Genomic DNA, 72089 nt, shown 5'->3' with positions numbered 1-72089 from the left:
TTGTTGCTCTTATTGGAAATACAAGCCTGAAAGAAATGGTCCTCAGGTGTTTAAGAAGGAGCCTGAGAGAGATAGCCCTCAGAATGACAAGAGCCTTAAAGAGGTGGCCCTCAGGTGAATGAGGAGGCTGAGGGAGATGGCCCTCAGGTGAATGAGAAGAGGTGGCCCTCAGGAGTATGAAGAGGCTGAGGGAGATGGCCCTCAGGTGAATGAGAAGAGCCTTAAAGAGATGGCCCTCAGGTGAATGAGGAGGCTGAGGGAGATGGCCCTCAGGTGAATGAGAAGAGCCTTAAAGAGGTGGCCCTCAGGAGTATGAAGAGGCTGAGGGAGATGGCCCTCAGGTGAATGAGAAGAGGCTGAGGGAGATGGCCATCAGGTGTTTGGGAAGAGGCTGAGGGAGATGGTCCTCAGGTGTTTGGGAAGAGGCTGAGGGAGATGGCCCTCAGGTGTTTGGGAAGAGGCTGAGGGAGATGGTCCTCAGGTGTTTGGGAAGAGGCTGAGGGAGATGGTCCTCAGGTGTTTGGGAAGAGGCTGAGGGAGATGGTCCTCAGGTGTTTGGGAAGAGGCTGAGGGAGATGGCATTCAGCTTTTTCAGCAGAGCCTGAGAGAGACAGCCCTCAGGTGTTTGAGAAGAAGCAAAGCGTCCGCGGGGGACGTACAACTTCTCCTTCTATCCAGCTCTTCTTATTCATCTTCATAGGACATCTCTATCTCTCAAGACACTTTCTTATTTTTGATCCTGGTTTATTTATTTGCAGTTGACTTGAATAAAATGTGTATTCTCTGACTGAAATTATTCACAAGAAAAAAACAATAAGGATATGTTTCCAATGTTTTTCACATTTTTACATCAGAAAGTATGTTCTTTTGAATGGTCTGGTTAGTAAACAGAGCTGTCAGCTCTTAACGATGTCATCTAGCAGCACCTTCTAGCGAGTTGTTACACAGTGTATTGCATAAGCGGTTGTTGCCATCCAGCGTGTATGGCTGTATTTTACTTGTTAAATATTTTATGCTTTTACATTACATTGGTAAAGAAAGGGAAGATATTTGCTTTGAAATTTATTCATGTTATGTTTTGGATCTTCATCGTTGAATCTTTTTTCCACAAACGATACTTCCTGAAAAAAAGTCTACACAGTTTAAGGCAAACCAGGAGAATAATAAAACATGTCGGCCCTCTCCTCCACCCTCCAAGTTGTCCCCCGTCCCTCCCTCTCCATCTTCCCCCTCGTGATGAATGTGGCCAACCGGTTCCTCTCTCTTAGGAGGTCTCCTTAAAGTTTCCTTCTGCTGGAGGATATGAGAGGAGGAGCAGTGAGGGAGGAGGGACCCCCGATGCTAACTCCACGCTGCTCTAATGATTAAAGCTCTCTGCTGGAGCAGCCGAGCTAATGACTACCCGAGGAGCTATATGTTACAGAGCTAATGGAAATAGCAGCCGCCAGAGCGAAGCGCACTCTGTCCAACTATTAGGAGAAGACCACATAGAACCAGGCTATATACAGAGACTGTAATATGGAGGAGTGAGGGGGGTTTAGAACCAGGCTATATACACAGACTGTAATATGGAGGAGTGAGGGGGGTTTAGAACCAGGCTATATACACAGACTGTAATATGGAGGAGTGAGGGGGGTTTAGAACCAGGCTATATACACAGACTGTAATATGGAGGAGTGAGGGGGGTTTAGAACCAGGCTATATACACAGACTGTAATATGGAGGAGTGAGGGGGGTTTAGAACCAGGCTATATTCACCTTATTCTTCAACCGTTCTATTTCCCATGATTCATAGCGGGTTCAACTGACTAAACGGTTTTCTATTTCCGGTTAAGTGTTTGTTTACATTGCATGATCCTACAAGCATCGCTTAAAGCTAGTTATTTTAAGGCTTAAGGAAGTTATTTTACATAACTGATCATTCAAGATGGGAAGTAGTCGGTGGCTACACACTGCCGATGAAATCTTAAAAGATCATATCAGAGTCCCAAATCCGTCAAAACTGACAGGTTGGGTGGATGAGATGAAACTATGGCCAGGAGTTAGCCATATTGATATAATCAATTATTTTGTCTTTTCTGAGGGTGGAGATCGTGAGGAGATGCGTAATTATAAAAGTACAGAGGCCTTCAATTACTTCCATAGCAATAAAGTCGGGCGCATTTTTTTATGTAAGCACGAAGACCATGTGTTTTTGAAGGCAGAGGTCGACAGGAGCCAAAGTGCTAACCATAAGGTTATAGCTTGGGTTATGCTGCAGCCGTCGGGGTTGATAGAGACTGTCGGGTGCTCATGTATGGCTGGATTAGGGAGATCGTGCAGTCATGCCGCAGCAATCCTTTGGAAGGTATGAAGAAGAAAAAAAATCCTTTGTTTATCTGTGAATTAATAAAAGTAACGTGATCATATCACTTTTTATGAGTTTTTTTCGATGAGGTGAGGATGACAACATTTGAAACAAATGGCAAATGGGTATAATGTTCTGTTAATGTGCTCATTACAGGTTGAAAATGCAGTAACTACCGGGAAGACAGGGCTTGCATGTACAGATGAGCAGCGCAGGTGGAACGCAGGGACAGTCAGGAACATTGAGCCAAAAAGACTGAGGGACATAAACTTCAGCCACCACAGGGCAGGAGATGAATTTGGTATAAGGGTGTCCGGTGCTCAGCCACTACCAAACACCCCACAATATATGTCACATGCCGAATTCTTGACTAATGTATACAAAGACCCAACAAAGCCACTTTTCCAGTTAAAAAACAGTCTGTTGGGCAAGTGTTACAGAGCCAAACCAGTAGTGCAACCCTGTAGCCTTGCACATACTGCAGTAGATGCAAGATTTTTAAGACCTCATCAAACCCATGCTGGTTCTGATCTCACATGTGAGAAATGTAAAAGCTTTTATGAGTGCTATGTTCAAGTGAGTAGTGCACAGGCTTTTACTCTAGAATCTGAGACAAGGGAGCAGAGTTCTTCATATTTGTGGAACAACGCACGAAAACTAAGAATAACTGCAAGTGCAGCTAAAAAGGTTCCTTCTAGAGCATCCACAAATCCAGACAAATTCATTGCAGAGCACCTCTACCCCTCCTTTCGTGGCAACTACGCCACAAATTATGGTAAAGAGAATGAGGTGGTTGCTGGCAATGCACTTAGAGAGCAAGGCATGAGCATTACACAAATGGGCATCACTGTTAATGTTACAGAGCCATGGTTGTCAGCAAGCCCAGATGGGGTAATTGACTCATCTGTGCTACTAGAAATAAAATGTCCCGTCCCAAGTAAACTCCATTCTACCCTCTTGGATCAGCTTGACCATACCTGCAGTGATATCAAGCTAGTAGATGGAGTACCACAACTTCAGAAAACAGGTAGCCGAGGATATTACGGTACAAATAGGTATGTTCTGTGCCGGTCTGAAGATGGCCAAACTGTTTATCTGGAGCCCAAACGACAGTTATGTTCACTGTACCATTTGATGAGCCCTATGTTCTGGAGAGGGTAGGACATCTGAAGAGATTTTATTTCTCAACAATGTTGCCCCAGCTTGTAGATGAATTCGTTGGTCAGCGACTGAAACTACACAACAGATATATGAGCATAATGAATTCATAAAAAAGCACCTAAATAAGAAACATTTTATGCTGCAGCTGCTGCTGCTGTTAACAGTATGAAACATTTTTTTTATGCAATCAATTCCATATATGCTGAGATTAAGTATTGTTGTAGATAGGTGAATATTACAAAGTAGTGTTATTAAATCAGTTTAATGTCACAAATTTTGTAATCAGTCTTTTTGTAAACAACAAATCTTATACAAAGAGTAAATATAAACAGTACAAATTACAAAAGGAAGCAAGTGTCAATATGAAATATACAGGAGCAATTTATGTAGATGTACAAAGTAGTGTTATTAAATCAATTTCAGGTCACATATTGTGTAATCAGTCTTTTTGTAATCAGTCTTTCTGTAAACCTTTCTGTAGATGTATAAAGTGTGTGTGTGTGTGTGTGTGTGTGTGTGTGTGTGTGTGTGTGTGTGTGTGTGTGTGTGCGCGTGCGCGCCCTACCCCTACCCCAACAGCATCAGAACACAACCGTTGTCACCTATTGCTCACAGATGAGATCACCCCTTAAGTTGGCTAGGGCCGCACAGATTCTGAGGATTTTTTCAATTTTGGGCGTCATGTTTATTGGTATGACATGAGACAAGATCTTATATACTTTAAGTCGCCTAATTGCTCTCTCAACATGAATCCGCACATTTGCAATCCTGCGAGTTGCTGTGACTTGTTCCTCAGTTAGCTGAGAACCCCCTCTAGTGAAAGCGGGCAGAACCAATTTGACCCTTCTTTCAAACAATAAATCACAAATTAAAAACCCACGATCTGCCATGACTTCATCTCCAGGCCTCAAATAGTCCAAGATACCAGAGTTCAGTGATAAACTTGTCACTGGCGCGTCCTCCATATCCACTTGAGATAAACATGATTAAGCCACATGGGGCAACAACAACAAGGTACTTGATTGTATTGTGCGAGTAGTAATGGCTGTAGGACTCTCCTCTAGAGTCAATATTTTTCGCCTTCTGTAACAAACTTTCGCTACAGTCGATGACACAGGTGGTGTTGGGGAAAAAGCGCTTGAATGCAGTTGGCATGGTGGCCTTAATGGTTTCTTTTGGAAGCCAGATAATAAGAGGGCGTAAGACCTCCTCCATTTTATCGATCCAGAAAGAGATGACCTTACTGGCTACAATCTGAGTCACATGAAACTGCCTACCAAGGTCACCAAGCACACGATTCAATTTCAATTTGATCAGTGTCATTAGTATCTGATAACACATCACACATCTTCGGCCGTCTCCTCAACACCCTGCTGTTCACCATAGCTGTGGTCCCAGAGCGATGGATCTTCCCACTGGCTGGAAACAGTGCTGTGTGATGGTTGTTGTGGCACCTCAGGTATGCCCTCATCCTCCTGGTCTGTCACTTCTGCTGTTGCTGTAAAAACAGGGCACATAGGCTATGTTAAACGCTACAGTTTCTGTCAACGTTTCTCTCATTGACAACATAACAGTAAAACCCTATGTCAAATGGTGGTGGAAGCTCTTCCTCGCTCAGGACTGACCAACATAACGATAGCAGCTAGCTCTACGATAGCCCTCAGAGGAATTCATACCACTGGCACTAACTACAGTGGCATTCAGGAATAAACCAATAATGGACATGTTTTCAACACATCTACTCTATCCAGCGACATAATGGGCATATTATTCATAAAAATGTAGGTTAGACTGCCCAAATATTTTTGTAGCACTGGCTGGTGGAGCTCGTAAAAATGTAAACTGGAGTTTATCTGTAAAGTGATGCAATCGCCTACATAATTCAACATTGAAAGTGGCTTACCCGCTTCGACACGAACAATTGTTCGTCTCTTCTTCACTACTGGTCTGTCGTATCCAAGGAATAATTCCGGGTTGGGATGGTCTTCGGTGGGTCGTTTGTGAACGAAATGGTGCGAACAGACATAAACTTTTTTCGGCGGATGTTTCAGTTTAAGCACAGCTAGCCAGTCTAAACGTCTGCTCTGTGGCATTGAATGTAGCCGATAGGGAACCGGACAAGGACATTCTCTCCTTCTTATTTTGTGATAAAAGCACTCAGTTTCTAAAAGGTTTTTAATTTTCTTAGAATTATTTGAGCAACCAACAACCGCACAAGTGGTGCCTGAACTCATATTTAATCACGGTCAATCACCTCAAACCGGAAGTAAGAAACCGGAGTCGGTGTCATGGCAGCGCCCATTGTCTAGAGCGGAATAAGGCGAATACACAGACTGTAATATGGAGGAGTGAGGGGGGTTTAGAACCAGGCTATATACAAAGACTGTAATATGGAGGAGACTGGAGGAGACTAGAACCAGGCTATATACAAAGACTGTAATATGGAGGAGTGAGGGGGGTTTAGAACCAGGCTAAGCACCCAGACTCCAATATGGAGGAGTGAGGGGGGTTTAGAACCAGGCTATGTACACATACTGTAATGGGGGGGGGGGGGGGGCAATAGTGTTGTTTGATTCAGATTGTGTATAGCGTGTATTATTATCGTCGCGTCTGGATTTAAATTGAGCAACCATGTAGACTTAGAGGAAGGGAGCAAAATAAAGCTGCATTACTTGGGCACCCGTCTGTTCATTCCAGTGCTGCACGCCACATTATTATCAAACAATTTTTTAGCACAAAATGACTGGGGTTTTTGGGAGGGGGGGCTTGGAGGGGGCTAAGCCTTTTTCAGGGGGAGCTTAAGCCCCCTGTTAAGGATGCCTTCAGTTAGACTGTGGAAAATTAAGATTCAAAATAAAGTTGTCTTATTTAAAATGTGTATTCTGTTGCTGTGTCCTAAGCAACCTGGTCTCACAGGAATCCGTGAAATGACTACGGACGAATAACTCGAAATCCGTGGACACATCACGGAAACACGCCAATTTCCGTGATGTGGCCACGGAATTCGCTCCAATGCAAGTTAATGACGCTGATGTTCCGTGGCTCACACACGGATCCCCGTTTCAACTAGCGAGTCGATCACGGGGGCTTAACTCAAAACCCGGGGTGGTCTCACTGAAACACTTAAATTGTCCTTGTGTCCACGGAAGTTGCTCCAATGCAAGTAAATGACAATGATATTCCGTGGCACACACACAGATTCCCATTTCAATCTGTGTGTGTGCTCCCGTTTCAATCTGTGTTTGTGACACATTTGACCACAGCGGGGGCTTAACTCAAAATCCATGGTGGTCTGACGGAATCACTTCAATTGTCCGTGATGTGGCCACGGATTCCTGTGAGACCATGTTGGTCCCAAGTCCCTTTGAGCAACCACATTAATGTTGCATCAAGTATTCACCAACACTTAGTTTGAAAAGGTTTTCTTGACCCATGCTAAATAAGATGTTTCCGCCGCAGCTGCATCCTCACTACCAGAAGATATAGAGGAGACTGAACACTGAAGTTTTTTGTAGATTGTGCCGCTGGTTAATAGGTTCACCGCAATGGCAAGTTGTCATCAAAAATGTCCAACCGTTCATGTTGATTAATAATGAGCTCAGCAGTAAACTGCATTTCAAATCAGGTAACCATTACTTTATCTCCAATGGGAAATTGTATTTCTCCCCCTTGCCTTTACTTGAGCTACATAGAAAGACGTACACAAAAAAATGCTAAAGAAACTAGAGCAGGAATAAATAGGCCTGCATGCACACTAGGGCTTTGACTTCGAACTTCGTGATTCGAATATCAAAAAAATTAATCCAAATTTGAACGAATATTAGGCAGGGCTATTCGAACCTGTTATGGGCAGGCCAAGAGGGAGAGACGTCGGAGAACCCATGCAGTCTATTCATAATATTGTAATGACCACGGAAGAGGCAGTGAATGAAGTATTGATTAAACAGCGATTTATTAGAAACATAATAAACCGTTGGAACACGGAAGACCGGTAACCATAGCAACGCCTGTAAACAAACCTCGCAAAGCCCAATCCAGGGCTGAATCCGAATACTCATACTTATAGTATGCATTTTGTAGTACGCCACAAATATAGCGCGTCCGAATGCTCAGTGTGCATTGTGTAGTACGGAAAACGTTTCCGAATGCGTGCTACCGCCACAGTATACAACGGTAGGTCACTACGTTACCAGACTACGAGTCTGGTAACCAGGGGCGGACTGGGGGAAAAAAGTGGCCCGGGAGTTTCTGTCAGACCGGCCCACTCAATACACGGCGCGCGGCCCACTAAGTACACGCTGCGTTGCCCACTCAATGGATCGCGCTTATCGAACAGTCAGTGGCCTTCTGGGAAAAATACCCATACACTTAACATTATTTTGGATGATTACAAAGAAATTACATCATATATGTATGTTTGTTTTTTAATAACATTTGGATCCACCAATTTGCCTGGATCGACACATGGAATAAAATGATTATTGGCTATTGTAACACTCCAAGGTAGGTATAGTTTGCTAGATGAATATGCTTAACTCTTGGCTAGTATCAGATGGTTATACAATTATAACTACAAAGCCTTAAGGAATGAATGTCAGCAGAGAAAGACCACACAATAAAGAAACTGGAATCAGAGGGTAGAATTAGTATGAACAATATATTAGAAATGAACAGAACAGAAAATACGATGGGGTGTGAACATCAGTGGTATCAGTAGTGTTGCATGCTGTCATAACATATTAACAATCTAGATAACATATAAACATTATTTATAATTTTAGATTTTAGCATAACAAACTAGCTGGTTAACTTATTTGTCAAAGGTTAATAGAAATTATAAGATTTCCCTATTTACAACTACCACCATGGATAGCTTGCTCATCGATTGTAAGCCAGTGACTACGGCTAACATGTTAAAATAGATAATCTAGATGTTGACAACAACACCATCTTGGTTATTTTACCAGATCATAACGGTCTATATATGCAAGGCTAGCTGTAGGGAACGTTACCTCACCTGTGAATAGAAAGCTCACATTTGGCAAGGTCAACGCCGCATCTTACCTTTTCACTGTCACCAGTCGGTGGTTTTCCAAAGAAATTAGATATTTTTAAATGTTTTGAGGCACCTTCCTCCAGACATTTTTTCTTTTTATCTCTTAGCTTTTCAGCTCCACCTTTTCGTTTTGGTGTCGTTTTTTCATTTTTTTTTTTTTTTTATGCAACTCAATGTGCTATCAATAAACAATAAAAGGAAAGGGCACAAAATAAATAAAATATAATATAAGCTAGAGTGAGTGATATTTAATAACACCTAAAACAAGAGTTTGGAAGGGGCAACGAAGAGCTGGGCCTCATGGGTTGAGCGCATGCGTAGAACTAAGTGCCGCGTTGCGTGTATGTATGCAAATCCAAATTCTCTACCCAATCCGCACAGCTGAGAACACTTCGGCTGTGTAAGAACCAATTTAGAGGTGTTTATTAATAAGGTGGAGATCTTTTCTTACTTTGGACTTCCGAAGTCTGTAAAACACATATTAGAAGACACTTAAAAAAAAATCGAAAAAAATTGTCACCATGAGTGTGAAGACCGATTGCGAGTAGCAGTATAAAACTCAGTCAGTGCGGTTAGATAGGTATAGTTCTAAAATCACGCTTGTGCCGCTGTGTTAACCATTGTTACGTTTCTGCCGCATCTGCCGTGATGCGATGATGGGCGTGGGCCGGTACATAATGGTGATAGGCCGGTGGGGTTATATTTTGGGCCATCGGCCCAGTGCGGTTAGATAGGTATAGCTCTAAAATCACACTTGTGCCGCTGTGTTAACCATTGTTACGTTTCTGCCGCATCTGCCGTGATGCGATGATGGGCGTGGGCCGGTACATAATGGTGATAGGCCGGTGGGGTTATATTTTGGGCCATCGGCCCACCGGGGATGTCCCCGGTATTCCCGATGGCCAGTCCGCCCCTGCTGGTAACGAACGAAGAAGAGATGGATGCCCCGACACTACCAACAGCGGCTTAGAAAGATGTCATAGAAAGCGGCGAAAAAAAGAGACATTAAAAATAGTAAAAAAGTAAAGTAATTAATTAAGTAAAAAGAGACATTTTTAATTTAATAGCAACGATGACAAGACGGAAAACAGGTAACTTATCAAGGTAATTTTGCCGGCATCTGAGGGGAGACACGTCATCTCTAAACATCCGGTGGACTTACGGCGGTGTTCGGAAGAGTTCAGAGGTGTTCTATGCATAGGTGTAAACCGTTCTAGGCGTTCTACGCATAGCTGTAGACAAGTAGTAGACACTGAACATAAATAGTATGTACTAAGTATTCGGATTCAGCCCAGGTATTACTGAAGGCATTTAATGGTCAAAATATTATTAAAAAATATTAGAATATATTCGAATACTAATATTAATAAACAAACGAACTTCGAACATGATTTTTGGCCAAAAGTCAAAGCCCTAATGCGCACACACACACACACAGATGAGGGGAGAGAGGGCAATGCATACAGAGGTAGTAAAGTAATGGAGTTCAATGTCTCCCGGCCACTATAAGTAAACCTTTATCCTCTTTCAACAGTTGCAATTTCACAGGAAAGGAAAGAAAATGGAAAAGGCCCCAGACTCCCCCGGTGCGGAGGCGACCCAAGGAAGAGGGAGACTCAACACTTAGGATACTGAATACATTACACTGTCCACAGAGCCCCTTATCTGTGGTGATACAAGCCCGAGTAGAGCTTCTCCATTTAGGGGCCATGTAAAAAGCATACATTCAAGTAATTTTCGCCCAAATTCATAGCGGAGGGGAATGACATTAAGTTACCACAGTGTGAAGATTATGCAGGGTTTGCTTAGTTTGCACCCCTAATTGGTGGTTTGAAAGTATCGTTTTAAATCAATCACACTTTATTTTTTCACGAGCAAGATTTGACAGCATGAAATGCAAATGGCCTGGTGTCCTGTCATGTCAAATCCTGACAGTTTTTAGTCATTATGATATGACAAAGTCTCATGACAAAAACTTATTTGAATTCCGATGCATTTTATTGTTAACACATTTATATTGGTTGGACCCAAGACCAGCACAGACTGAGACCAAGGTTGGAACAGTTCAACAGTTTATTGTCCAAACAGGGAATCCAAGCTAACTGGAAACAGACAAGGGGCAAGCAGGCAGAGAGGTCAGGGACAGAAGGCTGTTCAGGTTACCAAGGCAGGAACGACGAGGACGGGTCAGGGACGAGGACGGGTCAGGGACAAGCAGGGTCGACTCCAAGGAAGCAATCCAGGAAATAGTACTATCTGGCAGAGACTGAGTGGAAGGAGTGGGTTTAAATAAGGTGAGGGAACACAGGTGAATGTGGTTGCATTGATGAGGTGGGAGTGGCAGGCAGGTGATCAGGAAAAGTACTGGCAGGGCTGGCAGTGGGATGGAAAGCCAGGAGCGGAACATGACAGTACAGAGCTGGCAGTAGGACGGAAAGCCAGGAGCGGATCATGACATCAACATCATTGGCTTATTGAAATGTATGGCTTTAAGTCATTGAAATATATTTTTAAAGAGAGTCTTTCCTTTTGCTATTATGCTTAATGTTTTTCATTGTGCCTTGTTATTTCCTATATGTGTGTATGAATATACACTGCAGTTTTTAAGAGTTCATGTCCATAGAATTTACCTTGGATCAACGACGCCTGACCAAGGGGCTTTGAAACGCACACATGACTACAGTGCTGCGTGTAGCTATTAGTGCACCTATCAAACTGGGGCTTGGCTATTGGCACTTTTGGCCGCTGCAAGTCAAACCATTAAATTAAATGTACATTACCAGTTTTAAAGCAGCAAGCAGAGTCAAACCCGAGATGGACCACCTCCGGAGAGGGGCAAAAGGACGGCTGTCCTGCCTTTTGGAGTGAGGAGTTGTCTCTCAGATTACAGAAATATAGATCTCTGTGTTTCCTTATGTCTCAGATGAAACAATGCATGCAGAGAACGGCTAGAGATCTTCTGCTTCTAATTAAAAAGGGTCGTGAATGTTTAGATAGAGGCACACCACTGTGATTTTTGTCATACTAAAAACTAAATATATGTATGTATATATATATGCATATATGTATACAAATGTTGTGTTTACGTTTATAAGATATTAAAAGGGTTAGGTTTAAGGTTAAGAGTTAGGGTGTAGGGTTTTCACCCTTTATTTTTATGTAAGCCTACGAAGGGACAGAAACACATTGCCACTAAATAAATCGAATGTTATATAGCAGCACCGTCCACACTGTGAGAAATGACAACGTTGCCCATCTTTTTTTTTTTTGCAGAGATTTAAAATACAAAGTTGCGCTGAAAATGTTGTCAATAAAATGTCAGCTCCTTTTCACCGTCAAGGTGAGAGGCTTAAGGCGATGGTATATCCCATTCCCATACATGCCACAGCCGGTGGGCTGAGATCGATGCTTGAACTGTTTACACACACACACAGATTTTATGCTGCTGTGAGAATGTGTGTGTTTGTCCACTAACTGGTGACTTACCCTAACTCTACCAGAAGTTGAAGAGAATGGTAAAATAGTTTGACACGTTATTTGTATTTTTTTTATAGTAACATTTTAATATAGTTATGGACAGAAAAGTGAAGACGGACCGGAATTGGGCTGAGAAAAAGGGGAAATTATGTGTTACTAAATAAGATGTGTAAATGAATATCCACAATTAATTAATTTACCATTTGTTTCAACTTTGGCTCAACAGTAGACACTGAAATGGCACAAAATATATTTCACTGAAAAATAAACACGAATAAAACAATCCAAAAACATAATATTTGCGATGTATATGTTAAACGGCTACACAATTGTATATATACTACTCATACAATTTCGTTTGAGGAGATACTCCTCCAGGTCGCCTTAGGTCCAAAATGTCCATCTCATTATTCAAATTAATTAGAGTCTTTCAAAACTACTAAAACAAGTATTTCCTGAAAAATTTATAAAATAAACATACCAGATAAGCTAACATTATCGAAAACTAAAAGTAACGCCACTTTTCCTCTCTCACTCAACCCAGGGCAACTGGTTCAGAACTCGCATAATTATGAGTTTGGCGTACACCGCAGTTCCCTTCTGTTGCCCAGGAGCCAAAGCTCCAGCCTCCAGATAACTTTTATCAGATCTATAGTTTCTTTCCACTAGTTTCAATGTCCCTGACCATCGCTTCCATTTCATGTGCAATCTCAGTTGGGGCAAGCATTTCTTGCCCCAACTCTGAGCACCTTTAAAACAAGACTGAAGACTTTAATGAATGCTTTAGCTTTCTGCTAAATCTTAAATATATTGCACTTTCTAAAAAGCTTTTTTATCTTTGCCTTTATTTTCTATTTTAATACTAAAATGCCTTTTTACCTTTCTATTTTACCCATTTCTTTGCATATGTTTTCTTTTACTTATCTATTATTTGATTTTATTGTATGACAATGTTTATATGTGAAGCACTTTGAGTCTGCCCTGTGTATGAAAAGTGCTATATAAATAAAGTTGCCTTGCTTTGCCTTGCCTTGCATCCATTACTGGTTGTGTTAAGCTTTGGCCTGTTTCTCATGACACAATAAAATCGATCACCAGAAGAACAATATTCATGCCCGTAGCTATGAGGATACTGAGGTCTGGACCTCTGTCCTGCTTTGAGAGTTAAAAATGGAATGGAAGCTAAATACAACTCTATAAAAAGATCTGTGGTTGAGAACTTCTCCAAGAAGAGTGCAGGCTGGGTTCAGTTTAGACGTGTTATTGTGACCACTGTGTAGGACGTCTAGTAACAAATTGCTGAGGGCATAATAGAATAACATTTTGCATATAATGTTACAATTAGAGCTGTCAAGCGATTAAAATATTTAATCGTGATTAATCGCATTAACGTCATAGTTAACTCATGATTAATCGCGTTTAATCGCAAATTATTTTTCTATGCCAAATATCCCTTGATTTTTTTGTCCCAGAATTCTTCACATTTTAATTATCTTATCAGCATGGTGAAGTGCATCGGCTTGCCTTGTGCAAATGATTTTTTATTGATAACAACATTGGCATATACTGATCAAAACAGGACGATACAAAAAAAGAGCCTATAGTGCAATTAAATGACTGCTTTGAATAAATGTCATTTGAACATAGCAGTCAGGCTACTGCTTCTATGTTTTGAGCCAAAGAAAAAAAAAAATATATATATATATTTTTAAATAAAACAATCGCGTGATAATTTTTTTAACGCCGTTAAAATTGGTTTGCGTTAACGCAGTTAATAACGCGTTTAACTGACAGCTCTAGTTACAGTGTATAACATTTTAGTTCACCTATTACGCAACGAAGCAAGCATTATAGCTATAACACCTTTCCTTGGAGAGTGTGTCGATGACAGGGCCGTTATCGTGATCCTGCCGTTGTCTTGCAACTTCTGCGTCCGGGCGCACATCTGGGCGTGCGGTGTGTGTGCGCGTGTGAGGTGTGTGTATGTGTGTGTGTGTGCATGCGTGCTGTATTTGTGCGTATGATGCAGGCTGCTTGTTACATACTCACTGGACCAAGTGTGGAGGAGCAACATATCCTCACAGGCCTGCTATTATAGCAGTAACATTTCATGGGAGAACAATTTACCGTATTTTTAAATAAAAGTTAACACTTTCAATTGGTGTCGTTGTTACTAATTTCTGTCGAGGACATCGCTGTGTCTCCATCACCAACCTCGAGAAACCTTGGTGTGGTACTGGACAATCAGTTATGCTGCACCACGAACATCACCGCGGTGGCCCGATCCTGCAGATTTGCCCTCTACAGCATTCACAGGATCCGGCCCTTCCTCACGAGGTAAGCAGCTCAGCTCCTGGTCAAAGCGCTCATCATCCTAGTCTAATGCAACTCGCTCCTAGCTGGATTCCCTGCCGCTGCGACCAAACCTTAATTTGCAGCGTACCTGATACAGATTCAGATACAAGATGATGGTACTGGCCTACAAGGTGGTCAATGGAACTAGCCCTGCCTACCTCCAAGTGTTGGTCAAACCACACATCCCAGCTCAACTACTTCAGGTGGACGTCTGGTTCTGCCATCGCTAAGAGCAAGTGAATCGATCATCAAAGTCACAGCTCTTCTCTGTTTTGACACCAGTGTCACGAGATCCTTTCTAACCTATTACTGTGAATCCTCCAGGTAGCACAACAGCAGTCAAGAATACAAATAAACAATACTTTATTTGACTGAAATTCATGAGATAAACTCACGCACTGTGAGATGAGTGGGGAATGGAATAGCTCCTAGAGCGGAGTGGGCTAGCCTACTGGACCTTGCCCTAAATCCAACAGTAGCCCAGAAGCTAAGTAAGTTTCACTGCTAACATAAGTATGGCAAACACTGAAACACATTGCACACAACCTTACCTAACTGTACACACGGCACACAATACACACAGGTGAGGGGGGTACCAATTCAAAGCACATGGGGTTACACACTAACCCATAATATATTTAAACCCACACCCAAAGTTAGCTACATGGCTTCCTGGATCCACTAGTCCTATTATCAGACACAGGAACGGGAGGAAGTACTAACCCCCTGTTTAGATTTCCCTTAAGGGGAGGGTGATTACAATAACATAATACAATAAAACAACACTATAAAAAACAAACAAACAAACACATAAGGAAAATTAATAAAACCGTCCGGTCCAACCCGCGCTCAATGTCTCAAAGCGGTGAGTTGGAACAAAATGTAATTTACAGAACCAGTCGTGTCAGTGAGCCGTCCGGTTGCCTACGTTCCTCGAAGAATGGAAGAGTGACGTTGGGTTTGATGGGCGATTAGATGGGCGATTTGGACAGGTAGAAACAGAGCAAGCGTTGTCGGGATCGTGAAGCCAGTCAGCGGTGTTGTCGTTCTCATAGCGGTTGATCTGTCTGGAGTGGAGTCCGGTGAATCGGCACAGCGTCCCTCCGACTACGTGCAGAGTCTTGGCGGCAGAGAAACGTCCCATCCATAGGACCATTCCCTGTATTTATCTTACTGGTTATCTTCTCCTTGGTTCTCCTGCGCATAAAAAACCACACGACAAACACCCGGCCACAGCACCCCCAGGGGCAGGAAATATTGGATGTGGCAGATGTCAGGACCCCAGAGTCGCTTACCAGATTCCACAAGAGACTCAAGAAAGACTCACTTTTTCAGAGTTCACCTAGACAATGCATGGCCACCCCCTCCTACTTATTATATGTTTTACGTCCTGGCACTTAATGTACGCACTTATTGTATGTCGCACTTAGGTATCGTAATTAGTTGTGTTGATTCTCATCCTGTCTATTTTTGTTGCATCCGGGGAAGGGGCTAACCTAGCGATTGTTCTATGAACATCCTTACTGTACCGACAGCAATATATTGTTTCACCTTCTCCTGACAATCTACTTATTCTAAGTAGCTTTGGGTAAAAGCGTCTGCTTAATGCCCTAAATATACACATAAATTACACATCGATAAGCATTGTTACATGTAACAGCATGTACTACACATCTAATAACGTTATAGAACAGCCTGAAACCACAGTATGGTTTGGGTTAGTGGGATATTTCACCTGATCCTAAACTAAACCCGAACCACTGAGTGTTGTGAGCATAGTGTTTTATAGCATACATAGGAAGTACATCTGGTAACAGTTTATTACATAATACTTACTCGTTTAGTTACACTGAACAGGTAAACATCATGAGTCAAAAACACAATACACTAGCATTACACTTCAGCACAAATATTCAGCATTTGTCTATGTTTCCGGTATCTTGTGGCTGAACTGGCCCTGAAGGGTTCTACTTGGTGCACTCCTGCTGCAGGTTTATTTCTCCTGGTTTAAGACCTAATTCTGAATATTTTACGTTTTGATATTATAATTTTCCTTGTCGTTTTTTTCCTCACCATGTCGATAGTCTTTTTTTTGGGGGGGGACGTGGGGGGGGCTTTGATGGCTGCCCCGGTTTTAGAAGACACCAAATCACTCGGATTAGAATGAATCGGCATTAAGCTCAACACTTTTATGTTCTTCTCGTTGTGAAAGTGCCAAAAAAGCTATTTTCCCCTCTTATTTAACAAGAAAGCACGCCATCAGCATACGCCCATCAGTTACATTTACATCTATCTCAAGCAACATGACTTCTCGCTGCCGTTTCAATAATGTTACACATTTGTTGGAGATGGTCCAGTAATAGCAAAATGACTGAATGTTTGTCCGTTAGAATCCTGGCAAGACATTGGTGGTAATAGAGCAACAGGGAATCCCTCCACCAGTGGAACACTCTCCCTCCCTGGCCTGTGTGTGTGTGTGTGTGTGTGTGTGTGTGTGTGTGTGTGTGTGTGTGTGTGTGTGTGTGTGTGTGTGTGTGTGTGTGTGTGTGTGTGTGTGTGTGTGTGTGTGCAAGGCCGCCTTAATGCACGGGCTTGCCTGGGCTGAAGCCCCAGGGCCTACGCCGATCGGGGGGCCTATCATGAGCTGCAGTAAAAGTTTTTTTTATTATTATTATTTTTTTATACTGGCCCATGATAGGCCCCCAGATCGGCGAAGGCCCAAGACAATGTGATTTTTTGTTTGGGGCTTACAAAGATCAGGGGCCTATCATCAGCCAAGAAAAAAGAGGGCCAGTGGCCCCTTTACACCACAGCCACACTCGTCGTCGTCGTCGTCGTCGTCGTCCCCCCCCCCCCCCGTCAACAACGGCAAAATGTCGGAAATAAGTTACACATCTTCATTGTAAGATCCCCTCTCAGGGGGCCTACGAAACCTCAGCCCCAGGGCCCAATGGCAGGTTAAGGCAGGCCTGTGTGTGTGTGTGTGTGTGTGCGCATTGTTGTTGTTGTGTGCTGTATCAGGATGCAGCGTGTGTATGTGTGAACTCAAATTTGAGTGTGAAGCATTAGATTGCCAGTGTGTGTATGGGTGGGTCCGTATTTTTGGCTTGGGTGGACATCTGTGTGTGGTTCAGCTCTAATGTGGCGCATCAGTCCGCCAGTGTTAATGTGTGTGTGTGTGTTTGTGTGCATTTATGGATGTGTGTGTGTTCAGCATTACACGCGTGTCTCGTTGCCAGTTGTCATGTGTTTACCTCTGGGGGGAGTCCAGCGCACAGCCAACACAGAGGCTAATGGGCCAGCCTGTGAGTGCTGGTCTGAGTGATGCTGATATCAGGCAGACAGCAGACACGGCCATATTCCTACACTGGCCTATCACCCCACACGCTTAATCCTCGGGGGCTGGCAGCCGAGAGAAGCCTTGTCACAGGGTCTAAAAAGACCCACCCAAACGGGTCCCCTCTATTGGCAGTGTGGTTCAGACGGTGAAATGTAACATTTGAGTCTTTGACAGATGTGAGCTTATACAGGCACGCACGCACGCACGCACGCACGCACGCACGCACGCACGCACACACGCACACACGCACACACACAGAGAAGGAAGAATTGTGGGGACCAAACCAAAAACATGAACAAAAAGCATCAGGGATCTCGAGTGGTTTGATATAGCACACTCAAGCTAAGGCACACGCACTATGCTATGTTTAGAGAGGGATTGTGTGTGTGTCTCTCTCTTTGTGTGCTTCAGCTTGAGTGAGCCACATCAAAATGTGTGTGCATGTGTGTATAGGTGTAAGCAGAAAGAGAAAAAATAATATTTTTTTTTTATTAAATAAAATTTGGTTGATTTACCATTTCTATTCCATTTAGCAAGTCCCTTAAAGAAGCTTACGGCAAACTCAGGTACATGTTCACAATGAGCAGGTTTAGGGCATTTTGCTGACACAACCTTCCTACAGGTTGGCCGCGGACATGTTTGAGCCCAGGGGCCTCTACGAATAGTCAAATCTCCTAAGCTTTATGCCTCCTGTGCTTAACCTTTGTGGAAATTGGCACCGGGTCAAGGAGAGATGAAAAGCTGCTTCCTTTCGAACATAGGAAAAGACAGCACTGTTTAAAATAAATTTTACTCCACTTTTCCTAACCGACATCATTGCGCGATGGGGAGTACCGCCGGCATTTTATTTTCTTACGGTGAAAATAAATTGTGTCCTTAATAACCAGCAATAAATTAATTCATTTCGATTCAATAAATCCGTTTCTGGAATTGGTATCCATTATTATCAACTGTTTTCTTCTCTCCTTCTGCCTTACAGTGTCTCTCATGCGTCTTTGCGTAGAGTCAGTAAACTTCATCGGCGGCCTGTTGCTTAAAATATTGCCGCCTTAAAGGATTATGGGATACCAATATCTCCTTTCCTTTCATAAAGGTTGGTCAGGAGTAACCTATGCTAAAGGAGGGTTAAAGGACGCATCGAGGCACCTTTCCTAAGCATTTTTTGAATTCGAACCACCATAAGTACTTCCGGGCCTACGTGTATGAGGGGCATCATCCGCAACAAGATACACAATGCGGGCCGCAGCAAATCTGAGTCCCCTCCAAAAATAAATAAGAAAGAAACTAACCGGAAAAAACACACATTCCAAACTTAGTCAACTAACCTGGCCCAGTTTGTGTTCATCCCCTCTATTGTGTATGAGGTAGAGAGAGCATTTGAATACAAGGAATAAAACTGTTGAAATAAATTGTTATGGGGTCTATAAAGAAAGGAAGGTGAGATACAGTTTAAGGCCTTCATAATTGTAAGAGAGAAAGGAAGTAATGGAACATAAAAATATATATAAAGGGGCGAAAGAACAAAGCGAGACCAAAAAGTAATGCATAGAGAAAAACATGTTGTGGGCATCCACTTTTATTGTCCCCAAGTGAGAAAGAAAGAGGTTCCAAATACAAAGACAGCGAAGGAACGACCAAGATGTGACGTAGTGAATGGAGAGGCCGCACTCCTCCTCCCTGAGACTGTAAAGGTTCATGGGGGGATTTAACAGGCCTTGAGTGCTTTATGGCTGAGTGAACTAAACGTCTCCTCACAGCGGCAGTCCAAAGCGTGGAATCTGCTTCATATCACAGCTCATAGGAGGGCCTACCGTAAACAATCTCGCTCAGTCCCGCGGCACACAGGTTGATTAGCTAGTCATGCAATCTGCTGTTTCTATGTAGCTGGCTATGTGTTAGCACTAAATGTGTTAAGCCCTAGAAATGTATAGTTGGCATGAGTGCGATCAGGTTTACCCATGCACACCTTTCAAAGCCAAGATGAAACGTGTTTGGAGGAGCAGCAGTAAGTCGGCTACACCGTGTACCTCTACATCGCCAAGTTAGCGCCCAGAGGCCACGGCCGTGGGTCAGAAGCATAGCCAGAAATTTGGCTCTGGATTGCCCCAGAGAAATTTGTTGCATGTAAAATGAATGCTTTTTGATTGGGTGGGCTGAACGCCCAGTACGTCAGACTCGCAGCTGGGGGTCGGCATAGATGACCTCACTGAATTGCAAATCTCAGCTACAGTACTACTACTACGCTATAGAACAAGTTAGACACAAACACACATGTCTGTTCTATATTCAGAATAGTAACACATTTACATTTACATTTAGGGCATTCAGCAGACCTTTCTATCCAAAGCGACTCACAATAAGTACATTTGTCAGAAGAAGAAGAAACAACAATATATTGCTGTCTGTACAGTGAAGATGTTCATAGAACCAAGTGCCATGCACTAACTGCTAGGTTAACCCATTCCACGTACACAAAAAAGATAGCTAGAATAAGTTGCTACTTAACTAAGTACTATTACGAAATATAACATACAATTAGGTCATACATTAAATGCCAGGATGTACAACATACAATAATTAGGAGGGATGGGAAGGGGTGGCTATGCAGAGTCCAGTGCTGTGTTCCAATAGCCATACTTCCATGAGTACACTTAAACATAGTACACTATCAGCACTTGGTGAGTGCGCAGATTTTCAGATATCAGGGTTGTTCACTCTGTGGTGCACTAAACGGAAATTACGATCGCGACTGCCACCGTGGCTCCTCCCCTGCAATTAACATCCTGCTTTGAACAGTGAACTGTTTACGCGTAGAAGCTATAAACACTACAAAATGACTCTAATAATGCAAGATATGTGGAAAATGCGCCGACGTTGGCTCAGCCTGGCTCCGTCCTCTTCCGATACGTTACGCTATGATGGCTGCCGAAAAGCGTACATCGATACACACTTCGCGGTTTGACTGCTTTGAGTTCACCATCCGGGTCCTTTCAGTACACTTATTATCGCCCCGATCTTAATTGGAACGCCCAACGTACTCAAACTAAGTATAGTAGGTAAGGATAGTAACCCTACATGCCCACTGCACCGTCAGTCAACGGACGTGGGAAGGCGTGGCTGACGGATGGGGGAGTAGTCTTTGCAGAGGCATCCGTCAGCCAATCAAATCGCTTTGCCGGGTTCTTCCCGCTTCTTCCTGCTTGTTGCGATGCAAGATGACCCGCTTTCCCGCTTTCCAGTATCGTCAGATCCCGAGTCGCGTCACAGTGCTTAAATTTGCATACGCGATCTGATTGGATGACGGATCCGTCGCTGCCGAAAAAGTTGAAATTTTTTCAACTTTTTGACGGAGCCGAAGGCTCCAACGGAACGGACGGATCCACAATGCATTGCGCGTCCGTCCCCATTCAAAGTCAATGGGGATCAGTCAACGGACGGAGGTAGTGGGCACGAGGCGTAAGGGTATTGGAACACAGCATTGGTGAACTCTGATCAGGTGAGTCTCGATTCTTCTGCAGAAGCTGTGCGGTCCTGACATCTGCAGGGATCTTGTGCCACCACTGCAGTGCCAAATCAGAAAACAGCTGTGACTTTAATGCTAGGTTAACCCATTCCCCGTACACAACAAAGATAGCTAGGATGAGATGCTACATGATGCAAAGTACCAAAGATTGCTAGAATAAGATGCTACACAACTAAGTAGCATTTTTTTTTACTTAGTGCCAAGACAAGAATCATATGTCATCGAGAGCCACGGCCGAGACTTAAGGGAGGTGATATCCAGCGAGGCCGTTTTCCCCTACAGTCGTCAAACCTTAATGTATGCGCCCCCACCTAATATCCGCTGGCAGACTCTGGGCTGACTTCATGTCTCCTCCACGCCGCGTCTCTGACACCTGTCAGTCGGCCGTCTCTGGTACTAGCGTCGCTCGTAGCCTGCTGCCTGCGTGGCCCATTTCTGTCAGCGTGTTAACCGTCCACTGTGACCGGTGCCTGTCCACCGCGTGCATGGACGTGACTCGCTGTTCATCCCACGGTTCCGGTGCGTTTCTTGTAATGCTGTAAAATAACGTCTTGTTCCCCGATATTTAGCCTTAAAAAAACAAAGCTGTTCAGACCTTATTCCAGTGTTGTTCTGCGCTGTGTTTGTGTGTACGGTTATTTTGTACTCCATGATGATTTTGTCTTGATGAGAAAAAACAAACTTAAATTACACTCAAGTCAAGATAGACGTCTTGACAGATGATCAATGTCAGGAGGGATGTAAACCGTCAAGGCGGTCGTTACTTTGTGTGACGGGCGCGGCCCCCCGTCACACAAAGTAACATTTGTCAATGTAGTCACCCCACACCACACGCATGCATACAAGTACACATTATACTATTGCACAGACTATATGCAACCCAAGTGCACAATTATGTACACTTATGCGCCAGGCCCGCATAGTCATTAAGAAACAAGCACAATGCACAGATTTAAAACGAGCACGCACGCACACACACACATGCACACAGGGATTAACATGCACAGTGCGTTGTGTTGGTGGGCCCTGTTTGTCGCTGTCTGGCAGCAGGCTGGACATGCGGGACGGAGCTCAGATTCTACTATATTAGCTCTCTCTCTGGGTGCAACCAAGATGTCCATTTGACTGGTTCCCCCCTGCGCCCAGCTGGTTGCACTATACACATGATGTGGCATACGGAGAGCGAGAGACAGAATAATAGAGAGGAGGGAGAAAACAGGAGACGGAGCGAAAGTGAGATGGTGTGTATGGGGGGGTATATGAAGGAGTAGGTGAGGGAGTAAGTGAGCAGTAGAGAACGACAATGGAGAGAGAGAGTTATCCGTTTAAAACGGATAACTGACTGACTAAATGTGGGATGGTTGGAAATATAGAGGGAGAGGATTGATGGAGACAGTGAGTGGAATAGCGTATTCAGAGTATCAAGGTTAAAGAGACCAAGAAAAACACAAGGGGTAGTGGGAGAGGTGGATGGGGAAAAAAGACGGCGCTGGGGGAAAGATGGTTTAATGAGCAAGAAGAACATAGCCATCTCCCTCCTTCATCCATAACGAAAGGCTTTGGAGGAGAATAAAACAATATAGCCTGTTTATTCACCACTTTCGACAACTTGACATTTGATTAAACTGTGATTCAGTTAACTTTAGGATATAACAATATTCTTGCAGTTACTACCAAAAATAACAATATTATGTGCCCTAGGCCAAGTATCATTTGCCAAATATATTGATGCTTGAATGGCCATTTGTTTCAAGTGGCCGAAAATGTCAAACAACACAGAAATTGAAATTCTTTGAATTGGTAACCTCACTGAAAGGGGTAATCCACAACTGAATAATACCATATATAGGCTCAATGTCAGCCTAATGCGTAATGGTAATTACAGTGATGTTTTGAACAAAGCAGTATTTGCTACATCTCTCATTTATGTTCTTACCCTCCCTTCCTGAGCCTTCCTGAATTTCTTTATTTATCAAGATACACGGACCAACCATTCCGGCAACATGAATATCCCCTTTCACAATTTTCCCACTCCATCTTCAGATATTGAGGCAGGGTTACAGTCCCGAACTCTGGGCAAAATCAAAAATGCCAATGTTTGTTCATTAAATATTTTTTCAAAGGACTAAGGGCTGTCACGACAGCATTCTGCAGCCACAATTCACACAAAAATGTCCTAATGCAACACGTGATAAAACGGCATTTTAATTTGCATAGGCTACGATAAACTTATGTTGATTCAGGATTTTGAAGTTCCACAATGCTCTTGAGTCCTTTCAATGTGTCGGAGTATCACCATCAAAAAACCATAAAGCATTCTGATGTAAAACACTGTTTTGTTATGAATAAGAAGTTTAATGTTACAGCAGGTAAAGAATACATGCTTTACATTTAGTCAGCATTACAGAATAATGTGTTCCAGGAATATGCATTTCCTATGAGTTTGTATTCAGGACGTGTTCACTTCAAGACGCTTAGTTCCAATCGGCCTATCGCGTGACTCCAGGAAGTAAACACTCAGTCGCGTGTAGCTGGCCTGGTTCAGCGTTTCGTTCAAATCTGTTAAATCCATAATTGCATCCTTCAACACCTTGTGCTTTACATAGCATCGTTGGTATGTATTCTTTGTGTTTTGATTTAATTTTAAGGTACTAATTTTAAGGTACTATTTTGGCATTAGTTTAAAATTTGTATAGTTTTCATCGCAAGTTAAAATGTGCTACGGCTATAGAATACCATGTTAGGTCACAAGTGGGTCATTTGACGACGCTCGTAGTATTGAAATTACCAAAAATAATGTTTTTCACAAGTAAATATTCTTGCTTATTAGTTTGAGATGAGATTTCTGATTTCTCTGCCTTTTTATTTGTGTGTTGCATTTTCACCTTTTCCCATGTGCGTCCATTAAACCTGTGGAAGTGAGAAATACGTTTGCAGAGCACTAGCGGCGCTGTCATGCCAAATTTGTACCGGCTGCCAAATTTGTACCGGGCGCGTCATCCATACGTAATCCATTCCAAACCTGCCTGGCAACAGATGATCGCAACGGACGATCACGTCGAATGACGTGAAAGGTTCACAAACAAACCTCGTTCATTCGCACTTGTCCGTTATCTGTATTGTGCTATTTCGTCCTTGACCTGCTTTAAACACTGAGTTTACTTGCTACTCGATAAGTAAATTGACGAACACAGAGATTGTGACATCCGTCAGCAACACACAATCTCTGTGTTCGTCAATCTACTTATCGAGTCTTGAAAACAAAATGGCGTCGACGGGTGATCTACTGATGGTATTGTGTGTATAAAATGTACTTTTTGATAAACAATCTGTACACTTACAAAGTTCTCAATGACTCATTTTATATTTTAAGACCCATATTATACTATCAAAGAAGTGTCAGGCTACTTATAGCCTTTTAAGTTGTTTAAAATAACGATTGTTTTTACCATGACAAGATGCCCCCATGGTTCCCAGTTTATAGCGTTTTGGTAGAATTGGCTAAAAACAGCCTATTTAAGAATGCGTTTACAAGCGCTTTTGTGCTCCCAAACGAACATCCCATCTCGTTATCTTAAACATATCCCAGATCCATTTTAAACCGGATTTCTCCTTTAAGGGACTTTAACATTTTACCTGCTAAAAACTTTTTTTTTTTTTTTTTTGGATTGATTGTCTCTAGAATTCTCATGTTTGTCAAAATGATGTAAATGTAATTGTTTCAGGCCTCTTGCAAAAGAGAACACGTTTTCAAAAAGACTGATCAAATAAATATATCATAGATATAATATATTTTTTCCATACAATGCAAAAAAACAACATTTACCAAGACTCTCCAAACTCAAAGAACAGCATTAAGAACAATATAAATTAGATTTATGACCATGAGTGTCTATACTTTATTTTGCGTATACAGCGACTGATGAAGCGTAATTTTTAAGGAGAGTGGTAAATGTTCAACTCCTGGTTTATTAAGAGATGCAAGGTTAACAGACGTGCACTCTGGAGGTGATTCATGAAGCATCTCCTGGATCCAGTTTGGCGGAATGGTAAAGAAGCCACGCCTAGAGTCAGATTTACCCAGGTTAACCTTCAGTCTGTATGGACAGGTCAGGATGGTAAAAAAGCCAAACCTATATGACCTACGATGTGTAGAAGCAGGATTGATTGATTGAATTGATTTAAATTCTTTATTGACACATGTACAAAGGTAAGCATACAAATATACATCAGGTCAAAGGATAACACAAAAGAGCCCATGGGCTTATTTACATTGTGGTCCCTTGGTAGTGTAAACATGTATTGTGGCAACCCGGTCCTCGTTGTTGCCGGGTTCCACGTATAAACCACGCTTGGCAGTGAGGGTTAATGCCACATTCAGCATTTATTGCATACATTTGGACAATACAGTACACTCGCGGTCTCTAGGGCCTCCGTGGGCCTCTAGCCGCTCGCGGACCCGAGCGCTTCCTCCTTCCTCGCTCCCGTTCCTGGTCTGCCCAAATGTCAGTCCTCGTGCTCCTTTTAAGATGGCTCCTCTGCTTTCGGCCAGGTGTCCCCCAATTTCGCTGATTGGGGTTCGGTCGGTGCTCTCCGTCGCCGGCTGTTGGGTGACAGTGGTATCGGCCATCCAGGACCAACCCTCGGGCTGGTCCGGGCCGAGGTTTAAGTGGCGGGATGCCACACTCCTCCACCCTTTGTCCAAGCCTCGGGTAGACGGATAGTGGGTGGCGGAGGTATACGCCGTCCACGACTACACCTCTGACCCGCCCAGGCCGAGGTTTACGGGGCGGGATGCCACAGTATATAGGTGTTTGTAAGTGTGTGTGTTAAAGGTAATGTACATGACAGTTCGGGAACAACGTAAAATATGACATTCATATCTATACAATCTATAAAAGAGACACCATAATAAATAACCCTATGACTGCCTGCTGCTCAACCATTTCTTTAAGGCTGACAAGAGAAACAATTGTATTCATACTGCAGGCCTCGACATTAACGGTTGCCCGCTTGCCCGGGGCAACTAAAAGTATTATTTGGGCAAGTTGAGATTGATTTCTGGTTGCCCGAACGGGCAAGTGGATTTTGGGTGGATGTTAATACAAAGGCTATTTATTCAAGTGTTTTTATAAACTGCAGAACAACCTTTTGTTCCGCAAAATCACACAAAATAGAAGTATTTGCAATTGATCAGCGCGCTCTCTTCTCTCGGAAAGCGAGTTGACAGACACGCATCGCTTCAGCGCGAATATAGCCCCGCCTTCTGTCACTCACTCGCAGTGCGGTCTCTGGCAGTGATTCGAAGGTGTTAAGGCCGATACATACCTCCGGATACGGACAGTTTCGTCCGGACTCTGGACGGAGAGATGTTGGTTAACAACATTTTTCAAGTTACATTCTTGTTCATGTTTTGCCAAATAACCTTAAATCCTTAATTCAGCTCATCATACGGACTCTGGATTCGTAAGCTCAGAGGCGACGGACCCATTTACGGACGAAACACCTCCGGGACCGGACGAAACTGTCCGTATCCGGAGGTATGTATCGGCCTTTAGCTAAAGGTTAGCCATAGCCAACACAGCTAGCATTTCAAGTGCAGCGCCTCCGTGAACGGTTTAGGTAGAAGGAAAATGGAGTAGTGATGGAGGAGGTTTGGAAGTACTTTGGATTGAGGCAAATTAGGGTAGGAGACGTGGCCGTGTGCGACTCCTAACACTATGGGCTGGTGGATAATTCAGATAAAATATTTTAGAAAAAAATAAAAAAATTGCCGTGGGCCCCCCCTCTGCATTGGGCCCCCCCAGGACTGCCTCACTTTCCCCCGCAGTCCGTCGGCCCTGGTCCAAACCATATCATTCTGTGACTAAAACTCGCAAATAACAATTTAACATTGAATGAATAAGATGAAGGTTTCTTAGGAAATAGGCAAATTGCCTTCAATCAGAAAACATATTCTTCAACGCAATCTAGTGGCCATATGTTAAATTTGCGAGTGTTTGGCTTGGTGCATTCGATTATATTTGCCCTGAACTTTAAATAGAGGTGTCAAGTGTCAAAATTGTAAGATATCTAACTTTATTTGTGTCTCATAGTAAGACAGCGCTCCCAACTGATAACGACCAACTAATAATTATTTCAGGTGGAAATGTTATCTTCCACTTATGCTGTGTTCCATGGCTTTATTCACTTTAACCAAGTATTATCCCCATTGAATATTTCACTTGCACAACAATCTTTCTTTTGGCACAAAGATGACATTATCGCCCTTGGAGTTGTGGAGATATACTCTATTTACTTTGGGTATGTTCTTTCCTGAAAAAAACGTTTCCCCTGATATCGAAAATGGTATAGAATATCGATATTTTTCCAGGTATAGTGTCGAAGTTAGAAAATCCAGTATCGTGACTGACAACACTACTAGAAACGTGATTTGTGATTATTCAGTTAGAGCTACAAGAAACGTGAAAGTTAAAAAATACTTTGCTCTTTGCTACTACCTCTGACATTTAGTTGCATAAGTTGCATTTGCATAAAATCATGCAGGTCTACATATAAATTGGCGATAGCTTTAATAGGTTGCAACGGTGGACTGAAATCACTTCATGAAACGATGTGACCGCTCGATAAATAGGTAAACAAAGAGAAGCTTGTTATTTTTTAAACCCATGTGTGGAAGCTAACATTCAGCTTCAGTCTGAGCTAGGATGAGTTTTCTGAGCCCCCCAAAACTAGGCCGGGTGCCTGGCAAAAAGAGGCCCGTTCACGATTCGGGCGAGTGAACATCACATTGGGGCAAGTTGAACCTGACCTGTACTTGCCCGATGGGCAAGTGCTTTTGAAACCTTAGTGTCAACCCCTGCATACTGGCAGGTAACCCATTCCATAAAACTGCGGTTGAATATAAAAAAAGAGCCCTTTCCCACGCAACTTCTAAATCTGAACAACACCCGATCAGTGGCATTTCTCCTAGTGGAGTAGCTATGTGTGTTTAGTATCCTTGCAAAATAATTACATAAATATTTAGGTAACTGGTTTTTTAATAATTCTATGAACCATATACAGTTGTATATAATTGACTATATCCTCTACTTTCAGCCACTTAAGGCTACTAAAATTAGCCGGAGTGAGGTGAGTGAGAGTTTTCAAGCTTAAGGATCAGCCTTACTGTTTATTTTGTGATGTTTGCAACTTATTTTTGAGGATTTTAGGGAGGTTTGCAAACCATGAAGTGCAGGCATAATCAAAGTGGCGTTGTACTAGTGAGCTGACCCAGCCAGTCTCTCCCGAGATTTACTATCAATAAGATGGGATATTCTAGCCAGAAACTTTATTTTCTGATTTATTTTGGAAATAACCTTCACAGCCACGTTCACCGTCCACAGTTAATTTATGGTCAAGAATGCAACATGACAGTATGACAGTTTGTTTTGCTGTGGTCTCAGATTCACCCACTACCACCTTGAATCCAGCTGACTTCCTAAATTTTGAGTTTGGCCCAAAAAGTATTGATTCAGTTCTACCTAAATGGAGGGACAGCTTGTTTTCAGATAGCCATGTACTGACCTTCTCAAGTTATGCACTCATTAACCTCTCCACCACAGCTTTATCTTGATGAGAGACTAAGAGGGATAAATCATCTGCATAAAGATTGAGGTTGCAGTTACAAGCTGACTCCATGGCTGTGTCTCAATTCAGGGGACGCATCCTTATAAGGACGCAGTCTATGAAGGTGTGGCCTTCGTAGACCGTGAAGGCCGGACCGAAGGCCGAACAAATGTTTTTAAATGAGACGGTCTGGCCTACGGAGCATTTCAAGTTTGCGGAACAAGCCGTTAACACCCTTTATCTTGCGTGACGACGCGCCACTCCTGTCACCTAGCAACCCTGACAGCTGCGGTTCAAAACGCAGCTGTCCGCGGAGGAGAAATATGGAGCCGTTATATAATATATATCTAAAATATATTAGTTTAACGTTATATGGCTTGTGTTATTGTCATTGAACTATTTTCCTTCACCCACTTCCTTCTTGAAGTGATCCGTAAAGTAAAGTAGTAGAGTGTGACTTTCTAAAACCAGATTGACATTTATAAAGAAGATTGTGTGAGGATAAGTAGTTTTCTAATTGCTAATAAACAACACTTTCCACTATTTTTGAGAGGCAACATAATATGTTTACAGGGTAATAGTTTCCCTGCTCTAATTGACTACATTTTCAGTTTGAAATTTGCTTTGTTCAATGGACAAGTTGGTTAGATGGGTTATGCATGGAACAATAACTTCTGCAGCATCTTGAATGAACCTTGTGGGAATATTATCCAAACATGTTGCTTTTTTTAGTTTTAGACTGTTAAGCTTTTGAAGAATTGTATCATTGGATACTTTCATCAGAGAAAATGTGTCTGCCTGGACTTCCTTCTGCTGATAAAACTACTGCACATGATTGTCACCATAGAGCCCTGACTGATTGGGCAATATTTTCACCGATGGTTGACGATGGCTGTAAAATGTTCTGACTTTAATTCTGATGATTTTTTTTACTGGAGCAAAAAAAAAAGATTTTAAGTAGAACCAGTCAGAACTGGTGTTAGCCCCAGTTTTGATCCAATGAGGTACTAATGTTCCAATTAAACACAGAATCAACTTCAAAATCGTACTCATCACCTACAAGGCCCTCAACAGCCTAGACCCCCCCTACCTTGCCGACCTCCTCCATCACCACGCCCCCTCCGATTCCTCAGGTCCATCTCTGCCAACCTGCTACAAGTTCCACGGACTGAGCGACGGACTTGGGGTGATCGGGCCTTCTCAGTTGCTGCCCCCACCCTTTGGAATTCACTCCCCACCCACATCAAAGTCTCTCCAACCCTCTCTTCTTTCAAATCTGCACTCAAAACATACCTTTTCACACTAGCCTTCCCCGACTAACCCACCTTATTCTTCATGTTTAACCTCTGTTTTTCTTTTATTCCTAGTCTTACATAGTTTTGATAGGGCAATATGTAAAGCGTCTTAGAGTACCATATTAAGCGCTACACACATTTCATTTATTATTATTATTAATGTAATGTGGCCGAAATAAGGCATGGAAGAAATTAATTGTCATCACCACAGAGAGATGTACACCTCTTTATACTTTTTTGCATACAATTGCCAATGAAACAGTGTGGCAAAAGGGAGAGGAACTAAAGGCATGGTGGAAACCATGCATGATTAAGGGAATTTACAGGCAGAACCACATTATGTTAGCGTACGAACACTTGAACACTACTCGACTAGTGTAGGAAATGGAATATCGCATTCAGGCATCAGGGTAGAACAAAATATCACACACACGCTCCACAGAAATAGCATGCACACATATATATATATATATATATATATTAGAGCTGTCAGTTAAACGCGTTATTAACGGCGTTAGAAAAATTATCGCGCGATTAACGCAATTATTTTATTTACAAAAAAAAAATAAAAAAAATTCTTTGGCTAAAAACAAAGAAGCAGTAGCCTGACTGCTATGTTCAAATGGCATTTGTTCAAAGCAGTCGTTTAATTGCACTATGGGCTCTTTTTTTGTATCGTCCTGTTTTGATCAGTATATGCCAATGTTGTTATCAATAAAAAATCATTTGCACAAGGCAAGCCGATGCACTTCAACATGTTGATAAGAGAATTAAAATGAGAAGAATTATGGGCGAAAAAAAATCAAGGGATATTTAGCATAGAAAAATAATTTGCGATCAATCGCGATTAATCGTGAGTTAACTATGACATTAATGCGATTAATCACGATTAAATATTTTAATCGCTTGACAGCTCTAATATATATACATATATATATATATATATATATATATATATATATATATATATATCTTTATTTAGTAGTAATATATATATTATATATATATATATCTTTATTTAGTAGTAAAACACAAGCCTCCCCACAAGCTTCAAAATGTGCCCATACTTTTCAATCATGCATTTAAAGTAATCAAAAATAATATGACGTTATTGAAAATAATTAAAAGTTTTGTGTGTCAAGCTGCAGATCTACTTCAGACTACTTGGCTTGGCACATTTTGTATGCGTGCCAAGTAGTAACAGGTGTGCTTTCAAATCCTGTAATGGCACTGTCACTTACAGGTACCCTTACTTATCATTGCACTACATTGTGTGTGTGTGTGTGTGTGTGTGTGTGTGTGTGTGTGTGTGTGTGTGTGTGTGTGTGTGTGTGTGTGTGTGTGTGTGTGTGTGTGTGTGTGTGTGTGTGTGTGTGTGTGTGTGTGTGTGTGTGTGCGTGCTACAGTAGTCGGGTTCTTTAACATGCCAATAATTGTTTCACGGTTCACAATTAATGTATAATCTGATAAAAAGAACATTTACGTTTTTCAATCAGAGGGCTGTATTGCCATCAGTTGAGAGAGTGATCGGCCATCACCAGCCATTCAAAACCGGCCCTGTGACATAGTGGCATCACAAGTGTCCAACTAGTCACCTCAGCCTACCAGATGGTCCACTGCACTGGGTAGGCTGGTAAACTGATACATCCAGTATAGATCAGACACTAAAGAGTCCCTCTTCAACCAAATCCAATTGGGGAATTTGCTTTGTTAAGAAATTGAAAAAAACAACTAGTATTTAACAATACTAACAAAATACATATGAAAGACATGTGGGCAGTCATGCATGCATATATATTAGGGGTGTAACGGTACACAACAGTCACGGTTCGGTACGTACCTCGGTTTTGAAGTCACGGTACGGTACAGGACGGTTCGGTTCATAGTTATGGTGAAAAAACTGATTGCTTGACAGAACGAACATAAGTTTAATTAGTAACGAATTAAACACAACAGTTTTAGCTGTCAGTATGAAACATACAAATAAAATGTGTAACAAATATAAAAAAAATACTGCTGCAATTCTCCAATAACCCTAACATAAAATTAATGAAAAATCCAGTGTTAATGCTCAGTCTAGGCTCTTTAAGCTGGTATGTAAACAAAGAGTATGTAAACTTTAAGGGTTTAAAGAAAATATTCTTGCAGCTCTCTAAAGCTCTGAAGTTCTCATAAATATAAAAATCAATCATTAAATAAAAGTGCAACTGCAGCCTTAACTTAAATTACAGCTTATGTATTTTATAATCTATTGGTGTTTTCATTGCCTCTCGTAGGTCAGAGGCAATGAAAACACCAATAGACCTGGTGATGGCATTTGCCCGTTCTGAATTCCCAGACAGGTGTAGGGGTTGATTAAATAGTGTAGGGAGCTGGGTTTGAACGGTTTGAACAACTTTTTTTTCATTTCGCAGCGGTGACAGTAACACCTGGATGGTGCTGTCACGTTAAAATTGTACCGGGGGCGAAAATTTTGTGCATGTTCGATGTGTTTCCATTTGCATAGACGATCGCTGTTGAACAATGTCTGCACACAGCTTTCGACTTGTCCACTCGTCTTTCCCCATTGTGATAATTAACCTGGAATCCAAAGTTCTCCCACACTTGGGATTTAAATGACAGGGGGGCATCTTCAAGCTCCGGTTTTCTGTTGTCGCTCGCCATGCAGTTCGCTCTAAGTTCGCTAGTAGACATCAATCCACACACAGTCGCAATCGCGCTCTGCTACTGCTACTAAGCGGTAGTGTTGGCTCGTTCGTTCGCGAACCGGTTCGAATGACCGAGTCTTTAGGACGAACGAACTGAACCGGTTCGTCTCCCTCGTTCGTTCGGTCGTCTCGTTCACCATTCGATTCACTGGAAACTCGACTGAACGAACAAACGAGTTTCCGGTAGCACTAACTCCCCTGAGTCTGACTGACTCAGCTGAGAACCGTGCAATGGCGTGCATTCCATGATGCGATTCACCGTTACCGGAAACTAGGCTGAATCGCGAACGACTCCTCCACGTTCAGTCGAGTTTCCGGTGAATCGATTCACCGGAAACTCGACTGAACGTGGAGGAGTCGTTCACGAATCGTATGTTCGTTCAGAATGGTTTCCGGTAGTGGTAAATCGCATCATGGAATGGACCCCATTGCACAGTTCTCAGCTGAGTCAGTCATACTCACGGGAGTTAGTGCTACCGGAAACTCGACTGAACGAACGAACGAAGGAACGATTCGCGAACGACTCCTCGTGGCGAACTGAATCACGCGAACTGGGTCACGGAAACAAATCATTGAATCCACCACTACTACGCGGAGTTCGCGCACATGCGAGCCGAGCCTAATAAGGCTAAACGGTCCGGGGGGAACTCCGACTTCAAGTTTTAAGTTCCGCACCGCAAAACAAGCCGTGACGGTTCGGTTCAAATACGTGTACCGTTACACCCCTAATATATATATATATATATATATATATATATATATATATATATATATATATATATATATATATATAATATAAAATAATTCAAATAAAATGAAGGTTTAGTGTTTAATAGTTTGCAAACCACTCGCGTGTTGCGACCAACAGTTCTAAACCACTGCTCTAGACCCAACAGATCCTGATTTTCAGCAAACTAAACACTGCTTCTAAGCACTCATATAATAATAATATAATATATATATAAACACTAATGGCCATAACCTAAAAAGGAAAAATGTCACAAATGTTAAGGCTTAAAAGTTTACAGTAGTTGAGAAGTAACAGTAAATATAACAGTGTATCTATGCTAATAACTCAACAAAGCAGATTTCCCACAATGGTTTTATATTTAAGCTGCCTATGATAGATTTTGGAGTTGATTATTCAGCCGTGCTTCATTGTCATTCTTTCTCACTCCCGTAGTCTTTCTCCATCTCTCCCAGGGTCTCTCTCTCTCCCATAGTATCCATCTCTCTCTCTCCATCTCTTTCGGTCTCTTTCTCTCTCTCTGCCAGTGTTTGCATGGAGAATTCTGCCCCACATTGTGATCAGTAAGTGTGTGTAATGAACTGGTTGGGATTAATTAGTGGGGTTGGACGCTGTCATCCCCATGTCTAAACATCCATTACAACACAAACACAGCTTGCTCACAACTCTTCAGCCATCCATGGCAACAAGACCGAGGATACATTTATTAATTTATTAATTTATTGCTGGTGTTCGGGTAGCTGGCATTTCGGGAACACGCTGTTCTCTGTATGAGAGCAAACTTGCTTTGCATGGACTTCCCAAAGAAGACAACATGAAGGATGAGTGAGTTTACTTTTGCAACCATTTCTCAACAGTACGGCCCCAGCCTAGTCTCTACTCTAACCTGTCATTCCAGTATGAGGGACCCCTGAAGGAGGAGGTTGTTTCCCGTCATATCTCGCGCTTCAGTCAAGGGGCGGCCTGAACCCTGTGTACTGTCCAGCCAGATCAGGAAATGCCTGGCGTATCTGGAGCACAACTCAAGACGGCATGAAAACCCTGACATTCTGTCCCATGTAGCCACAGCACCAGCTGTAAAAAAAAATGTAATGCTTTGATAGGACAGTTACCTGTAGCACCTGTATGGAGAGGATATATTACCAATCCAGTTGAAAACCTTGATAACTGTGGACATACAGGAATGCTTCTGTGAAGTGTTTCTACATTTGCAAAGAATATATTTTTATTGAGGAAAACATAAATTTTCATGTTTCATTTGCTCTTTGGGTCATATGTTATATGAATCCGTTTTTTATTTTATTTTAGACAGTTGTATATCATTACATGTAATAAAAACTAGTGCTGTCAAGCGATTAAAATATTAAATCGTGATTAATCGCATTAATGTCATATTTAACTCACGATTATTTTTTTTCTATGCTAAATATCCCTTGATTTCTTAGCATTTTAATGCTCTTATCAACATGGAGAAGTGCATCGGCTTGCCTTGTGCAAATGTTTTTTTATTGATAACAACATTGGCATGTACTGATCAAAACAGGACGATATAAAAAAAAAGCCTATAGTGCAATTAAACGATGAACATACAAACATACTGCCTTGAACATAGCAGTCAGGCTACTGCTTCTTTGTTATGAGCCAAAGAAAAAAATATATATATATATTTTGTGAAAAAAATAAAATAAATTCTGTTAATCGTGCGATAAAAAAATTAACGCCGTTAAAATTGGTTTGCGTTAACGCCGTTAATAACGCGTTTAACTGACAGCACTAATAAAAACGTACTCTTCTTCTGTCAGAAACAAAAACACACAGACACTCAATGTAGTGCAATGCCTTAAAGGTCCCTAGTCTGCTCTAAGGATGTTGTTTATCTTCTGCAGGCTATATGGATTCAAGCAGTTAGGCGCTAGGCCTGGTTGGTGCATGAAGCAGTTAGGCTCTAGGCCTGGTTGGTGCACCATGCAGTTAGGCTCTAGGCCTGGTTGGTGCACCATGCAGTTAGGCTCTAGGCCTGGTTGGTGCATTAAGCAGTTAGGCTCTAGGCCTGGTTGGTGCAGCATGCAGTTAGGTTCTAGGCCTGGTTGGAGCATTAAGCAGTTAGGCTCTAGGCCTGGTTGGTGCAGCATGCAGTTAGGCTCTAGGCCTGGTTGGTGCATCAAGCAGTTTGGCTCTAGGCCTGGTTGGTGCACCATGCAGTTAGGCTCTAGGCCTGGTTGGTGCACCATGCAGTTAGACTCTAGGCCTGGTTGGTGCATCGGCAGCGGGCGGCGTAGGCCCTCCTCGGCCAAGCTCAAGAGTCAGCCTGAGACTTGCGGGTGTGGTCGGAGACCACCTCCATCGGGGCTCTGACCAGGATCCACTGGTAAGGGGCCCTTTGTGGCTCCCAGCAATCTGTCGGAGGATGGATCGCGCAAAGCCTAAGCCGCCAACACTGCTGCGAGTCGAGGTCGGCCCTGTCGTGCAGCCACAGCTCATGGAGGAACTCGACCGTCTCGGATGCGGGGTGGCAGTCGCAGGGCCGCCGGGCATGTGTAACCCGGCGATGGCTTTGGCTTCCGGACCCGGTTCTTCCCATGCCCGGACTGGAGCACCAAGGACTCTGAGCCGAGGGTGATGGCTGTCCATTCGGGGAGCAAGTCCAGGCCAATGATGCACGGGTCCCGGATGTCGACGAGCCCAAACTCGTGAACCACCTCCTGGTCGCCTCCCCCGTCACTGCTGTCAGCCGGACGCTGCTCGGACTCCATTCCCCTGGGAGGACACCAGCCCGCACTAGGGAAACGGTTGATCCGGTGTCCCTAAGGCCCGGCAGGGTCGACCATTGAGGCTGCAGTCTGGGATGAGCCCACTGGTGCGGCCCAGACCAGGGTGCACTCGTGGGGAGGGTGGAGCGGTGGTCCCCTCACTGAACCACTCCGCTGTACTGCTCTTTCACAAGACACAGGCGGTAGTCAGGGGCCCGGTGACAGGCTCGGCACACCGGAAACAGCAGCGGTCATTGCCTCAGACACACGTTGTTTGGGGTGGACACTGCCGGGGATGCAGGGGTGAAGTCCAGCCTGGAAAACCTCCTACACTCCATCTTCGAACCCCTCGTAGTCCGCCCGCCGGATGTGTGATCCGGATATACCAAAAGGCTGCAAGCTGGTATATCCGTATAACTACGCCTGTTCCGCCCTCGTCAAGAGCCGCAGGGAGGCGCTGCGCCTCTGTCGTGCTAGGCTCATCGGAGCGGCACGCACCAGCCGATACTGGTTCATCATTCAGACGTATTGGAGGCATCCTCACTCTGGGAAAGCCTTCTCCATGTTCGATGAGAAATCCCACTTGACACCAATGTAGCGTTGGTGAAGGAACCACGTGGGAGTCAGTTTCCATCGGTTAATCACAGCTCTGGCGCCCCAGCTCTGGGCAACACTTTACAATAAGGTACGCAAAAACAACTCTGTGCATTACTTTACTTGAAGGTACACAACAAGCTTCGCTACTGGTAAATTAATGGTAAACAAATGATTCGCGAATGAGTCAACTCATCATCAGTCAGATCCAACTCTAACAGTTGATCAAGTTAATCAAGGGTGGCAGGTTTAAAGCATGCCCTGCAGTTGTGGATAATGGCTTTAATGCCTTCAACATTACTAATGCCCACATAATATACCTTAAATGTGAATATGAATGTGTCGTGAATATCTTTATTAAAATAGGTCTATCACAAACCTACTTATTAATCATTAATAATAAGGTGCATAACATCAAGGCATGCTAGAATTTTCTAGTGTTACCCCAAATTAAATTATTAATCACAAAAATGTGTGCATCGTGATGGCTGGTTTGGGCCTCACCTGGGAGATTCTGATTGGACTCTGGGGCTGGGTGAGGCTGCTTGAACCAGCCATCACCACACACTCAAACAGCATAATGTGGGCCCTTTAAGAAGTAAAGTCAAGCTAATTGAATCATGTGCCATCGGGAGCTGTGGATATTGTGTTGGTAAAAAAACGTGATGCAGGGAAAACGTTTACTCCTTTACTCTGTGTGACAACTCATGTGCAAAGCTACGTTTGACAATTTATTTAGAAGCTTTCCACCCATTTTGGACGAAAACCCTCAATCTGATTTGACTGAGGCAGAAATCATTTTCATGGACAGGTTCAGGTATTAAAGTTGTATTCACCTTACGTTAAGTTTCGTTTATCCACGTTTTCATTTCATTCTAATTAATTTGTCTAAATTATCAAAGTTATCTTGCCAAATATTAATTAGTCAGCTAGCCAAATAGCTGTAGAAAATGGCATGTAGCGAATTCACCATAAGGTAGCCTAACGCCTCGTTTCCACATACGTATGTTTTTCGTATCCGTTCTTCCGTAAATTTACGGAAGGAGTCGCTAGTGTTTTACGTACGGACATGAATTTATTTACGGACAAAAGATGGGGGAGCGTATGATAATGGCCGTTTTTAGGAGGCCGGTACTTTGGAACATGAGGATCGACATATACAGAGATAAAAACAAAACCAACCAGGCTTGGAAAGAGATCGGCGAGGAGTTTGGCCTGCCAGGTACTTACATGTTTTGTGGAAAACATAAAAACGTCCATACGGTATCTCCGTTAAACGACGGCGAAAGTTAAATTTTTTGAACGTATATTACGGGCATACCGGACAGACGGTTGGATCGCATACGAGAATGTACGTATGTGGAAACGAGGCGTTACACCTCGTTTCCACATACGGACATTCTCGTATGCGATCCAACCGTCTCCGACCGAAAGTCCATTTCTATGTGATTCTCCGTAATGTCAGTTTTTCCTCCGAGACTCCTCCCCTTCCATAAAATTTCTGTTCGTAATATACGTTCAAAAAATTAAAATTTTGCCGTTGTTTTACAGAGATACCATTTGAAAGTTTTTATGTTTTTCACAAAACATGTAAATACCTGGCAGGTACTTACATGATCTCTTTCCAAGCCTGGTTGGTTTTGTTTTTATCTCTGTATATGTCGATCCTCATGTTCCAAAGTACCGGTCTCCTAAAAACGGCCATTATCATACGTTCCCCCATCTTTTTGGCTGTTCGTAAATATATTCACGTCCGTACGTAAAACACTAGCGACCCCTTAAGTAAATTTACTGAAGCACGGATACGAAAAACATACGTATGTGGAAACGAGGCGTAAAAGAAGTGCTCAAAACAATCATGCAACAATCAATTTTCATGCATGTTTACTGAAATTGTTGTTAAAATTCACATTGCCGTGTTTCCCAATTAATTTGATTATATTGTTGGTGATAGCTGACGGACAGACGGACGGACGGACGGGGGGGGGGGGGGGTGAAGTGTTTTGTTATTTTAGTCATTTGGATAGGATTGGAGAGGAAACTCTGAATTACGGCAATGTGATGCTGGGAAATAATGAGGTGACGTACCTGTGTTTTTAGCGGTGGGAAACCCTGTAGTACAAATGGTGGTGATGGCTGGTGATGGTAGCACATTGTAGAAAGCTACCAATGTGCTCGACCCACGGTTCGATCAATATCATATTGATATTTCAATATGATATTGAAATATCATATCAAGAATTACTGTATTCCCATGTTTCCCCGGAAGTTACCAACCAAATGTAACAGACTGTTAACGTGAAGAAAACTTAGTACACAACTAAACAAAATATATAAGCTATTTTATGTATCATAATAAACCTATACTCTTTGTTTAAAGGAAGTGCAGTGGTTAGATTGCATTCTGTTTTGATTGCCTGTCCTTGGAATGCGCTTCTTGAATATTTATGGCTTGAATTGTCTGTATTTCGAGCACTTGGATATGCGTAATGAATATCATCTTTCAAATATCTGCAACTTGAATTTTTTATCTGAATTAGAAACAAACGCAACCTGTGTGCATGCATACCCTTCGTTACATTAACCCATCAGATCCCCTAACCGCTGTGGAAACAACAAAGGCAGCTGGCATGAGAATCAGTGCATTAGAGTGTTGTCTTCATCTCCTTTTTTTTACTGCAAATTTATTAAGAGAGATTGAAAAAGCCAAAGGAATGAATGTGCATGGACACAAAGCAGAACATTCATGTAAATGTTTTTACTGCCCCACTATCTTCCTAAAATGGTGTACTGTCAGCTGTTCCAGCGATAAGCTCCTCCGATTTTATCCCCATACCATCAGTATCTCTATGCATCCCTGATCAAAATCCCCCCATCTGCCCCTTACTGGCTGTATTTGTTGCAGGTCATTTTGGATAAAAGAAACAAAATTGGACCTAATTGTGAAAAGTAAACCCAATCCGGTGAATCCTGATGCCATTTCACTGAAGAAAGTAGTAGACTACAGCATATAAACTCTAATACACAACACAAATTGACTTGAGAGAAACCACATTTACATCAGTTTTATAAAAGGTTTTTAACTTAATCTCGGTTGACAAAAATAAAAAAATAAAGGCTGATTGATGTCATTGAAGACATGGGCTGTGTTGCGTTTCAGGATTAAAGCAACTATTATATGCACGCATACAGTAGTTATAAAACTACTAGACACAACATAACATTGTTTCTGGTTACATTAAAGAGATAGCAAAGTAAACTAAACGGTGTCAAAATGTTTTAATGAATTCAAATATTTTCTATTCGTTAAAGACGGCATGCTGGGCATACACAAGAGGCTTTGCTTGTTTTTAGGATTCCTCCATTAAGCTTGACTGGCAGGAACAAGTGGGCTCTCACCCACTGTGCCTTTCGTCAGCCGTGGATCACAGGCCCCAACACTAATTGATCCTAACCAAGAACAACAACAAAGAGTAGACCAGTGTTTACCAACCATGAGGTCAGGACCCCACTAGGGGTCGCCTGATGTGCATATGGGGTCTTCTGCATATTGTAATTTATTCTGTTAGACGACTTCTTCAGACTTCTTTGCCGGATAAAGAATCATACCACCAGGTGTTGGTGTGATTAGCTATTACAAGCCAATTCCAAATATGATCAGTCTAACAGCCCCCCCAGTGGACAGTCCCACTGGTTATGTAACTAAGTCACAGAGCAGGAAAGCTTTTGGAATGGGTTGTAATGGCTAATTGCAATCAAACCTGGTGGGAGAATGTGGGCCCTTTGACTCAATGAAAACATGTTATTGCTTCCTAAGAGGTGTCTACACCAGCCATTTCAAATGTAGGGTCGCAGCCCACTTAGGACATATTCAGACCACGAAAGTCCTTTAGTTCGCTCTCTTTGGTCCGGACCAAAATACAATGTTTCTTTTTGGTTTGGTGCGGTTCCTTTTCACATTGAAAATTTTCAACAGTCAGAATTTTATAGCAAACCCACATGTGTGCAAAGATCATTCAATCATTGGACAAAAAGGTCTGGGGCGGGGTAAAGCATTAAAGAAAAAAAAGGGGGGGAAGAGCGCTGGTGAAAGTAAACAATCATGGATATCCAGCGTGATATACCGGTATATTGATCTGCGGACCGGTCAAACTCCTCCTCCCTCATCCTGATGCAGAATATGTTAAATGCATCAGCATTTTTATGTGGGTTTTCCAGCATACTTTTTCCGTGCTTTTTTTGGAACGTCGGGTTAAAACGAGTCGTGGCTCAACATGGAGCAAAGAGGAGACGGAATTTCTATTGGATATCGGACTCAAATATCCAATAGACATTTGGTATCCTCTTTGCTCCATGTTGAGCCACGACTCATTTTAACCCGACCGGGTGAGCGTGAGCCTGAGTGAAAAGGTGAGCCTGAGTGAAAAGAGGCGTATGATTTTTAGAACTGGATCAGACCCCGGATCGATTTCACATCTCAAGCGAACCGCACCTGGGTTTGCTTGGAAGCGAACCGAGACCACCTCTCCGGATGGGTCTTGGCACAACTGTTTGGTCTGCACCAGAGTTCGATGGTTTGTATTCACACCAGCCCAAAAGGTCTGCACAAGAGTTATTTTTGTGCTTGGTTCCAACCAAATAGGTGTAAATACGCTCCTAGTTTGGGAAAGGTTTTTATTGGGGCGCCATTTATAATGCATGACAATGCAATGATATATGAATACTAGGGCTGTAACGATACACAAACTCACTATTCGGTTTGTATCATGATTTTTGACCCACGGTTCGATACATCCCACGATTTTTTTAAATTTAAAAAGCATTTGATTTAAACAACACCTATATATGCCTACCAATTAACTTAATGTAGCATTTAATAAAAAATAATTTGGAACACTGAACAGATTTGAACAGAAAGAATACTATTAAAGTATAGCTAAATTAATAAATAAATAACTAAAGATTGCAGTTGGAGGATGCTTGCAGGTAAGCAAAAACCCTCAACTAGTTTGGTTGGTTTAGTCAAATATCCTATTAGCGGTTCTTATTAGGCTATGTAGCTTAAATAATGACATAATCAGGCCGTATAGAATGCAACATGTTTAATAGCCTAACCTTCAATAGATGGGAAAAAACATGCACGTCTAACATGAACATCGCAATAACGAGGCATAGTGTTACGAGTAGCGTATGTGTGTGCGCGAGAATGGCAGTGTGCGTATGTTTGTGTGACGTCAGCGAGTGAGTGGACGAGCGAGGAGAGCGAGCGGTAGCGTGTGTAGCGAGTGAGTGGACTAGTGGTGGATTCAATGATTCGTTTCCGTGACCCAGTTCGCGTGATTCAGTTCGCCACGAGGAGTCGTTCGCGAATCGTTCCTTCGTTCGTTCGTTCAGTCGAGTTTCCGGTAGCACTAACTCCCCTGAGTATGACTGACTCAGCTGAGAACCGTGCAATGGGGTCCATTCCATGATGCGATTTACCGCTACCGGAAACCATTCTGAACGAACATACGATTCGTGAACGACTCCTCCACGTTCAGTCGAGTTTCCGGTGAATCGATTCACCGGAAACTCGACTGAACGTGGAGGAGTCGTTCGCGATTCAGCCTAGTTTCCGGTAACGGTGAATCGCATCATGGAATGCACGCCATTGCACGGTTCTCAGCTGAGTCAGTCAGACTCAGGGGAGTTAGTGCTACCGGAAACTCGTTTGTTCGTTCAGTCGAGTTTCCAGTGAATCGAATGGTGAACGAGACGACCGAACGAACGGTCATTCGAACCGGTTCGCGAACGAACGAGCCAACACTAGAGTGGACGAGCGAGGAGAGCGAGCGGTAGCGTGTGTGTCTAGTGAAGAAGTGAACGAGTCCGGTAGAATAAAGTACCCATCCTGTCAATAATCGGTGGCCGCTTCATTCCGACCTATAAGCAGACAAACTGCCGGTCAAATCACACAAAACAATAGAGACAGGGATCGCGCAGGCAATTTATTTCCACTCTGGATAAATGTCGTTCATATCGCATATGAGGACTTTGACGGCTGTGGAGAAATGCAATCCTCTGTAGCCACGGAGAGCTGTCATCACAGACAGGGCATCTCGTCGCATACTTGCGGCATCGATAAGAGGGGGCGCTGTCAGCGGACTATTATTTAGACAAATTATTAGCAAATTTCAATCTGACAATTTGACCGGAGAGTTAGTAAGGGCATATCGCGCTTCTGCCTTCTCACACCGCGAGACAGGTTCGTGGCTTTGAGTGTCGCGATTTCAGTTCCGATACGCGTATCGTTTCAGCCCGAGTGAATACATTTTCCTAATGAAAATAGAAAAGCAATCTTTTTGTCCAACCAAAATGGCTTCAGAAAGGGAAGGTCCACTGTAACCCAAATCCTGGCCTTTAGGAGGATCATAGAGGAGGTAAAGAAGAACAACCTTGCAGAAGTCATCTGTTTCATTGACTTCAAAAAAGATTTTGATTCAATAAACAGAGGCATGATGGTGAAAATCCTCAAGCTTACAGGTTCCCTCCTAACCCGCTCCGGGCCTTCGAGGCCATGCACAGGGACACGAGAGCCAAGGTGGGGAAACCAGACGGTGACAGTAAGGAGTTTTTCATCCAGGCAGGGGTGCTGCAGGGGGACACTCTTGCCCCCTTACCCTTTTCTCAGCCCTGGACTACACGCTTAGGAAAGCCATTAGTGGGTGGGAACAGGAGCTTGTCTTCACAATTACACCCTGGAATTCAAGAAGATACCCTCCTGTACTACTAGCAGACCTGGCCTACGCAAAAGACATCTGCCTGGTGTCTGACCGAATGGAATAGGCACAGGCGCTCTTGAACAGTGTGGAGGCAGAATGTGCCAGGGTGGGCCTCAGGCTGGATGCAAAGAAAACTGAGGTCCTCACTTATAATATAACCCTGGACCATCCACCTCTCAAGACGGCTTCAAGTACCTAGGTTCCTGGGTCAATTCATCAGAACAGGACCTCAAGGAGAGGAAGGTGCTGGCATGGAGGGCCCTGAATGGCATGACTAGTTTGACGAAATCCAGCCTCCCTCGACAAGTAAAAATAAGCTTCTTCCAAGCAACCGTGGAGTCTGTACTCCTTTATGGCTGAATCCTGGACCCTGAAGCTCACCCTGCAGAAGTCTCTGGATGGATGCCACACCAGAATGCTTTGTGTAGGATGCAGGAAGGAGAGCCTTACAGAACTGGCCGGATGTAAGGTGGACCGCGTGGATTGGATGAGGACGATTCATTGATGATGGCCAGTGGGTGGGTGGAGGAAGAATATAAAGAAATATCCTAACGTAGTCAAAGCCAACTGTTTACATCCTGTCTCACAGGGCCGGAGTGGGACTCATTTTCAGCCCTGGAGTTTCATGCCTCAGACCGGCCCACTTTAGATCACAACACAACCTATCATACTTAAATAATGTAATTATAACTTTACATGTTAAGCCTACAATAGCGCACTGTTCTCTAAAGCCTTGTAATTCTGTGTATTTATTCTAAAATAATTCCAATTCAGTGGAAGAAATGGTTGCTTCACAATGGGGATTAATTTCAACATGAGTGCACATCTCCACCATTATTCTTTTTTGCAACACATAATCCTTTTCAACAAATAATAAAAAGAATAAATAAAATATGACATATTAAATTTGAAAAAATAAAAAGGGTTGCACTCTGTAATGACATAATCAGAACTTAGATTTCAAAAATACAACATCAGCATGTCCTTATCTGCAATATCAAGCAAATTAGGTTTGAGATATCTTATCCTTAAAGTCAGCTCTCGTTTAGGGACATCTTCATGCACGGTGTTTCGTTTGTTTACAGCCTGCGCGCAACGTGATTCCCGGCCAAACGTTAGAGATTGGTTATGGCAGATCCAGAGTGGCACTGGGCAGATCCAATAGTTTTAAACTTCAGACACCCGCCTTCAAGTGAGTTAACGTTTGTCAATTGTGTAGGTCCAGACTCTGTGCAAATGAAATTAAGTAAGAGTCTGGTAGGACCAGGCTAGGTCTACACAATACTCTTCATTATATTAATTCTAATAACATTCACTTAATGAGCAATCCTACCTGCGCACTCAAGACCTGTGGGGTCATGCAGAGCCGGTTCAGACCTCCATGGGGCCCTAGGCAAAATTCTGCCAAGGGGCCCTCCTAACTGAACCCCCAAAATGTTCAACCGTCGCACCTGACACCCAGTGCTTCCACTCATCCATTTTATTTAGCAGATCCATATTGTCAGTTTTCTGTTGAAGTGGTTGCTAGGCAAACAAATTGAGTCGTGAGAAGACTTGAGCTTAACAAAACGACATGATTTCGATTTACAATGAACGTGTCTTTATAAAATGAAAGGAGAGTAAAATGCCATAATAAACAACGTACTAACCTCGAAACATCAAACCAATACTTCAAACAACAGTTTGATATTTCTCGGTATGATCTCACTCTATTAATAAGTGTTTATTATTTAGCACCATTGTCATAATATTTCACGAGTTTTATTTATTCACCAAGAATAAATCGTATCTGCGTCTATATTTGCCTGTGGGCTATCCAAGCAAACAAACTTCAATCTTAGTCAATATGTATCCATTACTTTCCATTTTGTTTAGTGCCGTTGTAACTATACAAGGCTACAACTAAAATTATAGAAGCTAGCAAGACGCACACAGAGACCGGGGATCCCCAAGGGCTCACTGCCCTGTAGGTCTAACACGGACTGTCCCTCCCTCTCTCCCACCAGGAGAGGAGAGTTAAAGTGCGTATTGGAAGTTAATTTTTTTTTTTAATATTTATACATAACATTCTCTGAAAATTGCCCTTTGAAATTGAAATGCAGGATTTTATCAGTTAAAAATATTATATCGGCAAAAATTCCAGTTTTAAAGTGACTATTTTGAGCAAGGCTTCAAAAACCATTGTTTTTTTATGTGATACGTCAAACGCGTCATATTACGTAGGAATTGGTAGACGCGGTCGCTGTTGCTGCCTCAGCTCTATGCGTAGTTGTGAGTAGTTACCGCGGTGAGCGGTCTTGTATTCACCCCCCCTGTGGTTTTTGGGTTTTTCTAATCGGTGAGATGAGGTTTTGTATCAATTCATGCCGCTCCAGCCGCAGCTTCGGGCTCAGCCACCGGCGGCAGTGAAGATCACGGACCGGTCAGAGATTCAACGATTCGGAAACGTGAACTGTGCACTGTAAGTTTTGTTTTCTGACGTTTAATAACTTCCTACATTAGTCAACATAATGACTTATGGTCAGTATCTTTTATTGTAAAGCAGCTTTGCTGTCTTGTAAAATCCATCAGTTTATACTGTAAACATGCTAAAATGTTAGCTAGCAACAGCATCCTATTTTATGAAACTTTTATGAAATCATCGTCATTAAGTTACCTGTTTAGCCGTAAACCGTCGACTAGAACATAAAGCAATTTAACTATTCAAAATGTTATAAAACAACTTTAAAATAATACAATTTAATTAAATATATATGGGATAGGGGGTGAGTCAGCGATTTTTTTAAACAGGATTTTAAACAGTTTGAAATGAAATAGTATATGTAATGTTTTTCTTATTAGTTGCTGGGAAATACGGCACGTTTTGAAGCCACAGATGCGCCTACAGCCAGTGAAGACTCGGAGCAAGAGGCCGTCGCTTCCCTGGCTTCTCAGCCAAAATCTGTGCTTCACTTTGGCTCACAGTGTCACATAAGACCTCCTTATCGTTCATCAGGTAGTGTGACTTAACTCTTATATCTAGCTTTAGCTCTACATGTTCTTAGCCAACATATTCACTCTTTACATACTGTCACAATAATTAATTATCTATTTTATAGCTGGGATAGCTCAACAGTATATCCACTTTAATTTACATGAATAAGAACACCTCAGACCAAATGACTACAAAAACTAAACAATACTTTGTAAAAGTAGATTTTATTCCGGGTTTGTCGTATCTGATTGCATTATATTGTATAGGTGTAGTGGCCATTGAATATATGATGTTTTACATTTACAGTATATTAAGTAAATCTCTTTCAACCTAGCTATCCAGGTACAGACACAGACGGTCAATGTGGGGACACAGACCGAACTCTGTGTATCATCAATTCCACTGCCCAGTCCAGTACAAACAGAGGATGAATCATCCTCTGTTTCAAGAGATCAACCAGATGACAGGTCATGGAGTGAAGTGGAAGAGATGAGCGTGTCATCTTCTGAGGAGGAGTCAGAGCCACAGCAGGGTTCTCAGTGGGACTTCGGGTAAGACAACTTCCTTAACTTTTAGATTTTGTTTTTTCAAAATTCTGTCCGTCAGAAATAATAAGTGTTTTGTTTTTCCAGAGTTGCAGACAAGTTCATTGTCTGTCTCACCCAGCTGATGGCTCTCTTCACCATTTGTCCTGCCTGTTGTGGGGAAACCCATGGTAACGTGGAGCAGCAGCAGGGAACATTTGTTCAGATCAAGCAAGTAAGAGGATATTGTACTCATATAAAAGTAAAGATGTGTGCTAACCTGTATTTATATTGTATATATTGTGTGTTTTTTGTGTTGTCATTTTTTACTTTATCAATTCACTTTTTTGACTGTTTAAGAGTTCTAATGGTCATTTTCATACACATCTCTTAGGTCTGTGAAGCTTGTGGGTTCGAGCGTGTCTGGCAGAACCAGCCAGTGCTGCATAGAAACATGCCAGCCTGCAACCTGATGCTTAGTGGGGCCATCCACTTTTCTGGTTGTATGGCTACACAAACACTTAGGATGTTAAAACTGTTTGGCCTTCAATGTTTTACTGCAAACACATTCTTCCGCCATCAATGCCTTTACACAATTCCCACCATTGTGCAGGCGTGGAAGAATGAGCAAGCTGGCATAGTCAGCCAGCTGAAGGAGATGGGGGGGGGTCTAATCCTCTCAGGTGACTGCAGGTATAACACCTCGCTTGTATACTTTTATATGTTACCGTTACGTGCCGTAGTGTGTTGGTTTTGGGCTTGTTTCGTTTTGTGTTTTATGTTCAGGCTTGCCCCGTACCGGTGACCGCCAGCAGCATAGGACCAGCTTCTATTGGTCGCCAGTGAGGGTGCCGTGTGTTGTTTGCTGATCCTTGCCAAATCTTTGCATGTGTCCCGTCTTCGCGTGTGGAGATCGCCTTCAGTTTATTTTTGTGGTTCTGAGTAGCTAAGTAACAGTATCTATTGCAGTGTTTTTAGGCTTAAATGTTTTAATTAATTAAGCTATTCATCATGACATTCATAGGTCAGACTCTCCTGGTCATTGTGCCAAGTATGGGACCTACACCGTGATTGAGGACCGCATCAACAGGGTTTTGGATCTTCAACTTGTCCAAGTAAATTACCATTAGTGGACACACAAATCAGTTCTATTTTTGATGTGGCAGGCACACTTTCTTATATGACTGATTAATGTTTTTTACAGAGCTCAGAGGTACCAAGCAGCAACTGGTGTGAGCTGGAGGGTTTGAAGCGAACCATAGCATTTCTCAAGGAGCAACACTTGCAAGTTTCAGCCCTTATTACCGACAGAAATCGCCAGGTAAAGACAAACAAGAAAGACATATGTATCAGTGTATTCATTATATGTTCCCCTACATTAATTTTACAGTGGGCTGTTGATTTTGACACGCTGTAAGGAGCAAATGCTCAAAAAAGCCGATATTTTCTTTGCTTTATTCGACAGATTTGTACCCACTGTGCCACTGGCGCCCCAGCCTTACTAATTTTAAGAAATGTTGTCTCATTCTTTAGGTTGCCAAGTGGGTGCGGGAGGAGTTGTGCCCTGAAGGAACAAGTCACTTCTTTGACATCTGGCATGTTGGTAAAAGTAAGTAACTTGATGTTTATAGGTTTGTTTAGATGAACACTTGGTTAAAATAAAAACATAAAATTGTGTTTATGTTCTGAAACAGGCATAGGAAAAGCGCTAGATGCTGCTGCAAAGGAGAGGGGTTGTGAGGACCTTAAGCTGTGGAGGCCATCGATTGTCAACCACCTATACTGGACTGCAGCTTCCACACCTAATGGGGATCCAAATGTAATGGAGGCCAAGTGGCAAAGCATGGTGAACCATGTTCAGGACATCCATGAACATGACAGTCCTGGATTTCCCTACTGTGCACATCTCCCTTTGGAGGGAGAAGAAAGGAACAAGCAGTGGCTGGAACCAGGTACAACATACTACTACATGTGTGGCTGAATATGATTAGAGGTCAAAGTTCTTGTTGGTGCGTTGTTAATTTGTGATCCACAGCACTCCATCAATATACAGCCCCGCGAAGAAAAAAAAATTAAGCCACCAGTCTGGACTTTTCTTAAATCGTTATCCCTAAATTACTTATTGAAAATGCTCTAAATGACAATATTTTTATTGTTAATTTGGTATAAATGTGGTCATTAGTTTATATTATAGAATCAAAATGTTCATACTACTCAAACATATGCCATTAAAGAGTAAAACAAGAGACACTGAACATTTGAAGTGGTCTCTTAATTTTTTCCGGAGCTGTATAACCCACAGTGTACTCACACATAAACAAAGTACTGTTCAAACTTGTGTGATACTGGAAGTAATTATATAATCATGCCTAATCAGTGTATGTAACTAATATGGACATCTATTAACATTGGAACACATGTTATGTTGTTTATGCAGGATCAACTGTAGCTATTAAGTTGGAGAGTGTCACTACAAGAACAGCATTGTTGAAGGATGTTCGGCAGTTGTCCCCACAGCATCAGACCTTTTCCCTGGAGGCCTTTCACTCGCTTATCCTCCACTTTGCACCTAAGCACACTGGCTTCTCCTTCCTTGGGATGTACAGCAGGTAAATAGTGTGATATTGAAATGAGTATGGTACAGTGAGGCTGCAACTGCATTCATTTTAAATTGGTACTTGGATATAAGAGCAGCTTGTGAATTGCTTTTTCTACAGGCTTCTCTTGGCAGCCCTGCATTACAACCACAATGGAAGTCGAGAGGTTGCACGAACACATGACGGCGAGGTTCAATATGGAGTTCGTTACCCAAGGTTCCGCAAAGGAGGCTGGGTCGTCCGCCCTGTCAAGGAGAAGCCATCGTACGGTAAGCTGTTTTAGTTTTTTATTACTTTATTACTTACTTTTATTAAGTCCCTGAATTGGATCTAAACATTTGTTTTCTTTCTTCAGCTTATGCATCTGCCCTTATGGAGTCTCTGATTGAGGCCTACTCCAGGTCACCAAGGAGTCTACAAGAGAGCTCAGCTGACTTGTCCTCCTCTGCACCTGCCCCCCTTTCCACATCCTTCCAGATGATCAGCAAGGATGAGGCTGTTGGCTTGTATCTTGCACGACACACACGTTTTAACACAGGAAATTAGTGTTAAACACGGTTAGGTATTTCGTACACTATATTGTAAAGCCACATTTAATCTCAGAGATAGATATGGGACCATGGAGTTATGTGGTATCTGCATTTGCAACCAAGAGAAAGACACATCTATTGGCACATGGATCCATTCAGGGAAAGATCCCTCTTTACTTGAACTTCTGGATTCTTAAATTATTTCCTCCATTCTGATTATCTGCATTTTATTATTAATGAAGTTAATAACAAAACTATTCTTTCCCTAGGTTTTTTCTGGAGGTTTGCCTGCGGTTACCACCTGGTCCTGCTTGACACCCACGCTTTGGTTGAAATAAGTTTATGTTCTAGTCTACAGTTTATGTATGCTACACAGGAATATTTTATGAAGTTCTAATCCTGTATCTTAGTTTTGTTGCTGTGGTTAATTTTACGTTTAAATTTGTATTGCAGTATGTTCCTTTTGTTTTTAAACTGCAAGAACTAAATATTAAAAGAAAAGAATCATTAAAAGTTTCTATAAAATAAGACATTATTTTTATTGACTGTCATTTAAATGAGGCCACCCAAAACCTTTATAAACCCCATGTTCCTCTGGAAACTGCCGTCTGATGGCAGACACAATGCATGCAGGTAAGGGCTTCCTGATGTGCCTGCCAAGAATTCCATAGGCCCAGCGGACAACCTGCCTGCATGCGGTGTAACGATACTGCCTTTAGGATAGGGAAACAATATCGACAGTTAAACTTAATCAAAAAGGGTGATATTGTTAATGGTATTAATAAGGTAAATTACAATAGAAAAAAAATCTATTGAGTTCTGATATTGCTACCAATTAATGTATTTAAATGTTTAATGTTTTCAGTTATATAAAATTGGTAAAGTCCATTCAACATATAAAGCAAGTCACAAATTCTGGGGTTCAGCAGGTTTCAAAACCCCAGAATCTGTGACTTGAGCTCTATTTACTTGGTAAACTAGGATCTTTTTATAGTTATTTTATTAAGGAATGTGGACAACTGAACATACTCATGTGTGCTGGCCTGCAGAGGGCCATGCTCCTGTTTGAAGGCCAAGTATGCTACCTGGAGCACAAAGGGGTTCAGACAGCATCCCTCAAAGCCTGGATGCACAGTCAGGCATGTTACGTCTGGTCTGGGGTTTAGCGTCTCCACTAGAGCCCAGAAGGGATCCACCTCCCTGCAACACATGCTCTCCTCAGCTGAGCTCATTGGCTGGCATTTCCCACACAAGCACCTATCAAAATGAAATGTGAGGTTAACTTCGCTCGTTTCTTTCAGTTTGATCGCGCACTCTCTCGCTCGCCCACCCGTCCGTCCGCCAGAGCAGGATTACTATTGCAACAACACATCAGTAGGGTAAAACTAACCTGTCTCACGACGGTCTAAGCCCAGCTCACGTTCCCTATTAGTGGGTGAGTTATACATCCTGTAGATTCATATATAATCAAGTACTAGTAAAGTTATGCCTGTTAAATATTGAAACGTGGCCATCATTTGCTGTCATTAGCTAATATTAACTCAAGCTAATGCCAGTCACTCACCAAGACACCTGCCCAATTCTCCACTGATTCTCTTGACACCACAACTCTATCTCCCTCCTATTGCCATGGTGTCTCCCCCTATTAGGTGGTTGCTGTTCTCCCTCACGGCTAGCTGGCTCAAAATTGTACGGAAGTGGTCCGAAACTGTTATCCATTGTTATGTTGCCTATGTAGTCTATGATGATTAGAACGTCCGTCTACCAATTCCTACGTCACGCTCGAAACGAGCGTTTGAGATGCAGAAGTAAAATTGTATCACAAAAACGGCTCAAGATGCCACTTGTAGTGTAGATTTATTAATAAAAACTAAGAAATCGTGTATTCGAATTTTTTTCCTATATGATTCTTCATTGCAGTATCTAACTTCCAATACGCACTTTAAAGGCTTTACCTGACTGCTGCTCCCGCAGTTCATTTTCAAGTTCCTTCCTCTTCCTTTTTTCATTCCCCGAGGGATAGCTCCGCTTCATCTTTCTACACTGATGATGCAATGATGCGCATGGGTAGCTATCTGACGTCCGCGACGGACAGTCACGTTGTCAGTTTTTTTTTTTTTTTTTTTTTTCACGGGGCCTTTATTATAAATAATAAATGTGCGGGGCCCTACGCAACGTGCGTAGTGTGCGTATTGAAAGAACCGGTACTGGGGTCATGGCTGGTGCTTGGTGATGCATCTTGTATCTGAGGGGCTACAAGACAAAGTTTATGGCCAGGGCCCCGTTTCCCGATATCGATGGATCTTCGCTCGTAAGATGGTTCGAAAGGTGGATCTTTCGAACCATCGATAATTTCTTTGGAGCGTTCCCGAAACTCGAATGCGTTAAGGTAATTAACGCATTCGCTGCACTCAAGACGAACGTAGGATTGTACCTGTCCACTGACATGGTGCTGAAACGGGCTATGACGCAGGGGGAGACGCAGGAATGTCGGAGGAAAATGGGGTTAAAAAGGGTTAAAATATCTCCCCATCAAGGCCAACCGCAGAGTAGCCTACGAAAAGAATAGATTGCAATAATATGAATGCTAAAGATATTAAAACACAATTGATTAAGCCTAGGCCGACATATATCAGTCCTAATCCTGAGCGCACGATCGGGAGGTGGAAGTTGCGCTTTAGATGCATTCACAAGTCCAGCGGAGGGCTCCAATTTTCGCCGGCCAAGTCATGCGCTGTGATATGTGTGACAGCTATGTTGCACAACATTGCAGCTAAGGCTGGCGTAGCTTTGGTTGAACCGGAGGACATTGAGGACGATGACGACGAGGAAGATCGGTGTGAGGACGGCCTCCCTCATAACTACGCGGCTGGTTTTCATGCACGTCGAAGAGTGATTGAGACTTTTTAACCCCCTCCGACCTCCCACATGTCACTAAACATTCCCGTCAACGTGACCAATCCCCATCATATCCCAGTCATTTGCCTGCTCCTTTGTATTTTTTTAAAATATTTTTATAATTTATATATTTTTTTAATTTTTTTATTGTTTTTTACATTATTTTATGCTACGTTTTATGAGTAGCCTATGTCAGTCTGCACAAATCCCCCCCACTTTCTCTCACACATTTTAAGTGCCCTGCCTGCTCAAACATTTCCTGGACTGTCTCTCTCAAACTAAGTAGCCTAATGGCCCACATTAGGCTCAGACGCACGTGATACACCATTACCAATGTGTTATAATAAAACGCATTCAATTGAATGTCCGCTGGCTACGCCACTGAGGCTATAGTAGGCTAACGAGGCTCTTAGCTTCCTACGAGTACCCTGGAGCACTCGTTAGCTACTCGTGACTCGTGAGCGTTTTTAAGACGTTCGTTACCAAAGATGCTTTCGGGAAACGGTGTGAAAACTGTACGATGCTCGTACGACCCACTCTGCGATCCACTTAGGCTAAAGATGCTTTCGGGAAACGGGGCCCTGCACCGTTCCAGTGAATTAATTAGCCTATCAAGTCAATGAATTGCTTGACGTTGCAACATATAGCCTGTCTAGCCTAACGTTACATAATATGAATAATATTATGATGCGACGCCACATAACTGGGCCCCGTTTCCCGAAAGCATCTTTACGACAATCCTACGATCGTCGTGACGTGAGTGCAGCGAATGCGCGTTCACGTTAAGAGGAGTTTCGGGAAACGCTCCAAAGAAATTATTGATGGTTCGAAAGATCCATCTTTCGAACCATCTTACGAGCGAAGATCCATCGATATCGGGAAACGGGGCCCAGGTAAAGTTGCATTTTGTTCAACATCTTGTCTTACCCGTTTCATTGTTTTCATTGGTCGGTTTAGACCGCGAGCACGTTTGATTGAGAAAAGCTGCCGATTTTGCACATTTGGCTGCATGTGTCTCCAGGGCTTTTCACTTTTTAATCCTCGCTTTTTCTGCGCCACCCTTGCTCTTTTTATTTTCCATTTTGCATTATTATTTTTCTTGCACTTCTGGGGTTGGAGCTAGGCTACAAACACCACTGAAAGTGTGCGGTGTGCACGGACGTTACGTCAGGCTGCGTCTGTTTCTTGTTGGTGGGCGTGCCCTTAACCTGCGTCCGCGTCCCAGTTTCATTGACATAATCAAACAGACCACCAACTCCCTGATATGATGACAGATGACAAAAGAAAAGAGCTGCAAGTGGAGGCGGCCCAGCGACAGCGGTAACAGCATATGATACCCACTCAGTGCCATGGCCAGGGGCGTTTCTAGGTTTCTGAAACATCCGGGGCTTAGCCCAAGAGGGAATAGGACAGTGCGCGTGCGGCAAATTTTGTTGTATACTTTATTGCGCATGCATTTTTTTTCAGAATGCTTTACCTAAATAAACAAAATAGGCAGGTAATTATAGCTTTGAATAGCTACCTGACTGCTGCTTATCCCCAGACATCTAAAGTTCCATTCAAGTTATTTCAGAGTAAAATTAATACAAGTGAGACAGACCTTACATTACCTATATCAGGTGTGTCAAACTCATTTTCACAAAGGGCCACTCTATGATGAAATGGTAATCATACTAAGGGCCGACATGGAGTTTGCTGACATGCTTTCTTTTTAATCCAAAAAGTAAAAACAACATATCTATGGATATATTGTATACAACCTGCGTACAGGGTCATATAGGCTAGGTTTCATTTCAACATTTTGGGAGACAAATTATAGGTGGGGGGTATGGGGGTGCTCCCCCAGAAATGTTTGAGCGTCAAACACTTAATTTCCTGCATTCTGGTGGATTTTTATTCATCTATCTGTGCCTTTTCTGCATCATTTTATAGTGGAAATATTTTTTTTTCTGTGAAGGAAAAGACAACATTCAGTGTTCCTAAAGAAATAACTATTATGGAATATAATGCAGTAAGGCTCTCAGGCACCCTGGATTTTTCAAAACTTTCTGCAAATTGAAAACATATCACATGTTTTGGGTATTTCTTTTTTAGAGAATCATGAATCAGCACCCGTGTTAACTATTTATGAAACTTAACATTGGTAATGAAATGACAGCCAGCATTGGAATTGAAAAGGGCAGCAGCTAGTTAGTTAGCTAAATTGTAACTTAAGGCAAAAGTTGGAAACAAATCATGTTAGCATTCATCCTTAGACACTTGACACAATCAGTCATCAATATTGGCATGCTATTTAGCCTCATAGATTGGCCTATTTACAGACCACAAAAAACTGATATATTTTCTTCAATGCAAGTTCATAAATACATGGCTTAAAATCTTGATGACTGGCCATGACTGAACACCGGCACAAGATAAATAAAAATAATAATTGAACACCGGCCCTCGCGGCCCAAAAGTCAGACCGGCCCACCGGGAATTGTCCCGGTCCTCCCGATTAGCCACGCCGGGCCTGTGTCTCAGTAACATCTGTTTCAATGCAACTTTCATCCGCTCAAGGCACAACGCATCAACTGTCAGGTCTGAGGACAGACTGAGATTCAATAATCATCTCGAGGTCATCAGGCTCAAATTCTAATCGGGTTGCATAGGTGTGTGTTGACAGTATTCTAGGCATGTGGGCAGACAATAGAACCACAGCCCATGCCTACACGAGACTTGCAGGATCCTTCCTTCTCCTCGTGGCGTCTTTGCATTAGGGGCCAGTGGGGCACGGCCCCACCAGAGAACGCTGCCGTGCAGGGCACGATTATACTTTTCTTTCTTTTTTCAAAAATGTCATTGAGCATAAGTTAATAATACATTAATTGTTAATAATTAATTACATGTCCGCAGTTTTAATTTGATGAACGCAATTGTTGTAGTGTAGTAGTTGTGTGTGAAATAGTTCGTTGCTCCGTCTCGTCTGTTCCGCTCGGTGGGGCCCAGCCGAGATGGCCCTGTCTGCTGCAGTGTAGAAAACTGGTGCTGTTGCGCGAGCAAGCGCGTGCGCAGCGCCCGCTTCTGTTTCGGCGGTGGGGCCAGAAGTTTAGGGCCCCAAAGCTCTTCTCATTGGCTGATTTGTAGAAAGGGCGGGGTTTACAGCGGGAGCCGATCAGATCTTGCTAGCTAGCTAACGTAGTTACTGTTACAGTTACAGTTACTGTTACAGTAAATAACAACAAATGGACGTTTCATTCATTAAATGATGAATCGTGTTGAGTATCTGTCTCATGTGAGATTTAGCACTTGAACAGAAGTTGGAGATAAAACGTTTGGGACCACATCGCCCGACAGATTTAATCATTATTCAAGAGGGAAAGGACAATAATAGATCGTTCAACCAGGAGTGGTTCAAGCGGAAAAAAATGCTTGTGTTTCACCTCAGCCACACAATGGAGACCAGACAGCACTGTCCTTAAAGCACAGGTAATTACCATCTTAGCCCAAACTTACTTAAATGTTCACCCAGGATTATCCAGGTCTGAATATTCAACCACTCTATCAGGCTAGATTCATTGTTAATTGTACAGTATGGTGGCCTGCAAACTTAATACAACTTAAACCATACTTCTTCTTTTTTTGGTATATTGTGAGTGGTGGCTTTGTATATTGATTGCTGTGTAAAGGGTGTGCGCCGTTGTGTTTTTATTGTTGCCACGTTGTTGTTTTCTTGAGTTTTGATATTGTGAGATCTTGAACGCTGCCATTTGGTGGTGCTATTGCTATAATAGCCTAATATATGTCGTCAGATTCGCGTTTGAGTGATGGCATTATTCAGCTGCAATTTTGGTCCCCTCTGTCACTTGCTACTGTTTTTGTTGTGATGGTAGTAATATGTGGTATTTCTGGATTGCGTTATAATATTTTCCTGCATGGGCCCCACCAGAGTTTCCAAACCAAAATCGCCACTCCTGGGCAGGTATACACAGCTAGACACACTGAGACGCATTCATACTTTTTATTGAGATGTGTGATTATAATACACCACCGCAGCAGCGCTATGCTGCTATACATTTGACTCTCTGTTTTGATGCGTCGGCGGGCGACATTCTAGTCATTTTTGTAAAAGTTGTTAAAAGTGTGGGAACCTCTACTACAGTGACAAACCCATTTATACAGCCTTTCAACAATTATGCATACTGCCCAGGGTTGAAGGCAGTTTGAAAATTTGTTGGTCCAATATTATACCCCTTCAAGCATCAGAATTTAAAAAAGGTAGTGAAAATATAAACTAAATGATGCTTAATGTTGGGATTAAAGGCTGAGGTATGAAATTGAGAGTTGAGAAAGGGGTGAGGAAGGGAAAAGACAATAGAACATGTTTGTTATTTTCTTTCTTTTTTCAACAAATGGTATGTATATTTTATTGGTTGGTGAGAGACTTGACATTCTAATCAGCAAATGTCTATGTTGTGGTGATCCGATGTACACACACAAATATAACTACACAATTCTCTTGTGCCAGTATGAACCGTGGCATTGTTAATAACAGGGACCCGTTTCCCAATAACGATGAATCAACGCTCGTAAGATCATTCTCACTGTGCCAAAATGGGCTCCGTAGGAGGGGGAGACGCAGTGATGTCGCAGTAAAATGGGATTAAAAAGCGTTAAAATATCTCCCCATCAAGTCCAACATTTGAGTAGCCTACGAAAAAGAATAGACTGCAATAATATGAATGCTAAAGATAATAAAACACAATTGATTAGGCCTAGGCCGACATATGTATCAGTCCTAATCCTGAATGCACTGTTCGTACATTTTTTCACAGCATTTTCCCCCCTGAAATAATTCCATATGACAAAAATCCAAAAATAGCTTGTGTGACAACTAGGCCTACATTTATCTTAATGTGCCGATTACTGAAACATGCTTTGCGCAGCAATGAGAGCCGACTTTATCTGATTCTGCGTAAGCCAAGGTTTCATTGATTGGCGTTGCTTATCTTAAGTTTCCTGTGTAAACCCGAGAGGGTCAAATCCCCCGTTCGTCACGGCGCAGGCTTTCTTAGTTCACTGGAGAAGGCGGGGCTGCGCACAGAGTCTAGACCTCTTTAGTTATTATTTTTGTGTGTATATATATAATTAAGAAAAACTAATAGCAATAATGTTTTTGGGTGATTTAAAATAAAAAAAATATCTTTCTGGCAATCCCTCAACCACAATAGCGCCTGTGTGTTTTCTCTTGAATAGTGCAGGGTCCCGTTTCCCGAAAGCATTGTTAGCCTAAGTGGATCGTGAAATGCGTCGTACGAGCATCGTACAGTTTTCACACCGTTTCTCGAAAGCATCGTTGGTAACGAACATCTGTCGGAGATTAATCGAGATTTAAAACACTTAGACTAATTCAAGAGAGAGAGAGTAAAATAAAACGAGGGGTCCGGAGCAAGAATTGACAAAAGACTTTATCGTGCAGAAAAACAACAACGATAACAGACGAGTAGGTCTTAAGAGTCACTGTCGTTCACAAACTGTGGCGTCTTTTTATACACACAAACAGAGCAGCTTCTCCTTGAGGTGTCTGCCTCCATTCAGTCATAAATCCACTTTAACCTGAATGGTCAGAAAATAGACAACAAATGGTCTGCAAAGATAGCCCTGCTCCTTTTAGGGGGGGCTCCATCTGTTCTAAACCCAGACACCTAGGCACCGTGTGTTTTCCACTATTAGGTATAAAAGACCTCATAATAATCACAGTTTACCATAGAATATAATCAGTAATTTCTACCACACATCCCCCCTTTTTTGTAAGATAAGATCACAACAAAAACATAAGTCGTTTAGGCTATATTTTGCACTACATTTGATCATCATTAAAAACCTTTAAGCATGTTCAGGAATCTCAACCTGTATAATTCTCAGGATTTTAAACCTGTTTAAGGCAAAAAGATCTATCAAATGTTTAACTAGAATTCACACATAACATAGTATTTTCAGAATGCATTGAAAATTAGCATTTCAGAATATATTACATAAAAATATGAAACTTAAAAAATAACATTTAAAAAAATAAGTAAATGATAGAAATTAAAAACTAAGATTGTCAACAAGCTTGCATAGATTTGGATAGCTATGATTATCGTCATGTACTGGTATACTATATAAACGTGGGGGGTTTGGGCATTGTGGTTGTTGCTTCCATTTGCAGCCACCAGCCCTGAAACCCATTAGTCCAATGTCCATTTGTTCACACTATCTGAAATGGTTGTGGTTCACATGGTCACCAGTTAAGAAAATAGGACCTCCTTCTGATGTCCGATTCTCACAGTCCGGTCTCCTCTCTAGATTCACTCCAATCTATCTCCCCATAGAGCATCCTCTCCCAGTCACCCGACTCCTCTAGGTTGTTCATCGCAAGTGTGAATGATCCATCTGGGGCAGTGTTATTTGGAATGAAGGTACAACCCATTTCACCTATAAGAGCACAAACTCCCCCCTTTTCTGCTAAAAGCCAATCTAAAGCCTGTCTGTTCTGCCAAGCCACAGCTTTAAGAAGTATATATTCTCTCATATTTAATTTATACTTTCTGTTATAGCCCCATGCATCCCTGACGTTACTGTTAAACACCATTTCATTGGATTAAATTGGATATTTACTTCACACCGATTCTTCCTATGCACATGTTCATAATTCTGGCGGAAGGTTAATGCACATAACGGTTGGTTATCCGACATAACAGTAAACACAAATTCATTAACTCGGTTCTGTGGTGGTATCTGAGCATATAAGGCAATTTTCCCTTTCTTGTTGACTATTCCTGAATGATTTTGGGCCGGATTATCCTGTGTTCCTCTCTGGCTTTCTTCAGTAGGCCTACCACCCCCTAATTCCTGGCCCTTCCAGGTTTGTGTTGTCCCCGTGGTTTCATCCTTCCTCGGGGTCTGTGCTTGTGCCAGCGAAATCTGGCACAACCCGTAAAGGATCAGAAACAGGCTCCCCGTTTTCAGCATCATCATGCTGCTGTATCTCTTGGCTCGACTGGATCTGGTCCTGGGGCAGCTGGTCAGCCCCACGTGTGTCTGCGTCTGGCTCCTCCTCCTCACGGTCGTCTCTGGCTTTGGGTTGAGCAGCTTTAGTGCAGTGGTTGAGATGATACCACGTGGCACTTCCTTCCACTTGGATGGCTGTTGGTGTTGCGCTGGTGACTTTGTATGGCCCTTCTCGCCTAGGCTCGTGGTCACCCGGCTCCACCCCCCTTGGTGGCTCCTTCTCCAACTCTGGAACTCTGCCTTTCTCTTGTTGAAACATAAGCCTGTGTATGCCAGTTAGTTGTCCCATATAACGTCTTAATTCAGTTTCCAATTGTTCTAATGGAGGTCCTTTATGAGGCCCTCGAATGACAGGTGAAGGCATGGGTCGACCCGTAAGCATTTCATGCGGGGTTAGATGCGTCGTTCTGTTAGTTTTCATGCGATAACTCATTAGTGTCAGTCGTAATGCGACTGACACTAATGTCAGTCGCATTACGATTAGTCCTTTAATTTAGTACTCTAATTTAATTTTGTTAATCTTTGTCTTAAGCGTCCGATTCCTCTCTCCACCATACCTTGTGGTTTGAGGAATGTAGACACAGCCTAATCTTTGTTTGACATGCAGATGTTAAATCACTTGTTTGATTGTTTTCTGAAAAAACGCTGCTCTGTCACCTGAGCTAATTTGTGACGGAATTCCAAACCTTGGCATGACTTCTCTAGTCAGAACCTTGATTACCGTAGCCGCACTTTGGTCTTCTGATGGGACTGCTTCTACCCATCTGTTGAACACTGTTTTTTTCCAAATATTTCACACTCATTTAGTTGGATGTCAATCATTGTTTGCAAGTATGGTGAAGAAAAACCTTGTTTTCAAAAATTTTCCAAATTCTCCTCAATACCTCCCCCCTTGCGCAATGGTCAAAAACATGTGCATTAAATGATAAGCAAATCTAATAACGCCGTTGGTGCACCCAACGTCGAAAGTCTAACCTTAAGCATCAGCAAACTGAAACCAATCTTTTGGGAAGGGAAATCGAAACCAGTATGTCCAACTCCTAAACCCAATATGGGTGGGTTTACCATCAGCCGCCCGAAACCACGCTGTTCCAAAGTCATGCACTAAACCGAAAAAACTTACATGCGTTAGTGGCCTTCTATACCACAAAGGTAAAATAAAATGAAATAAAACGCGACATGCCCCGTTTCAAGACGACCTCTGCTGCCAGAGCTGACATATCTGACTCCTGTTCCCCCTCCACCTTTCATCAGCCGGCTTTTCCTATGATGGTTGCAGTCCGTCACTCCATGATCAAGTGAGCCAGTGCTCACAGTGACTCTGCCAAGTAATCGTGACTGTGCCTGAATTAGGTTGTCCCGGGCTTCAAGGTGGGATCTTACCCGTCGTTGGCTAACCAGCCTTCCATACTGGCTTATTGCAGGATGCCGTACCTGGGATACGATCAATCCCCACCTATATGGTGGTATAGATCGCAAAGTGGAGGGATGGAGACAGAGTCTTCAGCCGCATCTGCCTTATGCAGCCATATGTGTGCGTCATGAATGCACATCAGGGCGACTATAAAACAAAAGATAATTTATCAGAGTTAAAATTATTAAGTGTTGCAGCAGTAGTAGTGGCATTTGAAGGTAAACCCACTACTTCCGAATCCAATTTGACAACATAGCACGTATGTCTCCTTCCCAGCAGATGTAGCGTCAATCCACCTATTGTCCTTAACTAGGGAGATGTGAAAGAAAACAAAAATTACAATATTAAAACTTGCATTTTCAATATTGGGCGACTCACTTCTGTCTTAACCGTTACTCAAAATCACAATCCTCTTCATAATCCTACCCGATTGCCCTTCACTATCTATTTAAATTGGACAACCTAATTAAACCTTTTATTCTACCTATTTATTTTAAATGACATTTGTCATTGTGGATAACCTAAATTAGAAATTTGGATAACGTTCTATCATACTTATTTGATCAAATTTTTAAGTATTGCAGATTGTTTTTTCTAAATTATAAGATTGCTTTTAATAAATTGTCTATTACTTATCATAATCTCGAAGGAAATATTTTATTTGTGTTGTTATCTTGGCACCTAGACCTCGTCAGGTCCAAGCACCAAAATAACATCCACCTATCCACGCAGAGTCCATGGGTTGGGTCCGCTCCTCGTTTGATGAGTCACTTTACCCTGGCGCCATTGAACCCATTGACTCCTGTGGAGTGTGGTGTGCAGACAATTTTATCGCTAATTGCTCATGTTTGAGTCTAAATAATTATTCCTAAATCCTGTAATCACCATTTAACTTGCTCAGGGACACATCAACACTCAGCTAGGAGAGATGGGGATCGAACCAGCAACCCTTCGGTTACTAGACAACTGCTCTACCTCCTGAGCTAAACGACCCCAGCCACCTCTCCGCTGATTTATTACCTCCGGGTCGGTCCGTGTCCGCCCTTTTTGCTTTCTTTACATTCCTCTCCCTTCTCCAAACACCTTCTCCCTCTGATCCAACCCGTTGTCTCACCAGTGCTCTGTGTACCAAGATGTAATGATATATACCATATGGTGTTCCGACGCGTTGGAGAGTCTCCAAGAACCACAGAATCACCCATCCCAGTGGTGGTTCTACGTTTTTTCTAAAACAGTGGACATGGGTTACATTCAGGAACAAATTACAGAGTACATCCAAACGCACAAATAATCTATTAGGCACAATGCAAATTCAATCTCTTTCTCTCTGTTGGACACACTCCAAAACTAGATTATTAATCTTAAAAGGCCATCGAAAGATATGAATGTCCCCAAAGAAAATTCTAACCGAAAACTCACTCACTCACTCACTCACTCACAACTCACTCACAACTTAAAATAAGAATTCACAGATTGTCATCCTTGGAGCTGTCATAGGTATTAACTGCGTGTGTTCCGAGAATCCCAAAGTTTTGGTGAATTTTCCTGCCAGGGGGAGGTGAGAGGCATAATTTGGACCTACGCAAGTGTAAGTGGCCCCAGTGTGGGCCATCATTGGCGTGCCTCTATAATTTATCAGAACCTGCAGTATTGGTTCCTCATCAGCTTGTTTTGTGATTGCTACAAGCTGACCCTCCCCCTGTGGATTCCCTTGGCACCCCTAGTATTCCTGTCCCATAAAGGGACCCTGCTGTCCCTGGTTGTAGTTCCCTTGATCTTGCCTCCCCTGATAACCGTTACCCTGTCCTTGCTGGGATGGAAGAGGGTTAGTCAAACAATTTCTCTTCATATGTCCTTCCTGGTTGCACCCATAACATATTAAAGGACCTCTGCGTTGTCCTTGGAATCCTTGCTGTTGATTATTTTTATACTGCCCTTGGGACCCCTGTTGCTGATTATTCTTATACTGTCCCTGGGGCCCCTTGTTGTGATTCTGCTTGTTCCCACCCATTGGGTTCCCATTGTTATTTGTGTGTATATTTATGGCAGCTGGAGTGGGTGACCATTGGCTCTGAGGCTGTTGTACTGGGGGGGAGAATGCCTGTTGAGGAGGTTGGGTTTGTGGTGCGCCCTGCTGGACGGCTTGCAATATTGTATCAACAGGTTCTGAAACAACTGCCTGTTTCTTCTTCTCTTTTTCTCTTCTTGTGAGTTCTTCCAACTGAAGCTGAGATAGCTTCCTTTGCACCTCTTTGCTTTGTTCCTGTATTTTGTGTTCATTCTGCCGATATTTGTCCACTGCATGAACCACATGATCGCAAAAGTCTCTGTGAGATTTATTTGTAACCAGTCCAACCACATTATCCAGTTTAACTTTGATTGAGCTAGGTAGAATCTCTATCACAGAGTTCCTGAACATGACAGAAAACACAGGATGGATCTCAGGATCCTCATTAGTCTCCAAGCGCCATCTGTCCACTTTGGCCTGGAGGTAGGATGCAGGATTCTCTGTGTCATTGATGGGGAGGCCTCTCATGTTTTTATGATCGATATGGGTCGGGAACTTCTGAGTGTGTTCCACATCGCCACTCTGTAGCGATCAAGTGTAATCCCATCATGGATTCCGTCCATTATATCCAACCCTCCATTCCTCAGTACAGACTCCATTTTAGATAACCCCAATACTCTTGCCAACAGAGCTTTCAGGTCCCCCACTGCCATTAGGTTTCCCACTGTGAGTTCCTCAAATGTTCGAATCCATTTAGACGCCCCGTTATGAATGTTAGGGAGTTTAGAAATAACTCCCTCCAAGTCCTGTGAACCCCACGGTTGATAGTGGACATGTTGTCCTTTGACTAGAATAGGATAGTTCCCGGGGAGGGTGTCGGGTGCCTCTTTTGCCCTTTGCGATTTCCTTAGTTTCTCATTTAACTCGAGTGGTGTGGGGCTTAGTACTGATATACTGCAGCCAGGCTCCTCTGTCGCTGGGCTCTCACTATACCCCTCCCCCTTGAGTTTAGTACTCTTTTTTGTTTGCCTTTTCTGAGACTTCGTCCTCGTCTTTGTGTTTTTTCCTCTCCTTTTCTTTCTAGGAGAAGGCCCTTCGCAAATTCGCTCATTACCATCTTTCACATCTTTATTACTGTGCTCATCACCACTTGTCTCATCTTCGTCCTCATCCTCACTCTTACTATAACTAGTGTCAGCATTGCTACACTCTTCTCTTGCTTTCCTAATCCCCTCATAGCAGTCCATGTGTATGGGTGCGCCCCTATTCCCCTGTGTGTTACCCTTATTATCTCCTTCATCTAGTGTGACTTCCCCTTTAATTTCTACGTTGCCAATTAACAGTGGATACATCTTATTTGGTTTGTACGGCGGTGGCTCAAGCTTCAGAGGCAAAGGTTGAGCCTCTTCTTTCTTTGTGATTATTCTTCTGGCCACTCGTTGTAATGTGCGCCACCTCTCTCCCTCCTCTTCGAACAAAGCTAGCACTAACTTTTCCCTGTCTCTCTTCTCCAAGGGCTTTTTACCACTTCTGTTAGGTTTGTAGTTCCTTATTACTACCTCCATGTCCCTACACATTGTCTGATCAAAAGTCCCTCCCGCGGGCCATATTCTGCCTGATTTAACTGTCCGCTTCTCCCACTTCTCAGAAATTCGTTTGATCTCATTTCTGAGGAGTGGATTGTCTCTACTCAAAACTTCTACCGCTGTTGGTGCCATTTTTAATTATAACTTTATTACTTTATTTATTTTTTCTGAAATACACTATTTATTAATACAATTTATTTGAGTTTATTCTACTAGTTAGTTTAAATACTTTATTATCTCTAAGCTACAAATGTGAACTCCTCCCAAGCGCTCGTCTCCCTCCCGAAGATTGGAATGTGGCCCCAACACTGGCCTGCAGGCTCCTGCTCGTCCCCTGTGTGTTTGCTCGTGCACGTGCAGTTAGAGTCAGCGCGGTTACACATTTATTCAGTACTTCAACAAATGAACTATTCTCTATCCGTCTAATTTATTTATGATTATCAACTACTTTAAACAAATTAACTATTCTCTGTCCGCCTAATTTATTTATGACAGAATCAACAACAAAAATAAAAATGAACCGGGTCGTAAAAACCTCCGAGGTAACTTAATCCTAACACGACTTAAATACAGACAATAAACCGATTCATACAATTTTTTATTTTATATTGAAAAATGTCCGAATTGTTTGTAATCAATTACAAATACAAGGTTGACCGAGCGTAGAAACTGGCCTTTTGATTAAAACCTGAACTTAAAATAAAACCCCTTTTCCCTCATAATGCCAACATCAGAATTAAAATTCACTCAATCGATCCGAGATCAGAAAGCTGTTCAATCGGCCCAAAATAAGAGAAAATTCACTCAGTTGATCCAAGATCAGGAAACTGTTCAATCGGCCCAAAATAAAAGAGAGAGAGTTCACTAAATCAATCCAAGATCAGAAGACTGTTCAATTGGCCCAAAATAAAAGAAACTCACTCAATCGATCCGAGATCAGAAAACTGTTCGATTGGCCCAAACCAAGAGACAATTCACTAGTCGGTACTTCAAGGAAACTTTTCGAAAATAAGAATGAATTCATCGACGGCAATGAATTCCAACCCAGCTTTCTGGGATACTCTCAGTCATCCAACAGGTAGGCCTACTTCAACCGACCTGTGGACCTGCACTGTCCTTCCTTCTTCCAGAAGACAGCCACAGGACTTTACAGAAGGCCTATTTAAACAAAACACTGCACTGTCCTTCCTTCCTTCAGAAGACAGCCACAGGACTTTATAATAGGTCTATTTAACCAAAACCTCAAAACTCCCAATAACAACAACTCGTATCAAAAATAGGGAGCCACACAGCGTCTTGGTCATTTAGAACCACAGAGCGCGAATGGCCTATGTGCGCGCGCACGTCAATCTCTCCCGGAGTCCCCGTATCTCTCACTCGCTCATTTATCTATAATTTTGGTTCGTTTGATCGAAGAGACACTTTACCTGCTGCTCGGCGTTCAGACGGGGCAAGAACAGATCAAACGACTCTATCCTATATATGGCAAGACAACTTACCCTTGAGCTCTGGTCGTATGATCCGTTCGCGTCCCGTCCTCTGGCCCGGCAGCTGGCGAGTCCCTATTTCCTCCTGGTCGTGACGCCAATTATGTCGGAGATTAATCGAGATTTAAAACACTTAGACTAATTCAAGAGAGAGAGAGTAAAATAAAACGAGGGGTCCGGAGCAAGAATTGACAAAAGACTTTATCGTGCAGAAAAACAACAACGATAACAGCCGAGTAGGTCTTAAGAGTCACTGTCGTTCACAAACTGTGGCGTCTTTTTATACACACAAACAGAGCAGCTTCTCCTTGAGGTGTCTGCCTCCATTCAGTCATAAATCCACTTTAACCTGAATGGTCAGAAAATAGACAACAAATGGTCTGCAAAGATAGCCCTGCTCCTTTTAGGGGGGGCTCCATGTTCTAAACCCAGACACCTAGGCACCGTGTGTTTTCCACTATTAGGTATAAAAGACCTCATAATAATCACAGTTTACCATAGAATATAATCAGTAATTTCTACCACACATCCTGAAAACAATCGTAGCTAACGAGGACTCCAGGGGTACTCGTAGGATGCTAAGAGCATCGTTAGCCTACTATAGCCTCAGTGGCGTCACAAGCGGACATTCCGTGTATTGGATGTGTTTTATTAAACCACATCCAATACCACAGTATATATCGGCGGTAACAACAAAAACAGTGGTTCCCGCCAATATATATCTCATGGACTACTGTTAGATTTAAACAGCAAAGATAGTGACATGTAGGGATGGGCATGATTAATCGACGATCGACTAATTGATCGTTAATAATTTTTGTCGATTGCGTAAATCTTTCATCGATTAAACTAATGCAGTGTGCAATTAAACATTTTACCACACAGGGGCAATATTTAAATTTGCGGCCCCTCCCCCGCGATAAACATCCCGCTTTGAACGGTGAACTCTTTACGCCTAGCAGCTATAAAAACTATAAAAACTACAAAATTACTATTAATGCAGGCTATGTGGAAAATGCGCCGACTTTGGCTCAGCCTGGCTCCGCCCTCTTCCGCTATGTAGCTAAGATGGCTGCCGTTGAGTACGAAAAGTGTACATCACCACACACTTCGCGATTTGACCATTTTCAGTAGACTTATTTTCGCCCGATCTGAATCGGAACGCCCTACGTACTCAAACTTAGACTATAGTACGGATAGTATGGATATTGGAACACGGCGATGTAATCATGAAGCGGACGAGGCCACGGCGAAGTCTGGTGTGGGACCATTATGATTTAAAAAATGACTTCTTGGGGAGCGCTATAGGCCTATCATTCAAGGCAAGGTTAGCGCTTCGAAGCAGAAATAAAGAACTTTCTGAGCCCCTGGATTGTGGAAAGTTGTTCCCCCGCCTTGCCAAGTAAGCACGGAGGTATTTGTGCATCACGGCAACGTCGGTCCCCTCAGAGCGGGTGTTTTCGGCTGCGGTCGCGTCTTTCTGAACAAAAATCCATAGACTGGATGGTTAAGTTATAACTAGGGTTGAGCACCGAAACTCGTTTCCAGTAGGGAACCGGTTCCGACGTAAACGGTTGTAACGAGATCGAATAAGAACGCACATTTCGGTGCCTCATAACGGTGCCTGACGTTTTTTAACGCCCCCTGCCCCGCCCCCATGGTGTTGCGGCGTCAACTTGCGTTAGTGCTGGGCGGTAAACCGGTTCACACTGAATAACGGTGTGTATTTTCGTTAGGATATGATTTTTTTTTATATACCGCCATACCGGTGTATTTGATTCCACAACGTTCGGAACGCAGCGCTGCGCGACACTGTTTCAGACGGGACCCTTCTCAATGTTGCGCTAAACACGCATGGTACGACTACGACTTTCTTTATAGGTCCATGACTACGAGCCTATGTGCGCCTCGAGGCTCGGGACGGACTTGTCAACGCGCTGTGGCATCGCTTACTTGATGTTGTTTTGATTGAAAATCGCTAGGTTGTAGAGGGTGAACGTGAATGAACATGTGTGTGTGTGTGTGTGTGTTGCGAGCGAATGCAATTTATTTTTATTTTTATGTAAAATATTAACGATTAATCGACTAATTGATCGTTAATGCTCCCGACGATCGACTAAGACAACTTAATCGAATGCCCATCCCTAGTGACATGTTAGAAGTCAACAACAGAATAATTTATTGCAGCAATTTAATATTCCAAAAATTCTTGCATAGCCGAAATGAACCGATGAAACGCCACATCACAAGGCATATAATAAAATCAAATGATTCCATTGCTATTGCGTGGGAGGTCGCTTTCGAGCTGCACTTGCTGTCTCCCTCTGATTTTAATTCAACCATCGTGGTTAAAATGTCCTCATATGGATCAATGATAGAAGACATAGGATACTGTAGACATGAATCATGCTGAGACCAGCGGGTGTCGGATCATTTCTGCAGGCGTTTTTTGTTGCGATTGTTTGCATTAAGCACTGTAGGCGCTTTGGTGAGGCTGTGATGAAGTTCACGATATATTGGACCGTGTCTAGACAGTAACGAACATCTCTGAACATAGTTAATCGCGATTGCAGTCTACACTCAGACGTGAACTCATTATTGCATGCAGGTGTCTTCATTCATAAAAAATTTAAAACATTCGGGAGAATGCAATAATACAAATTATTCTAAAGAGGTCTAGACTCCATGCGCAGCCCCGCCTTCTCCAGTGAACCAAGAAAGTCCGCGCCATGACGAATGGGGGATTTGACCCCCTCGGTTTTACACAGGAAGCTTGAGAGAAGAAGAAATGTGAAGGTGAAATCGCCGGGCGTGCCAAGCTGCGACCGAATCGACCGAATCATCCTGCCCAACAATATGGGCAGGATCTAGACCAAGCTTTCCTTATCGGGTCAGCAATAACCGTGTGTCAATGCCAAGCCTCTGCGTTTGAATGATAATGAATGAATGGAACGTTGCATTTTCAATGTCTACAAATATTCTAGACTAGAGAATGCGCGCCAATCAATGAAACCTTGTTCGGAATCAGATAAAGTCGGCTCTCTTTGCTGCGCAAAGCATGTTTCAGAAATCACGTTAAGCACGTTAAGATAAAGTTGTCACAAAAGCTATTTTTGATTTTTGTAATATGGAATTATTTCAGGGGGGAAAATGCCGTGAAAAAATGTAAAAAAAAATGCCCATTTCAACGTGTCAATAGACAGTTACAATCCTACGAACATCATGAGTGCAGTGAACGCACGTTCATGTTAAGAGGAGTTTCGGGAAACGCTCCAAAGAAAATTACCACGGATCGCAAGATCCATCGTGAGAATGATCATACGAGCGTGGATCTATCGTTATTGGGAAACTGGGCCCAGGTCCTGAGGTGCAATTTCATAAAAACCTGTCACAATGTTTAATGCATCTTTGAACCTTTCATAATGTAGCAAAGGTTTTTTTTCCAAGAAAAGAATGAAAATGATCTATGCAGGGTGCCCAGGCCCCTGCTCTTTGATTCATGCTACATTTTACTATACAAACTTGTTTAAATGACACATAAACCTTATACCATTGGAAAACCTGTTTAGTTCCCTTTCAAATGTTGCCCCAATTGTAAGGAACATGCATTTGTGGGATGAGCAGCAGAGCTGAGTATGTGGGTTGCACCCATGAAAAATTAGCCAAATCTTTTCTGCCATTGCCAAACAGGTTATTTTGCTGTTGCTATTGACCCTTGTTTTGAGCTTCTGGTCCGCCCAGGTGCTGCCAATCAGGTGCCTGATTGGCACCTGATTGGGCAACTTCAAGCTGGTGTTCCGCAAAAACATGCTGCGGCATTATTTGGAGTGAGCCCTAGTACCCTCTCCTAACTGAAAGCCAAATTCCATATAACTGGGGATGTCAAAGACAGGCCGCGAAATGGGCGTCCCAAGAAGACGACACCCCAAGAAGACCGTTTATCACCCTGTCAACACTTAGATTGCGTAGGCTGTCTTCTACAGATTTGAAGTCAAGGTTTGCAGGCCAATATGGCCGACGGCTATCTGGAACAGACTACACGCAGCCAATCCCCGGTCTCATAGGGCTGCCAGGATTCCTGCCATGACTGCCCTTCACCGTCAGGCCCGTTTGCGCTGGTGTCGGCAGCACGTGCACTTGAACCTGAACATGTGGAGCAATGTAATGTTCAGTTATAAGTCCAGATTATTTTTGGACTTCTATTTTTGGATCGTAGGGTCAAAGTGTGGAGAAGACGCAGAAAACGCTATGCTGATTGCTGCACCGGGAGAATAACATCTTTTGGTGGAGGCAGTGTGATGGTGTGGGGTGGCATCTCCCTCACTTGAAAAACTAGGCTTGTCATTGGAGGCAATCTCAATGCAGAGAGATATAGAGATGAGATTCTGCAACCAGTGGCAATCCCATTTCTCCACAGTCTGGGACCGAACTCTATCCTTCAAGATGACAACACTCGCCCCCACAGGGCGGGGTTTATCAGAGACTACCTCCGGAATGTGGGAGGGGAGAGGATGGAATGGCCTGCTAGCAGTCCTGACCTCAACCCCATTCAAAACTTGTGGGATAAGCTTGGGCGTGCTGTTCGTGCCAGAGTGACCAACACAACCACTTTGGCTGACTAGCGACAAATGCTGGTTGAAGTATGGGATGCCATTCCACAGCAGTGTGTGACCAGGCTGGTCACCAGTTGCCCGGCTGTTGTGGCTGTGTATGGCTTTTCCACACGCTTTTGAGGCTCCTGTTTGTGAAATGAATAAATTGTTTAATTGCCATTATGTCTTGTTTCTTCTTCTTCGGTATTTGGTCCTGGTGATGGGGTGTTGAAGGTGTTGGCAACAGTGGAGAGTGTTCGGTGTGGGTCAATGGGGCGTTGAAGGAGATCTGACAGGTATGAGGGGGCAAGGTTATTTAGGGCTTTGTAGGTGGTGAAGAGGTTCTTGAAATGTATGCGTTGTTTTACCGGAAGCCAGTGAAGTTGACGGAGGACGGGCGTGATGTGTTCTCCGTGATGGAGTTTTGAACATATTGCAGTTGAGGGGAGACCATACAGGATGCTATTGCAGTAGTCGAGTTTGGAGGTGATAAAGGCATGAATTAGTGTTTCAGCAGCTGAGAAGGAGAGAGTGGGTCGAAGGCGTGCTATGTTCCGGAGGTGGAAGAAGATATATGTACATATATATATATATATATATATATACATATGCAAAACATTGTTTATCGAGTCCGATTCAAAGCAAGCAAAAAAAAAAGCAGCCTTACTTCATTCTCACTGTGTGTGCTTGGCTCCATTAAAAACAATATGATTACATTCTTATT

This window comes from Gadus chalcogrammus, chromosome 18 (genome assembly GCF_026213295.1).
Source record: "Gadus chalcogrammus isolate NIFS_2021 chromosome 18, NIFS_Gcha_1.0, whole genome shotgun sequence".
NCBI lineage: Eukaryota > Metazoa > Chordata > Actinopteri > Gadiformes > Gadidae > Gadus > Gadus chalcogrammus.
This window is presented reverse-complemented; position numbering follows the sequence as displayed.